This window comes from Corvus moneduloides, chromosome 15, assembly GCF_009650955.1.
Source record: "Corvus moneduloides isolate bCorMon1 chromosome 15, bCorMon1.pri, whole genome shotgun sequence".
Taxonomy (NCBI): Eukaryota; Metazoa; Chordata; class Aves; order Passeriformes; family Corvidae; genus Corvus; species Corvus moneduloides.
In genome coordinates this window covers 3,071,418-3,142,960 of record NC_045490.1, presented here as the reverse complement: position 1 = coordinate 3,142,960, position 71,543 = coordinate 3,071,418, and the positions used below count along the sequence as shown (strand labels likewise).

The window sequence follows — 71,543 nt, the reverse complement described above, 5'->3', positions numbered from 1 at the left end:
CTATCCTCAGGAAAGCCGGGCTCCATCGTATGTGACGGTGGCTTGGGAAGACAAAGGCCCTCGCTCCTCTTCCTCCTCCTTCCCCAGCTTTATCCATGGAGCATGATGTCAATCTGGGATACCCCTGGGGTCACCTGAGGAGAGCTGTCCCAGCTGTGTCCCCTCCCAAGCCCTTGTGCTCCCCCAGCCTCGCTGGTGGGATGGGTGAGGAGCAGAAAAGGTCCCGGCTCTGTGCGAGCCCTGCTCAGCAAGAACCCAACAGTCCCTGTGCTTCCCACACTCTTTCCAGCGCAAATCCAAACCATGGCCCTGTACAAGCCTCTGTGAGGAAAATGAACTCTTCCAGCCAAAACCAGAGCACAAACTCAGCTGGGATTGTCCACATGACTCTGCATGGGAAGCACCCGGATCCCTTCCCATCCCAGCTCTCCCTTGCAGCTCCCAGCAGACTTTGACACGCTGAGCTCCTGGCATTACACAAGGCACAGTGAGCAAATGCAAGAGACCTGATGATCTTTAATGAGGCATAATCTGTTCAGCAGTGAAAATGAACCAACCAGATCTAAAATTTCAGCTTTAATCCTCTGTGGAACCAGGTTAGCCCAGCAAATTAATTCTGGTCCACTCTTGTTTGTTCCCACGGAGAATAAATCACTTGGTAAAGATCTGTATAAATGAAAAGCTAAAAAAGGGCATTTCACACAGTGGTATAAGAAGGACTTCACTTAATTTTGTTGTGCAGCAGTATCTGACAAGAAAGAAAGGAAAATTTTACTGAAATTTAAAAAATGCCTGAAGTACTGACTAAATATCTGGGAAATTAAAGCAGATTCTATTCTGAGTGTGAAACTAATCACTCTGTAGTCAACTGCACACAGATTACAGAGGTCCCAACAGGTGATTCAAACTTGTGGTGGTGGCACAAGGTTTAATAATGGGCTGAAGAACACTGCTTAAGAACAGAATTGATTTTTAAGATGTGAATTAAGCTCATATATTTTTATGACCCCATTCATATGCAAGTTGCAGTTGTGTGGATGAAGGCATGGAAAGGTAAGGATAAAAGAGAGGTTGGATTTGCAGGGAGAAACATCTTTGATTAGATCCAACAGGTAACCTTTCCAGCACAGCAGCTCCTCTTTAAATACAGAACTCTTGCTGGTTCTTCTTAAATGTTTCAGTGTGGCGTGTTAACACCACCAGCTGTTTCTCTGTGCATAACCTCAAAGTTTCCTGTTGCACCTCTCCCCTCCCCTGTGCCAGCCATGTCTGTGACACACAAATTCACCTGTAGTTAAAGTGGAGAGAGTTTCCTCCTAAACAAACTGGCCCATCCATGAAAATTCACCCATGTGCCACTGCCTTTATGGGAAACACCGTGTGAAAAACACCTTTGCTCTTCTTTAGACACTTTGCATGTTGAGATGCATTTTTAGGTGCTGGTGCTGAAGTATTTAAATTAAAAATGTAAAGAGACAAATATTGAGTGACCTTTGGTCAATAATCACAGAAAAAAGGACAGTTCTGGTCAAGCAAATGAGAAAAACCGCCTGTCTCTGAGCTCTCTCAGATCTCAGGTTCTTTTAGGATTATGTTTCTAACAAGTGAAAGCAATTTATGCAATTGGGGTATCTTGTAATGCAACCAGCTGGGAAATCTGTGAGGCTACTGCTGATTTCATACACAGCCACCAAACCCAAGAGAGGATAAAAGGCAAGGAGTGTTCGGAACAGCCTGGATTTAGCCACCCTCATTACAGACAGGATTTAGCCACCCTCAGTACAGGCAGGATTGAGCCCTGTAGGCTCTGGGCTTGTTGCTGACACCCTGATAAAAAAACCTGCTTCGCTATTTTAAACAACACCATGTTTTGCCCAGTGTTTAACCCATTAGACCCTGATTTTCTCCTTATGGAGCTTTAAGTACTTAGAGTTTTGTTAAAGATAAGGCCAGTAAAGACAATGTTTCAAGTCAGTATTTGAATACATGAAAAATCATTGGTATTCCTTACTGGGCATTCCTACTGGGTGGGGCATTTGTATATCACTGAAAAAAATCAAATTGAACTATTTTAATCAAAGATGGTGAACAGATGATGTAAGACAAGCACAGGGAGCCAAATCTTGTCTTGGGTGAAGGTATTGGGGTTTAACTCTGCTCTTAAACCAAGTCAATGCGGATGCATTTGACAGGGTTTTCAAACAACACTTTGAGCTCCAATTTATTACCAATAAAATCACTGGGATCAAAAGTGATGAAGGAGAGGTTGAATATTTAGAACAGACCTTGCTGCTTTGAGAACAACTGCCCATTCATTTAAAATCAGTATAAAAACAGTGGGGCCAGTGGTAATTTCATTTGCTTTGGAGTAATTCTGTAATAACTCCACAGAAGTCAACGGAGTGATACTGATATTAAAAAAGGGACAAGAGATGGGGGTCACACTGAGCTGTGGTCTGCTTGGAATACTCTCCTACCCTTCCATCTGTAACCAGGATAATCTGTGGGTTTTGTGAAGGAATTTTCAAAGCTTTAAACATTTTGTGTGCAATTAAGTGTGAACATAATAATCAATATTAAACAATACTGATCTTGCAGACTGGGGTAGTTTTCAGCCATTTCTGAGGGAAACAGGAGTTTCTCTGTAGAAGAATTCTGAGAATTTAGGCAAATTATTTCTAGTGTAAAAGTCTGTGATAAAAAGAAATGTAAAATAATATTCCTTTGCCTTCAGATGACATTCCCATACTTTCATCCAACGAAAGCAATCTTTGATCAAATGCACAAACGAGCAACAACTCCTGACTTGTGCAGCTCGTCTCGCTGTTCATGGTTCCATCCAGAGGCTGCCAAAAGGCTGACAGACAAGAGCAGCTTCATTTTTATCAGAGTTTGATGATCATTTATCCAGAACTGATGACAGGAAGGGGGTGATTTGTTAGAGTGAGAGAACCCCCCATGGAGCATTCACCAAACAGATGAAATTTGTGTTTGCTTGAAATCTTCAGGACGAGGGGAGTTTATCTGAGGAGCAAAAACTGATTTGCCAATTTGCCTCAAGATTTAACAGCAACACAATCAGGACAGTGGTAGAGAAGAGTGAACTCGAGCCCTGGTGTGAAACAATGTTAATCATTAGCAGGAGTTATCTGTGGTGTGAATAATTCATGGCTTTGCAGGATTTGGGCATTAAAAATAAGAACTCTTCTCTCCTCTCCATGATTGTTCCTCTCCAAGATCGTTCTGTATTCCTCCTTTATCCCCTCAAAGGCTGCAGAGCTCACTCAGGTGACCCCACATGACATCCCAGGAAAGCTGGCAGCAGGATTGGGGAAGACAAAACCTCTGTGCTTGGAAGTGCTGCTCTACAGAGGATAAAGGCAAAGTCAGCATCCAAAAGATCAGGAAGAAATCGCTCTGGTGTTAAGTAGTGTGAAGCTGTTGAGGTCTTTTATGATTATTGGAGTCCTCCAGAGCTAGAACATGTAAGGAAAAAGAAGTATAATCTCTGGTAAGTTCGTATTTCAGAGCAAATTTTATGTCTTTATAAAAAGTTGGAATACCACTTTGACATAAATATTTGGTTGGTTCTAGAGTCAGCCCATGATTCATATACAGAGTCCCTTAACAAAAGCAGAGAATTTACTCTCTGTGTAGTTCAGTGGCAACCAAAACAACCTTTGAAACATTTTCAGATGCAGAAAAAGACATTTTAAATGCAGCTACAAAATGACTGTAATGAGCAGCAGGACTGGAGGCTTCAAAATTGTACTGCTCGGCCTCCTTTCTTTTTCTCAGCACACACAGAGAATTTATAATTCCTGCAATAACCATTACAGAATTAAATCTCTTTTTAGAAGCTGGTTTTTATCACTGGCAATTTCGTGGATAAACTAACTGATATTAAGGAAGAAAGTTGCACTTGTGAAGGTTGGATTCTACTGTCAAAATCCATCCAGATTCATGAGAACTCTCCCGAGAAAGAAATTCTGTGGTGGTCCCACATTTGGTAGTGATTTCTTCTGGAATTCTGGAGAAAAGTCATTCCCATCACACAGTTCCAGATTTCTCTTTTCCAGGCATTTAAAGCAAATATTTGAAATCATGACTTCTGTAAGCAAATCAATTCCAGCTCTATCCAGACTGTTAAAACCCCCTCAAGTGTAACCTCTCATTTAACAATAAGAGGAAACAACAATTTGTTTGGAAGCCACTGAACCATTAAATTTATGTTCCAAGCAAACATTTTGCTGCAAGGGAAATGTGTGTGTCAGAGGTCAGCTTCTCCAGAAACAATTTACCTCTTTCCTTCTTTCTGTCCTTGAGTGGAATTGCATTTATTCCATTAACCAGGGCAATCTGCAAATGGAGCAGGAGGAATTATTTGGATTGCAAATCATAGGGCTGGTAAAGCCACTCTTTCTGTCCAGGCTCAGTCCTGTGATTATTGAGGATCCCACTGGCTCAGGGGCATGTTCAACACCCTTTTTTATTTTTCCACTCTGTAGGATGGTGTAAAAGTTTCCAGCTGGGAGAGGAAGGCACATCTCTGTGTGGAGAAGTAGAATTTTGTCTTGGTCACGTCATTGTGAAGGGCAGAAAGATGCTAAAAATAAGTTGGGTTCGCAGCTGCTTCCCTGCCTTGGTCTGATTGCACTGACCCCAACAGACACATCCGTGTTTACTCCATCTGAGGCTTCAGCTTGTGATTTATAAACACAAAAAAAACTCTCCCAACAGCCTTTTATTTCCAACTGTGGATTGTGCAGGCCAGCTCTGCAAACATGCTAACGAACAGCACAATCCCTGGGGAATTCATTTGGGGATTCACTGTCTTTGCTGGAAAGGGACTCATTTCCCATCCACTGGAAACGGCCCAGATGTTGTGGTCCAGCTGCACAACCCCCAGTTTGGAATCAGGCTGCCATCGGCCTTCTGATCATTCCCCTGAGACAACCATCTGCTCTCTGCTCTCCCCTTCTCCTGCTCTTTGTCTCCACAGGCTTCCCCGAAGGCGTCCCTCAGCCTGGTGTTATTTTGAGCCTTGATTCGAAGGAGGATGGATGGTAATTTCATCTCCTCTCAAAAACTGGTCGGGCAGGATCAGTTTTCCCTGATGTAACATCACAAAAGCCACAGGGATGTCTTCCCAAAGAGCCACTCACACATCTGGGCTTTCTATCCTGCTTTTCCTACTTCCGTGCCTCGGATTTGTGCACACACCTAAACCCACAGAGACACAAAATGAGGCCCTGCACAATTTAGTCCCCATAGACTTCAACAACTCCAAAAAAGACACTCCAACATTGCCCATTAGTTAACAAAATTCCAATCAGGTGAGTTACTGAAGCTGAAATCACCCTGATTTTGTCTCTCCACAGGCTGATGACTGTCAAAACACACTCCTCTTGTCAGAATTTATTTCATCCTCATCTGAAACAGCCTCAATGAGCTTGCAAGCCAAATTTCAGGGAATAAACCATAAAGCCCAGCCAGCTCCCGAAGGGTAACTAAATGGATCAGAGTTGAGAAATTGTTTAGCAAGGGGGATTTTGGCAATACCTGAAATATAGTTGCTTGTTTGTGTTGCATGGCAGCTTCTGTATTTCAATAAGTAATCTGCCTGCCTCTGAGGGCTGCAGGCAACATTCACATAAACATATTTATGTATAAAACTGGGAAATAAAACCCACATAAAAAACTCACATAAAAGATGCCCAAAGTGTTCACACTTTCTGCTATTTTGAAAGATCTTTATTGTGTTCATCATTTTTACTGTGAAACAGAGGATAAACAGTATTGTTGATTTTAGAAAGCAGGAGAAAAATGAGGCAGCTGCTCAAATTCCTGAGCAGGATTCTGGGATGGTGAGCAGGGCAGTGATCTTCACACCAACCTGAATTCTGCAAGGAGCCTTCTACAAGTTTGTAGTGGGACCTGTGCAGCAAGAAAATCTGATGCCAGAAACAGCAATGGGATTTTACCTCCAGCTTCAGAGGAAACAACAGTCACAGGAGGGTCTGCATTCAGGAAAACTCCTTTTCATGTGACCCACTGGCAAAGCTTAATGCCTTGACTTCGGAAGTGTCTTTTTAAATCAGACCCTTAAAAATCAGCATGTACAGAAACAAATTTTATTAAGGGGTCATCGAATAAAATATTAAAAGTAAAGAAGAAAAGCCATAAAATACTCATATGAAAGTTTAAAAATCTCATTAACAAAACTGGCAGCTTCTGCCTCCTGCATAATTCTCGGTTTCTTTTCCACCTCCCGCCCATCTGCCTCACCCTTGCAAACTGTCAGCAGCCCTTTGGCCACAGCTCAGGCTTTTAATGCCATTGTTGACAATGCCTCACCCATATTGATTGTTGCTTTTAATTAGCATGGAGTGCACGGGGAGGACTGAAATTAGTTTGTTGGGTTTCATTACACTCCCGGCATTGTGTGAGCCAAGTGTCAATAAATTACCATTCTTTTTATTAAACAACAACAACTACTACTCTCTTTATTATCCAAATTACAACAGGCTGCATCACTTGGTTGCAAAAGAGAACTTGCACATTAATAAAGGGATGGAACAGCGATCTCTCAGCAAGGCTGAATAGGAAAATGTTAATCATCCCATAAAGCTTTACTCTTGGCATGTTTTATTTCAGTCTTAGAATGAGCTACTCACATTTGACCTTCTCTGCAACAGAAGTTTAAAGAACTGATAATGCCCTGTGACAGAGCAATCAGTTGGTAAACAGTTTATTAAAATCATGGAGGTGTATACTAATTAAAAGTAACACAGAATCACTGTCTGTGACTGCCTTGGACAGATCAATTTTGGAACAAAACCACTCGTCAGCCTCTGTGTTTTATGGAGATTTTTGCCTGCTGAAATGGTGCCCAGATTCTGGCAAACACAAAGGTCCCGTCACCAGCTCTGGCGTTCCAGTGTGAACTGAAAGACAGCTGGGAAATACCAGCCAGGAATTCCTTCTCCAAGGGCTCCCTCCTTGCTCCCACCAAAACCCAGGTGGGTTCTGGGGGAGCCAGAGTGTCTTGGAAGAGTGGGATTAATCACACAGAGAGCTGGGGCTGCCCCACTGGGACAGGGCACAGGGGAGGCAGAAGAGGATCAAGGACCATGAAAAGACAACGAGTCAGAACCACGAGAAAATCTCAGAGAAAGAACTCAGGAACTTCCAGCAAGTCCCTCTTTGCCCATGGACTGCTGTGCATTAACTTAATCCATCCTTTTTGCCCTGAATGAACAATACTGGGTTTTTTCAGGCTGTTGCGAAGCCAGTTATGCTCAATTCAAACCAGGACACGACTACAGAGTCCTGCCAGTGAAACAATCCTGCAAACTTCTGGTTTTCTGACTGAAAAAAACACCCAGACCCCATAAAATCTGCAGCCAAAGTGATGCCATAAATATCTTCTGGGGGTCAGTGTCCATGACATCCCCATTTCCCGAGATTGAGAGTCCAGTGGTGCCGTTTCTTAGATAAACAAACCTCATTGCTAGCTAAATAAATAGTATCCCATAAAATTCTCTTCATTATTAGCTCCATTTTTATTTAGAAGATGGTTCAAGGGTCAATATTCTTTTGAAAATTAAATGTGCATGTTACTTGCTGCTAACAAACCAAAGGTCAAATAACATTCACATATTTATATTACTCTGGGAAACATCTCTATTTTGAGTATCGGTATTGAAATATTACACTTCTAAATGAGTTTACATATTCCCTTTCTTTAAAGAACTGTGTTGAATTAATTGTGCTTCATGTAAACAACTTCTTAAAAATTAATTATAAACAAGGTGGATGAGAAATGGAATTAACCAGCTCATTGAGAGAGGAATTGTCCCTGGAACAGGGCTTTAAGAAACCAAGAATGACACAATGGACTAATAATGCCTGTTATAAATGAGCTTCCATTTTCTCAGTAACATATGATTAATCAACATAATTGCAAGTCATCCTGTGAGTAATGTAGAGATTTAATTTGTACAGGCTTGGTGATGAAGTCAGTGAAATGAGCCTTTCACCTCTATTCAAAGCCTTTGCTTCAGACATGGGGTTAAATGGGATTGTCTCATCCTGTTCTCTCCTGGGGCACATCGAAAAAGCTTCAGACAAATCTGGAAAAGTTACTGGTACCTGCTCAGGAGAAGAACTTGGGGATGGCAACAAATATGCAGGGGGAGCTGTGCTTGGGAAGATGTAAAATACCAGAAGAGACTGAAACAGGCATTTGTTTTCTGGTCTAAAATGTGCAGGACCAAAATAAAAACTAGTTTAAAGTAAAGCAATAATTAGAAAATGAATATTGAAACAAATTATTTTATTTTATTTTATTTTATTTTATTTTATTCTATTTTATTCTATTTTATTCTATTTTTCAAGCCCATCACCAAGTAGAACATTCAGAAATCAATCTGTCTGGGATTGATTTCTACCCCTGATTTAGGATGTGCAATTCTACCCCTTGGAGTGGGATAGAATTGCACATCCTAAACATCACCAGTGAGAAGAAGAATTATTAAAAAAACACACTTCAGGTATCATAAATGTTGTTACAGACATGCAGGAGTTGTGAGGCGCTTCCTGAAGTTTCACCAAAATTTTAAATCTATGTGGAAGACAGGATCACACCCCTAACTCCATTTGGAAGTTTAGTATTCAAAAAGATGTTCTGGAAAGAGTCTGTTCTGTTTCAGATACTGCAGAAATTGTGGGTTACATAGAAATGTTATAAGCAGGAGACAAATGTTCATTCTATAAATATCAATAGCCAAACATTAATGCAGAAATTAATCCCTCATGTGGAGCTGTAGGTGTCAGAAATGAACATTTATTAGTGAAAAGTGAATTCATCTCCGAAAGCTGCCTCGTAAACCTGGATGAACTTTTCTCCCAGCCTGCTCTGATATGTTTAAAACCTGACTGAATTCAGTCTGGATGACTTTCTTCAGGAAAAAAATGCCACTCTGGCAGGAGCAAGGACTGAGGGATCTCAGGATCTCCCGAGCTCTAAGGGACCCACAAGAACCATTGAAGTCCAGCTCAACCCTGCACAGGACGAAAAAATTGCTGAAGTTTCTTTACAATTTTCCTTTCCTGAGGAAAATCTGTTTGGGGTAACACTGAGGGAAAGGCAGCAGAAAAAAAAATACAAAGCAGAAATATTTCAAGGCAAAATATTTTCTTGAACAACATAATACAAATCCCTACATGATATTTTTCAAGCACTCCAACCACCTCTGGTGGGAGTGAGTTTTCCAAGCTCATCCAGCTGGGCAGGTGCAAGGCAGGAGCTGCGTTTTCAGAAAGGCAGGAGGTGCAGCTCCTACCCAGCATGGACAGGGAACAGAACTCAGAAACTCATGATCCAAACAACAGAACAAGTCCCACAGTGTCATCCTTAGAAAATAAGAGATATCTCTTCTCATCACAAAACTTTATTAAATTCAGTTTACAACACGCGTCAGGTGTAGGTTTATAAAAAGACAACTGGCTCCCTGCAGATTGAGATAAATTCAACTAAGAGAAAAAAATTCATTTTTTTCAGGTCCAGGCATAAAATATGATAAAAGTTCTGGCTTTACAGATTTGGAAGTAGTTAAGAAAACCCCCATAGAGCAGCCATGCTGTTCATATCCAGAGAAAGAAAGTTAACTACTGAAATACACTCAGCAACATTAAAGCACTACCAGATCTGTTGTAATTAATCTTTCCTGTCATTTAATAAGGAAAACAAAGCTATATTAAAATAAGTTTCATCAAAGTTCATGAATTGAAATGCTGTGCATTCTAAGCAGCCTGTGGTTTGAGATCTTTCTGTAATAAATAACAAGGAATGTGCTTGCACTTCTGGTGTTTGGGCCAGCATAATTGCTGCAAAAATAATTACCAGTAATTTTCCTCTTGCATTAGATCAGTTGATGAAGAGGAATAACAAAAAGCTTTTCTTCCCTTTGTAGTTCAACACACGCAAAACAATAGCATTGAAATTCAAATCAAAGAGGCAGATACAGCCTCCATGGGAGGACCAGCTGATAGTACAGGGCTTTTCTTTGTTATAGCTCCAGTGATTGTTTATGATAGACTGAAGTCCAGTGTGACTGGGAAGGTACATAAATGTTTATTTCCAGCTCCTGTCTGCATTTTAATTTTATAGAGATTTCAGAACGGGTTGAGCAGACAGAAACATTTCTCCTGGTTGGTTCCTTCTGAGGAGTCCTGGTGGAAAACAGACCCCACACTGCTGCTGGTTGACACCCAGATATTCCCAAGAGGAAAAAAAGCCTTTCACATTAAACTCCAGACCCACTGGCTGTCTGGTTCTTGTGCCATCTGCATGGAAAATAAGCAAGGAAAATAATAAACCCGTAGTCCAAATACTCCTCTTGCAGGGAGTTGGATGTTGGTGGCTGTAGGGGGAAGGAGTGTACACTGGGAGTGAGGGGAATTACCTGGATTCCAAAATCTACAAACTTTCCAAGCTGGGATATTATGAGAAACCAAACAACCCTCTGGAATGAGCCCTCCATGGTCCCCATGACCCTTCTGGCTCCTGCTCTGAGTCAGGAGTGCTCAGTGCTCAGGGAGCTGCTTCCCAGAGCATCCAACTTCCCAGGGAGCTGCTCGGCAGAGGAAATTCCCTATTTGAGGATTATTATAAAAATCTGTGATGTCTGGAAAAGGAAACACTTCTTCAGAAAGCATTTTGTACATAAAGCCTTCAAATTGGCATCTCAGAATCCCTGAATTGTCTTTGAATAGCTCAGAGCACCAGTGGAGACCAGTAAGGCTCTTCTGATGGGAAGTGGATCCTGAGCTGAAATTTGGGAGGAGCTTGGATGGAGGAAAGGTTTTGCAGTGATTTCAGCAAATACCAGACTTAGAGGGTTCAGGTTCCAGCTCCTCACAGCTGGGAAGGAGTGAGCTGAATACATTTCCAAGCAGTTTTCCAAGGAGCACAACCACCTGGCAGCTGGAAAAGGGAGATTATTTTTACTACATTTTGTAGTAAAAATGTTTCCCTGTTTTGTAACAGGGAAAACATTGAGAATTCTCTCCTGGAAGTTGTGCCAGTGCAGCCCTGGGTCTCCCCTGGCCTGCCTTTAGTCATGTTAATAATTCTGAGATTACTGGGGACACACAATTTTCAGATTTGATTGGGATCCCCAAAACTTAGAGAGCCACTCTGTTGGCACCAGCTGATGTGGGCAAGCACCAAGGGCATAGAAAAGAGAGTTGGATGCTGGAATTTCCAATCGACATCACAGCTTTCGCAGCAATTGCTTTAATTTGTCTCTTCAAATAACAACAACTTTTAGGAAAGCTGTCATACCTGGGATATTGCCTGGGCATCTGAGTCCTTGTGTAAAGTGTTTCCCTGCTGCAGAGGGAAATATCGGCTTTAGGAAAGTTGCTGATGGTTCAAAACCTCTCCTCGTCAGATCTGCAGCCAACAGTGTATCCAAGCCATTTTGCTCCAGGCAAAGAACAGATTTTTATAGAACTGCTCTTCCTCATCCAAAATACAGAGAGGGAAAAAGCCCCAACCAATCCTGAAGCGGATGGAAAAGTACAAATATTGGATAATTAGGAGTCACAGGGCAAAAGGAAGCCAAAAGAATTTCTCTTATTTCTATCAAGGGGATAACATCCACAGGGAACAAAGGAAGCAAAACAAAAGAAATGAAAAGTCATTTCAAGTAATAGAAAGAAAAAATGTATACATTGTGTTACATGTGAGTCAAAGAAGCAGGATGGTATACACAGAAAACATAGAAAATCTTGGTTCTCACACTAAATACCGAAGAAGCTTTCAGAAATGTAACTTAAATTTATTTGATTGGCCTCCAACCTGAAGTTGGGTTTACCAAGGATATGGTTCATGTTTATTTAGAAATGAAGGATTGAAAGATAAAAGTAGAGGTTTTGCTGTGGGTTTTTCCCCCCCCAAGTTATTTAGGAGACTCAATGAGGACCCAGACTTTAAGTGAGCATGAAGGTTCACTTTTACACTTGGGGATTAAGCCTCCTTTGTTTTCTTTTTTTTCTTTTTTGTGTTTTCAAAGAAGTGAAAACGATCCAGGGACCAGATTTGCAAACACTGCCTGTTCTTTCCAACCCCACTGTTACCTGCAGATGAAGAGTTGGTCACTTGGGCTTGACTTACAGCTGCAACGACGGCACTTACCAAGCTGGATTGCATGTTTTAAATGCTGCCAGCACAGAAAAGCAAGCCCAGTTAGGATCCAACTCCAAATCTGGCCCTTCTCCTTAGATTCTTGCTCTGGTTTTACACATAATTTCAGATTTCCTCATTAGCCACTTGGCCCATGAAGGGTTGGAGGTAGGAAAGGCTGGGTTAGTTTGCACCGGAGGATTGCAGAGTCCCAGCCGGCACAGAAAAAAGGGAAATTATGCTGTGCACATCTAAGATTAACTATAAACTAAATCTCCCTTAAATACCTTCAGCCTTTGAGGAGAAGCAGGTCAAAATCTCCTCCCAGCAAGCAGCTCTGTCATTACTGGAAACCTCACACTGTCCTAATTCTAATCCCTCAGAATCTGGGAATTATTGGACTGTTACGCTTTCCAACTGTTCCATAACAAAGTCCCACTGTGCATGTAGAAACTTCCACGTGCTTGTGTGTGTGTTTTTCTTGAAACCTTTGCAGCCCTTGGCTAAAATTAAACCAATTTTGACAAGAATTTGGAAAGCAGAAAGGTATTTGGGGGTTTTTTTCTGATTTCATGCTAAACAGGCTGCCCAGCAGAGCCTTCAACAAAACGATGGCACAGAGACAGAGGATAAAGCACAGGGAAAAGATGACAGAAATGCTTCTACCGTGGGAAACGTCAGTCAAAGTTTTGTGTTCAACAACTTCTTCACATGCACCCAGGAGATGCAGCTCCACCACCTTTGGAGCTTCTCTGGAAGCAGCACATTTTTCCTGGGAAAGCTCAGCACCCCACTCTCCCCTCAACGCCCTTCCAGTTCTCCTAAAGCTCTTGAAAGCAAAAAGAGACACCTGAGCACATGGCAGAGGCTGAGAATTTTTGGGTGTCACCAGCAGCCCCCCTTGGCTCACTGGTCCCTGTGGCCAGGTCTGCAGCCCTCAAACGTCACTTAGTTTTGTTATTAATCCCTTTTTTGGGTTAAAAGCTTCAGTAAAGGAGCACAACCAGCACTGATCCAGAGCACTGGTGAGAAAATCAAAGACAGAGACAGTGCTGATGGTCACAATTAACGCACTGAACCCATTCCAAACACGCTCATATTTCTCAATATATGGGAAAAGAACATTTCCAATCCCTTCAAGGAACCTAAGAATTTTCACTGCTTCCCCAAGCTCTGCACAGCCAGAATTGCTGTGGACAGCAAAGACAAGGGACATTAATAACAATTACTGCTCAATTAACTGCTGTCAAATCTGGCCACCAGGGTGTTTGCGGCTGGAGACAAATACAGGCATTTCTTCTATTCTGCTGTGTATTTGAACTACTAACTTGACGTTTAAATTCATTTGTACCTTAATTTATTCATGTCTCTCCTTTTTTTCGGTGGGTAGGACAGGCAGTCATGTGGGAATTACTTTTATTCAATGTGAAATTTTCCCTGTTTCTGCAGGGCCGGGAGGCTCACAGATAGATTGGTGGATAATTCAACAAGAAACTCCGAAGAAAGACTTTGTCATTAAAGGTTTAGCTGCAGAAGGGTGTTTTCAAAGGAGCCTATTCATTAATATCTTCTCTTTTGTGTGAGTAACACTGCAAAGCCCTTAATGTTTAATTTCTTTACATCTAAGGGGTGTTACTCATGGTGACAAAAGCTTCATTTTCACTGAGGCCCTGAGCTAGGCAAGATGTGGTCAGACTTAAGCAGAGCAAATCACTACCCTGCAAAATGAAGAACGCTGATAGGAAATGAGGAGAAAGTAATAGGCAGGCTTTTAGAAATGAATATGGGCGTAGTTTTTAATGGCGTGATGGTCAAGGGTTTATCTGAGGCCGTAATGTAACTTCATGTAACTGTTCTGTGCCTCTCCTCCCCCTTAAGCGTTGAGCGTTGGCTTTGACTTTTTAAAAGATACTTGTTTGCTTTGAGTTAATATTTGGAAAACTAAATCAGAGCTGTCTCCTGCCCTCAGAGAAAAAATTACAAATATCTGTCATGACTGAGGTCTCAATGCATTATGGCTTGTGGAAATCTCTCTCTCACACAAAAAAAGGGTTTTTATGAGAAAGAAGTGTTTGCCCAGTCTTGGATTTTTTGAGCAAGGCAATATTTTGAAGAGAAAGCTCAAGTTCTAGGTATTTTCTGGAAGCCAAATGCAGATATTCTCAATAACCTCATGGGTTCAGTGTTAGGTGGAGCCACTACAAAAGTTTCCCCTGAAAAAAACATCCCTGCCTGGGCCAAGTGCAAATTGTGGAAGAGCTGAGGAACAGCAGCAAAGCCTTCAGCTGAGAGGATGAGACAGCTTCATCAGGATGTTTGGAAACTGAAGATACCTTGATGTAGGAACCCAGAGTGCCGAGAATATTTCTCTGCCTGTTTTTAAGGGGTCTTACCCCCCTGAACAACACTGTTGTAGCCTCCAACCTTGGAAAAAATTACCAACAGTCAGACAAGAACTAGAAAATACAGTGGTGTGAATTAGGTGATAGACTACTATGTAGGATTGTCACAGGGTGAAAAATTTAGAGGTTTTGGGCTTCTCTTTGTAATAAATAGATAAGAGTAAAAAATATCAAAATGGAGGATTGTTGTTGTTCTCTAAACCTTCTTCTCCTTCTTCTACTGCTCCATGTTCTGCAGTAAAAGTAGTTTGGAATGATTGGATAGAGAATTCCGCAGTTCCTGCCCGTGTTACTGAATAATTGGCAGGAAAGTGAAAATAATGTACGTTTTTAGTAACTATTGGTTAAAATATCTTTAAAAGGCTGTGTAAATCTTGATAGAGAGCCTTCACTCCTGCTTTCTGTGCTCTGTGCTGTACCTGGGTCATGCTAGTGGCTCTGCTCCTCTGATAAGACTCAATAAACAACTATCTGGAAGCATTGAAACTCAAGGAAAAGTCTGGGTTTATCTTTGAAACTCCTTGCAAGGACTTTCAGCAAATTTTTTTTGATTTACGGCACAGTTCAGTGTCATCTTGGTGTCTTTTAAAGTGGTTAAAACAGAAGACAACAGGAACCAAAGTCTATTTCCAGCATTCTTTTCTCCCACTGCGAGTGTAACCTGCTGCAACACAGCCCTGGTAACTCTCTCCCGGTTTGTGTCCAGAGGAGGATTTGGAAGTAAAATAGTCCTTCCAGTGGTACTAAAATAAACAAAGGCAAGGACAAGCAGCCAGAGGAATGAAATCTCAATTATCTGCTACCCCTAAATACTTCCTGCTAGAACAATTTGTAAGTTGACAAACTTAATTAGCTTCTTTACCAATATTTTCCAGATGTTCGGATTTTTGTTGGACTACTTCAACCAGATGTTTTCCATATTTTATCATATGTGGCAAATATTCACTCACACACAGACCAGTAGGCTCCGAAAATTAAGCTGATCCAAGGAGGTAATGTACAGCCCAGTGCAATAATCTCCAGAAAATGTAACTGGGAGCTGTGGCAAAGCCAGACACGTGTAACTATGGAAATAAATAACTTGGTAGTTGATCACTAAAAGAAGTAAAGACTTAAATGGTGTCAGTGGCAAAAGCTCCCAGATGTTAATGTTGGCAGATTTATGAAACAAGTCACAGGCTTGACAATCTTTGGAGAGCAATAAAATATTTCTTTTTGAGACATTCAACACTTGAGGCAATAAATAAATAAAATAAATAAAATAAATAAAATAAATAAAATAAATAAAATCTCCCTGTGGTGGTTGATGATGGGAGGAAGATTTGACAGTGAGAGAGAGGGGGAGAATGTGTCATTTTCTTCTTCTGATGAACACAATAGATCCAAAAGGGCAGTTTCTCGTATTATTTTTTATCTTTAAGACAACAAAAGTAGAAGAGGTGTCAGACGACTCATGACTATTTCCAACTAACACCAAAAAGGTGTGAGCAACTGCAGAACTAATTGCTGGCATGAGTTCCAACTTCATTCCAGTAAAAGTCTCACTAATTAACACTTTAATCAATGTGAGGCAAAGATTAATGCACCGTTAGTTGTGTTGCTGAAAAAAACCAGAGAGTAAGAAACCACCAAAGGTTGTGCTGTGTCTATTCTGAAGTCACACACAAGCCTTAGGTCAGCATGGGGAGAAATCCCAAAGTAAAAGGAGCAAAACCAGAAGTGTCCATGCATCAACAGGAATTTAAAGGGTTTATTTCTCGTCCCCTGAACTTTGTTGAATTTTGAATTGATTTTTGAATTTGAGCATCTTTGAATTCCCCTACCTGTCCTTCCCAGCTCATTGTTTCAAGCACAGACCCCTTGTGCTGGTCCAGGTGCATCAGGTATTGAGACACTTCAAGTGTGTTTAGAGAAACCCAAATTGGCTCCACAAAATCTAGCCCCTGGACCAAAATTCGTAAAGACACTTGGATAACATCACAGACCCATCACAGCCAGAGCCATGTGGATAAAGTGATGAACTAAGGTCAGACTGCACCTGCTGGGGTCATCCCCATCACACCCTGAGCCTGTGCATCCATTCTTCCTCTCTGCCTTGTTCTGTGCTGCAAAAGTTCCCTCAACCCCACACAATAAATAGAGAAATGCAAACAGGACATCAGAGTTTCAAACATGGACAAAGATTTTTAAAAGCCTTTTGAATTTTCAGTCTTTTTCTTGAATTCTTGCGAAGTTCCAGCCTTACAAAGGTGATCATGAAAACATTATTGCAGGGTGTGGTGCCACATTTTATCCTGGGAGCTGGAGGGAGGGAAGAGAAGAAAGACACAAAAGGAAAATATTTATTTTATTTGAAAAAGCCACATACAAAGAAATACAAGGAAATTAAATGTTGAGTGAGCTACTGGAAAGGTCTCAATTTTCTTTTGAAAGGGCATCATCATCTCCATCAAAATTAGTAGCAGTTCACAGAAAATGTTAAAAAAAATTGTATCATCTATCACAAATAAAATGTGCCACCTGCTGAAAGCGTTGTCATTTTCCAAACAAAGACTGAACTCTTCCACCTCCTCTAGGTGAAAACAATTAACAACCCGGAAGGCTAATGATATGCAAATTGCCTCCAAGGAAGAGTGGCTGATTTGCAATTCTTGCTGAAAACACCTTTGTTAAAGAGCTCTAGAAAACAAGGTCTTCCCCTTCTGTACAATCTTTGGAGAAACAGACCCTTTTCTTGCCACATTAATATTCCTCCTACTATCTCTGGAGCACAGCCACTGCAAAGCTGTTCACTGAACGATTTAATGACTATTTCTATTAAAAATATAGTGTCCACCCTGTTGAGTATGGAGTTTATCAAGGGACCTTCAGACATGATGGTCAGACCACTCTGCAAATGAAATCACACCCCACACCAGAGCAAGTTTGGAGGCATCAGGTTAAAGAGCTGCACAGAAAAACTTTCAGCAACAAGTTACAGGGGCATGTAAGTGGCAGATAGGCTCTGAAGAAAATGAAAATGTTTAAATAGAGGCCATTTGGTGGCAGCTACAGCTAAAAAAGCATCTTTTAATACCATCTGCACCGCCCTCTAAAATCTGCATTGTGTTACGTGCTCGAAATGGAAACAACGAATAATTCTGGGGAGCAGATCAGAAATGCAGTTTGCTGTGGTTGAAACCTGCACTCAGCAACTCTTCCCAAAGGGGTGGCTAAAACTGGGGGCTGATTTTTTAACTGCAGCACCCTCACTCTGTGTCTCCTTCTATCACCATTTCTGAGTGCCCTGAGATCATATTTAGGTAGGAAAGGACAGGAACGAGAGCTGGTTAATTTGTCCTTGTCTCCTTCACTTCAAATACTGCAGGATATGGATCCAAGTGATCACTTTTTTCCTGTGTGTGTCCAAAATGAAAGAAAGAAGCACAGACTCCAGAACAGCATGAAGCGTCTTGGTTTGGCTTATCTGAGCTTCTTCAGTATTTTATACAATTATTTATCCATCTGAAATCACAGTTCTGTAGTACAAAAACCTTAACAAATAGACTCCTGTGAGCTCCACCTGTATCAAATAATCCCCATGGCCACAGGTGTGACATAGGAAATATCTGAGGCAGAAATTCAGCTTGGATTCATTTGCTAGGAAAGACAGCAGCAGGAATCCTCCCAGTACAGCATCGCTGAAGCCTGCAGTGTACAGTTTGTAGGGAATTCCCAGCAGTTTCCTCTGCTTGCCTATGTGCATGTAAACTGGAAGCGTGTGTGTGTTATCCGTGTCCTGCTTCCCTTGGTCTGTCCCCAGTCCTGGGAAGGACACCCTGGGCCACTCCGGGTGATTCACCTCTGCCAGGATCCGGTGCCTTGGCTTTTTGTTGACCTGTCTGTGTCTTGGGAAACAATTGGGGAATTTTGAGGCATTACAGGAGTTTAAAGCCCGTTTTTCCATCCTGCTGGTGCCATCTACTGCTGGATTTCGGCTCTAACAGAGGATGGTTTCAGAGGAGGAGCTGGGGGGTCCTGCCTGCTCCTGAGCACGGGGTAAAGGCCCTTCTGTGTCATTTTGCACACTCACACAGAGCTGCAGCACAAACTGCACTTGTGCACCCACAGAAAGCCGAGCACCTCCTGGGACAGACCCTGAAATGCTGCTTAGGGCAGGGGAATGCAGTAAAAGTCTTCCAGATGGGAAAATACCCATCCTGAAAAGCAACCCTGATGGGATATTTGTGTGTAGAGCAGGCCTGTGAGGCACTGAACTCCCTCTGACACTCCCTGCACCTCGCTTTGTGCTCCTAATCTGTTAAGAATCTATGTTTTGAGTCACCCATTTTCCCTGGGCCAGGCCACCTGGACATTGCAGCTCCCACCTGCACCTCAAGGGACAGGAATATCCAAATCAGCCAAATTAGTGAGGTTTGGCTGCTGGGCTCTGGCCAGGACAGTGAGGGGTCAGTGCTGGGGCCCAGGACAGGAGCCAGGCCATTCCAGGACTTGTGTTACCACATCTGAGGCTGAAAAAAAGACACAAAATCCATGAACCAAGGCTTAGGCAGTCCCAGGTACACCTCCCCCTGCTCCCCAGCACTTGCAGCATCAGCCAGGACTTACCTGCAGTTCTGTCCTCCCACCTACCTGTGCTCCTCATCTCGCAGGTCTCAGGGAGGGCAGCTGTCAGAACATCAGAGCAGTTCTGTCCTGGCTGCCCCATGGCTTTTAGAGCACCCAGGGAAGGGCACAATCCTTCCCACAATGTGTTGGAGGGGAAAAGAGCTGCATTTACCACATAAACACCACCTATTATTGTTTGAGGAGCCAAACAGGGCCTTTGGTGAATCTGTGCTGTGAGCCAGGAGCACAAGTAGACTGGTGGCATCAAACCAGAATTATTCTACCCTTCTGCCTCTTAACTTTGGGTATTTTGGATGGAGCACAGTGCAGAGAACCAGGTAGGGCTTAGAATGTTTTATGAACAGGATTATTTAATGTGGCTGCTTAAAATAGGAACTAATTAGACCTATTGGGCTGGGAGAATTTACATGTCAGATATTACTCGAAATGGCTTTATAAGCTTTCTTCCTGAGTGTAAACTTTCCCATTTGCTTTCAGTACTGTAAGCTGTAATAATCTTTCCTTGGATAAACAGAAACATGCCACCCTCCAAGAAATACAATTCCTGAAAGCAAAAGATGAAGATCTGTCTGGCAGGGAGGTGCAGACAGGAAAGGATGCTTTGCTCCAGGACTTTTCTAGGCTGAGACAAGCAGGAGAACAGGCAGCTGAAATTCCCAATCTGCTTCATTTTGGATTGAGTTCAGCAAATCTCCACCTTCTGCCCTCAACTCTTGGCTGTTCATCCCACCAGCAAAGGAGCAAAGGGAGCTGAGACACCGAGGCTCTGCTGCCACAAGAGCAAATCCTTGTATCCAATACATTTAAATAATCTTGCTTTGCCTGGGGCTCTGCAACAGATAGCAAGCAAGTGGAATTGGGAGAGCCAAAATAAATTATCTGCTGTTGACAAAGCCACCCACCACGGGCAGGTTCAGGTGAGCTGAACGATGCTGAGAACTAAACATCAGATGGTTGAGGCTGCTCAAATTAATTTCAGCGCCTCAAAACAGAGCAGCTTCAGAGCAAAATCCCGGTTTCCGGTAACAGGTTTGCAGCTGATGCACCCTCTAGTGGCACACAGACATCGCTTTTCCTGGAGCAGCAAACCAGATGGGAGCTTTTCCCCTTCCCTACAAATCCCCCTGTCCCCCTGGGGATCAGGGTGACACCGTTCCACAAAGAACATTCCCCATGTGCTGTAATTCACATATTAATTTTGTTACACTGCTCTACGTTGGTTTTGCTGGAAAATGGCAACAAAAACATAAGCAGCAGAAGGCCCAAATCCAGAAAAACAAACGCAAAAGGATTGCTTTGCTGCCCTGTAGCTATTCCAGACCAATATTAAGGAGCCCAGTAGGAGCCTTTTAACTGAGTTGTGCAATGTATTAAACTTGATCTCATTTTCAGATCTCCTGAACTATGCAAGAGCTGCATTTATTGCTCTGTAGCAGCACAGTCAGGTGCTGAAGCAAAGGCAAACATCTCAGCGAGCTCATTCAGTGAGAGCAAACCCCAAACTTGCAGCCAGAGCTCCTCTTCCTCCCCATCTGACCTAAATCTGTGGCACTCTCTGAGCATGTCATGCTTGTTTGAAGAACAACATCGTTGGGTTTAGAAGTCAATGAGAGTCTGACGTATTCAGCACCAGCAGCATTCCTCTCCAAATGAATATCCCAAACCTCCAGGCTAACAACACTAATGGTGGTAAGATCCTACCCCTTTGTGAATTTAAGCCTTCATCTGCCACTTGGGATATTTTTTCCTCCCTTCCTATTCTGTCCATACCATCTCCCATACAAGAATATTCATAAATTATTCTCTAGTTGAAGACTAGGATTTTTTGTTTTGCTTGTTCATCAATCCCAGAAAGACAGGCTTTGCAGGGCTGGGGGAAAAGCCATTTTTGAAGGGAAGGCAGTAGATTTGGGGTGACCTAATTGGCCCCTTCCAGTACCTGAAGGGAGCTGACAAGAAAGACAGAGAGAGACTCTTTACAAGAGCCTGGAGTGACAGGACAAGGGGGCATGGCTTCACACTGACAGAGAGTAGGATTAGATGGGATATTGGGAAGAAATCCTTCCATGTGAGTGTGGGCAGGCCCTGGCACAGGTTCCCCAGAGAAGCTGTGGCTGCCCCATCCCTGGAAATGTCCAAGGCCAGGTTGGACGGGGCTTGGAGCAACCTGGGATAGTGGAAGGTGTCCCTGCCCATGGCAGGGGGTGGAATGAGATGATCCTTAAGGTCCCTTCCAACCCAAACCATTCCGTGATTCCCCCAGCCTGTGTTGTGACCCCTCCAAAAAATCTAAGTCCCTAAAAGTCTGATGGTGCAGTTATTTCTGGGCAGCGTCTCCAGAAACATTTCTGTGGTGGCATCTTTATATATCAGGGAGGAAATTTGTAACCTCAACCTCCAGCATGACAAAGGGACAGGGCACAGACCCTCCGCTTTGCATAAAGCTACCAGGGCTCCCCAGGAAGGAAGGACAGGTACAGGGACAGATCTGAACTGCTACAGGATTTAGAAAAGGAAGAACAAAATATTTTTCATCTGTCAGCATTTCTTAAGTTTCGCTGTCGTATCCCAGCGCTGGTAGCTCTTTCCTAGGCAGATCTTATCTTCCAAACCACATTGCTCTCACTCAGGAGAAAGTCATAAAACGCCTGGCGTAGGAGACGTGCATTGAGGCTGGAAAACCAAATCACTCAGGTTATCCAGGCTGCAGGATGCTGACAGATTCCAGAGGGGAGAATTGTCCTGCACTCAGTCATCAGAACCCCAGAGCTGGAAACTTCAGCCCCATTTGCTCAGAGCATCTCGGTATTGACGTACAAGGAGGCAGTCGGTCTGCGCTGAGTGCAGAACCAAAACTTAATGAGTTTTAAAGCTCCAACCACAAACTCTGAATTATCCTCCACCTGCATTTCATAAACAGGATTATGCTGGACTTGCCTATTTTGAAATATGACCACTTCTCATATGGCTGGGCTGCCCCAGCTCTGCCCCAGGCCTTGGGTGTCTGCCCTCATGGGCTCTTGCTGGTTTGTTCCACCTTCATCATCCACTCGTGCACAAGAGGGATCATTAGGTTTCTTGTGAGCCTTCCCTCTGCTGTGCAATGACTTTCACAGAGCTTTCCGAGCTTCCCCTCTGCTGTGCAATGACTTTCACAGAGGTTTCTGAGCTTCCCCTCTGCTGTGCAATGATTTTCACAGAGATTTCTAACAGGGGCTTTTCCCAGGATCAGTTTCTCGTTTGGGTAAAAATAATTGAGAAGGCAACATCCTTCTCCGTTGAGGGTGATTTTATTCATTTGAAGGAAACCTTTCCCATCTAGAACAAGGATGTGTTTGCAACCCTTCTGAGCTGGGCACCATTTTGCCAAGTCACATTATGGGACTGAAATGGGCCGTGAAATGCTTGCTAATTGCTGCAAGATTTAAAAAGGAAAAGAACAGACCTGTTCAACAGGGTTCCCCTGGAGCACTTCTGCTCAGAAGGGCGAAGTGGAGGAACAACAATGCAAAACGCACCCTGCTCACTGAACACCAAATTACTGGGATCACTTTCTAACAGCGAATGAAAAATATGTAAAGGTAATTATGATTTTTTTTCATTGTTTTCAATAAATCTAAGCCTCTAATTACCCACAGCTTTTATGGGAGGGTTTGGATGAAGTGTGTTAGCTCTCTCTTTCCTCAGGGTTTGACAGTTGCAGGGCTTGTTTCAGTAATCCCAGATTATTCTCTCATTTTACCTGCCCCCTTGCTCCATGAGCCTGTTTGCATTCAGAAATTTGTTTGAAGACGTTTGCAGCAGTTACATGACATAATGCCACTGATACTGAAATTACTGGAGCCTGTTTCAGTCTGTCAGCTTGTCAACAGAGCAGAATATTGTTTTTTCAGAAGGAACTATTTAGGATACTACAATTTTGGGGGTTTTAACGCACTCCACTCGAATTTCCAGTAATTTCAAGTGGCCATTTGGCATCCAGTTGATTTCTGTATCAGTTTAGTAACCATCCAACTCAATTCAAAGTGGATTTAAGCTAGATCCTGAGAGTGGACACCCTTAACCCCCTTAATGGACACAGCTCCATTGGAAACTGTTTTGTAGACAGATTTTTCTGCCTAAACAGAACAGAGTCCAGAGCCAGGGTTGAAAGATGATGGTTCACAGAATCACTGAGGTTGGAAAAACCTCCCAGACCATTGAGTCCAACTTTGGCACCCAGTCCAGAGCACTGAATGCCACGTCCAGGCCTTCCTTGGACACCTCCAGGGATGGAACCATCTGAGTTTCTCTTTAGTGAAAAACGGTGTCAGGACACAGATGGACTAAGGGACAACAGCCCGGTGTCCAGAACTTGTGTGGACACCAGGAAGTCCAGACCACCTATTCTGGAGACCACAGACTGAAAATACGTGAAATCCATGAGTTCTAACCCAGGCTAATAAAAGGCTTAGAGTGGCTACTGGGCTGTTCCTCCAGACAAAATACAAACTGTGTGTCATGGATTAAGTTCTAACCAGAATAAACCAGTGATCAGATTTGCAGAGATAGGGATCTATTTTATATGGTACTAAGCATTCTGGCCTTGATTAAGCAGATTATTTCTGAACAACTTTAAATCAGCTGGAACACTTCCTGGATAAGATAAAACCTCATTTATGTGCAACTGGGAGATTATTCCAATTGCATCAGCTGGCTTGATAAAAAAACCATTGGCTTTACCTGCCAGCCCTGCCTTGCTGTGTCCTCAGAGCATCATGGCTCTGTTGCTGCCACTGTAACACACTGGGGCATTTTATCTGCAGTCATACGGAGCCAATTAAGTGACTCATTGACAATGAACACCCATCATTTGGGTGAATGCACCTGAATAATCCTGGATTGGAGCTGTTGGAGGGGCAGGGGTGAGGGAGGAGAATAAAGAGTTTGTTCTCACTGGAAACACCCTGGTTCTCCTTCACTTCTGGACTCCTGGTCCCTGCTCCCAAAAAAATATAAAAAACCAACAAACGTCTCATCTCCTTCTAATCCTGGTCCATGCAAAGGATGCTGGAATCCTACAGCTCTCAGGGATGCTGCTGGCTCAGGTGGCAGATCCCAATGGATGCCCCTCCCACCCACACCATGAGGACTCTGATTTTCCTGCATTTTTCGTTTACCCAGGAAATTTGCCAAAAAAGAAAAATCACCTCTGCTTCCCACACTCAGAGGTTACTGAGGCTGCAAAGTCGAACACTCAAAGTAAGGAAAAAAGAGTTTTAGAGCTTCTGTGAGCATTCTGAGCTGCTCTGTAGGTACAGACCACAGCACAGCTGCCTTATTGATACCCAGCACAAAACAGCAGGGCTGAATATCAAAGCAAGGAGTGGCCTCTAAGATCTCTGCATCATTTGCTGCAGTTGGGGAAACTCTCTAATAGATGAGGCAAAACCTTAAAGAAGGAACAGCTTTGTGGGTAAAAGCACTTGGATATTGTCCTGGAAAACTGATTCTACCCAGCGATTCCCTTTGAGTGAAGCAATTTGCTTAAACCAAACTTTTTTCAAGTGATCACCAATTATATTGCTCCTTTTCAGGGACACAACACACAATCTGCGTGCTTATTCGAGGAAGTGCCAGGCACTGATAGAGATAAAATCAGCAGCAATTGCATAAACAAAATGGTTACTTGTAGCCCAGAGATATGGAGGAACTACTGCTTTAAGGAGATAATTTCATATGCCCTCAAAGCTCTGGATAAGAGAAGAGAGGATGACAGAATCAAATGTCTGACAAGATCAATGTTTTAGAGTTTAGGTTTTCTTTCTTCAATGAAGAAAAATGATGGTGCTTTTAATGAATGGGAATCATTGTTATATTGGGCTTCACAGGAAAAAAAATAGTGCGAAACTCAAATACGGGGACAGCGCACCAGTTTCTGCTAAGTTTGGCAAATGCTTCTTCAAAAAAGTACTTTTAAATAGTTAGGAAATAATTGTTGAATAACTTCAAAGGCAAGAAACAAAAATCAGCAACTTTACTATTTTTCACAAACTCAAGCCCATATGGTTTTGTTCACCAAATGATGAAAATCTGTGTATTCCTGGTTGGATGTGTCTGTCCTTAGAAGGGAAATCCTTTATATCAAAAACCTCAGGACTCAGGGAATTCCAAGTGCCATCCCCCAAAGTGTTCATTCCATTCTGGAGCAGGCTGGGCTGGTTGAAGAGCTGGCAGCTGATTGCGCTTGGAACAAAGTCAGGAAAGGACCTTCTCCCTGCATTAAATGAATTCGTTCTTGTGGATTCCTTGCTTTGCTTGTTCTGATCCAGTTCAAGTCACTGCAGTCACATTAAAAAGGGCTTACAGAGTTTGGCAAGCGTGATTGTTAGAAGTTTTCAAATCACATTTTACTTAATTCAACTTACTTTCTGTTTGCATTTACGTTTTGTTCAGAGTTTGAAGTCCTGGAAATTTTTCAAAGAACACTTCGAAGTTATCACCATTTTTATTCCTGCTAGTATTGATCAGCCTCAGGGGAAATAACAAGCCCTTCTCTTGTGCAGAACTGTAAATGCAAAATAGCTTTCTGTTGAAATACATAAACCTTTTGTGTCTCACCACGATCTGAGAATTACTAGAGGGGGTGTATCCTTTAATAACTTTGAAAAATGAACAGACTTACAACAGCTGGGAAAGGTTTTAACATACAGCTGTTAAGGGAAATTTGCAGGAATTCATGATTCACATCTGAATTTAAGGCTGGATGAGATTAAATATTTTCTACCAATACATCTTCATATTGAGACATTTGGGATTCTGGCTTTTGAGCAAACGCTAGGCTGTCATATATAATCTAATGTTTTTATTGGCAAATAAAAGGAAATTGTGAAATTGCTTTTCATAACCTTTGTTTTAATTAGGTTTCCACTTTCTCATTATAATAATAGACAGTCCCCTAAGACTTCAAAATGGGTATTTGTTTTCTTCACTCTGACTCTATGCAATCCCATCCCATTTATTACTTCAAGTCATGTGGTAGAAGCCAGAGTGCAGCCAAACACAGGCTGGCAGAACCAGACTCCATCTCCAGGTGAGGGTAAACCTGGTGGAAGCTGGAATCTCTTTGTGCAGACCTGGAAGTACCTTCCAATTTACAGCCAAATTCTGCACTAACTGTAAAAGCCACACCACTTATAAAAAATGTAATACCTGGAGGGTGGATACCTGAAGTCATCAAAGAAGCCCCTTTCTATTTCCAGAGCTGTATGGAAGTGGGTTTGATGTGCTCCCAGATCCATAATTCCAGCAGAACCAGAGGTGAGGGACAGAGCTGCAAGGCTGGGAAGGGCATTGGCACAAGGGCTGAAGTGCCACTCTCACTTTGTTCCCCTTCAGCCCTTCCTGATCCTCATCATTCTCAGAGTCTTGGGGCTCAGGGATTTTCTGGTGGAACCAGAGCCAAATTGAAGAGCCATGACAGTGACGGGATGAGAAATGCGCAGAAAAGAAGAAAACACCTCAAAAGGAATTGTAAATCAAGAGCGAAGAAATAAGGGTGAAATGGGCAGATTTAGGGACAAACTTAACGAGGTACTGCAGATTAGAAAACTGCTCTGAGAAGCTTTTCGCTGACATTAGCTGGTGATTCTCCTCCTTCCCTCCTTATTCCTACAGGGAGAGTCGAGAATCACTGCAACTTGCGCATTCCCTGGATTTATGGCCCCAGGAGCAACCAAACCCACAGTGCCTTCTCTGCTGGCTCAGAGCAATGATACAGAGCTCCCCGTGGGCCAGAGACACACACAGGCTCTAACCTTGGCTGAACTTTTCCCCCATCAGTCTTGATAATTGATGGAGCCCAAAGAGAAAAGACGGCAGTTTAATAATGCTCGATGGTTACTGGGTGACTGCTGGTGTGTGACTAAAGCAACATTTAGGTTAGGCATTACCCAACGCTTCTCAACAGGGGCCAGGGGGGGAAAGAAAAGCAGGAAATGGGAAGAAAGGCTTCAAAAATTGGAAAATAATTCTTATTTTGAGATTCTTCCATAGGAACATGGCATTTTCTGATCTGCTGATGTGGCAGATGCTGGGCTTTGGAGGTGTTCCTCAGGTGTGAAATCATTGATTAAAACTTGCATAAATAAGCAAGGCAGTTTTGCATCTGTTTCCCAGGTATAGCAGGACCTCAAACTTCTTGTCCCATTTTCTGCTGACATGAGAGCAAAAGTAGATCCAACAATAATGATGGAAAATCTTAAGGAAGCAGATTTATTAAGATCCATTATGCTGGGGACCTGTTTGTAATATCTTGCAGGACTGAAGCTCAGTCATGTGAAATACTCTCCCCCCCCAAGCCTCAAAAATACCTCAACAAGATGGATTATGTGACTTTTTACCTTTGCACTGCCATCATTCACATCTGCCACATGTAGGTGTCCATAATGCACTGACAAATTGCTAAGAGATCACAGAATCACTGAAGTTGGAAAAGAGCTCTGAGATCATCAAGTCCATCCTGTGCCCCATCCCCACCTTGTCCCCAGCCCAGAGCACCAAGTGCCACCTCCAGCCCTTCCTTGGACACCTCCAGGGATGGGCACTCCAAACCTCCCTGGGCAGCCCCTGCCAAGGCCTGAGCACCCTTTCCATGGGGAAATTCCTGCTGCTGTCCACCCTGAGCCTCCCCTGGCCCAGCTTGAGGCCATTTTCTCTTGTCCTGGGCACCCACCTGGCTGCCCCCTCCTGTCAGGGAGTTGTGCAGAGCCACAAGGTCCCTCCTGAGCCTCCTTTTCTCCAGGCTGAGCCCCCTTCCCAACTCCCTCAGCTGTTCCAGACCCTTCCCCAGCTCCATTCCCTTCCCTGGACATACTCCAGCCCCTCGATGTCTCTCCTGAAGTGAAGGGCCCAGAACTGGACACAGCACTTGAGGTGTGACCTCAATGAGATGCTCCCTATAGAGGCAAATTCCCATCTTACCAGAAATTTTCTGCTTCCAAAAGAGAATATTAAAGAAACCACAGCCTAGAAAAAAATAGAGCTGAATATTTCACACCAAATACGCAAAGTTTTTGTCTTTCCAGCTTAAGAAGAATTGTCAGTGATTAAGAACTCTTAAAGACCATTGACATGCAGATGATGAGTTCTGCTAACCAGCAGCACAAACCTTCATGGTTTAAAGCAACTCATTGCAAGAGTTCAATCTTCTTCTGTTCTTTATAGCTCTAGAATATACATTTGGTCCAGAAAGTTGGTAGGACAACTGATGCTGTGAGCTATAAAATACTCAGCTCACAACACCAGAAATACCTTTGGTTACAGAGATCTGAAGCACTTATCTCATAAGAACAGAGAAGATACAACAAGCTCCCTGATTTCCTGCAACACTGAAAAATGTTTTTCCCTTCTCAGCCTGAAGAAATATGTCTTCATGGAAAGCAAAATCTGGGATCATAAGGAATGTCTGAAGATCTCACAGCCAATATATCACCATGAGCTATGGTGAAGGGAGTGATGGAATAGAATGATCCTCATGGCCAAATGTTCAGGAGCTCAGCATCCAAAACGTTGAATTGCTTTAAAAATCAGCCTGCTCCTTCTGGAGTCTAGCTGGGAGCTGATTTCCTTTGAAAATCTGGCTGTAATCACGCACAAACAATGTTCTCCTAATAAAAGAGCCACCGTTGGCTGCATGTTTAATTTATGTGAATTTAATCCTCCATGATAATGCCGTGAGTCTTGCTGAGAACTGCTGCCCATATGTAGAGAACAAATTCACATTAACCACAGCAACACAAGTGCCTAACTTGGCCAAACCATGGAGCCAAAATCTGGGACTTGCTAACGTATCAATATGGAAGACATATGTTCTTTGGGATATAAATTATGATGCTTTTCATCATATTACTTGTGCAGTCCAGTTTATGGAGTCAAGCAGCTTAGCAGAGCTTGTTTGGATGGATGGAAAAAGCATGAATCACAAGAGGAATTCCCAGAGCTATGGTTTGATAGGCACCTGTTTACTCTGGGCAATGTGGGTTCGTAGAGCTCAGTTAATAGTCAGGATGAGCAAAGTTTTCCTCCTGTGTCCCATCTGGAAACACAGGTGCCACAACTTGTCTGTCACAGACTCGCTGTCTTTATTACACTCAATTTAACCAGAGAAATCAGAGCTTCTGGAAAATAGCTGTTATAAAAACACGTATACATTTCACTAAGCAATTATGAGCCTGCCTTACATTGTTTCAATGGCTGTGGCAAACATTTCTCAGGCAAAGCAATTAAATAAATTAATGGTTCAAAAGACACAGGTGCCATGCCTTGATGTTTAAAATTCCTTCTTTAAGATTCTGAATATGCTGGGACAACAGATTCACTGGGTAGTACTGCAAATGTTGCTCATCTCTGGGGATTTTCTAACACCACTTCCTTTAACCAGCATTGCTTTTCCAACCTGAAATCCTAAAAGCCATTCCTCACAAAAAGCTGTTAATTCTGAAGCACTGCAGAGACCATCTGTAATTCCCATTACCTCCATTGAGCAAGGTCATCACAGGGATAAACACATTCCATGTCACATTTATGATTTCAGAAAAACAAGCAGTGCACAGCTTCGATTTGCTTTTCACTTGAACTGAGAAACAAAATTAACACTGTGGGTGCTGCCCACTCCTCTTTGCTAAGAATGTGGGAATTACAGTTCTTCCAGCCCAACACTATGGATCCTGTGCTCATTAGGCAGGATTGGCAACGTAAAATTGAAAGACCAGTTGGGCAGCCCAGAATTCCGGCCTGTGCTCAACTTTGAAAGGCACAAGGAGATAAAAAAAGTGATTTTCCAGTGTTTTGCTGTAGCTGTGCAGTGATATTTGGGTTAATCCTGGATGGGAAACGAGGCAGTGCTGTCTGTGCTGTCCTCACTGCAGGCACCACAGCAGGAAGGTTTGCAGGTAAACCACATTTCATCCTCCAGAGCTGAAAACATGGGGCAGCTCGGAGCAGAGACCCCGATTTCGGCCTGGATGCAGTGTATTTTTGTTAACATGGCATTCACAGGGACTTTTAATCCAGAAATCTCCTCTGTCTCAGCCAGTGGCTCTCTCTGTGCACCAATGGGGCCTGCTGAGAGCGGAGCTGTGGCTGAGCACGTGAACGCCGTGGTGTGGATTCATCACCTCGTATCTCTGCTGCTTTGGGCAGCTCTGCGCAATTCCCAGCTTCCCTCTGGAACACTGACACATCTCCTCACCCTGTCCAGCAGTTCTTGCTGGAGATTCAATGCAGGGAGCTTTTAAGTTTCCCTGGATCAGCAGAGAGGAGTACCCTCACATCCATGAAAACACCCTGGTGTCCCATCCACCTTCGGCACCTCGGCTGAGGTAGGAAACATCCTGAACACAACAGGGTTAAAACCAATCTGACAAAGGAGGCAGAGCATGGAAAATATGAAGAGAGCTCTGTGGTAGCACATCTGAACCCAGCACAGCGCTCCCATCTGCAATCACTTAGAGGTGCCCCAGTAAAGCGCAGCCCGGAATGCCTGGCTAATAAAGTGTCAGCAGCAGGGGGATTATGAGGGAGATTTACAAGAGTGCATGAGTTGAGTTGCTGCTGGAGACATCCGATACACTCCGTGTTTGATTCCAGGCTTTGGGAAGGCAATGAAATAAGCCCTGGGACTTGTGTTGAGAAGCATTTTGAAGTGCTCACTTCTGCCCCGTGTACCTGCAGGAGTCCTGGCAGCGCTGCCTGCGGCACCTCGCCTGCCACATGGGTCTGGTGCTGCTCACATTCCCTTTTTTAAACAGCAGCACAGAGAGAAAAACCTCTCCCCTGGCTGCCAGGATGACAGTCCTAAAGGAAGAGCCGGGATTAATGCCCTGATGTGACGTGCAGCTTTCTCCTTGTCCCACTCCTGCCTTCAAAACTTGTGTGCACTGAAGTAAAAACCACCACGTTTGGACCAAAACTTGCCAGAGCTACGGGGAGGTAAAATCTGAAGATTTTTCACAGGTTCTTCTCTTATTTTTAAAGAATGGTCTTAAATAGACATGCGATAACTATTTCTATCTAAATTGGATGAAGCATGAATAAACACACTGCGGTGAACACATCGACCTGGAAAGCTTGATTAGAGGAACAAACGCTGCTTTTTCAATCTCTGAGTGATGAACTTACCAGCTACACTTTCAAATGTGTTTTCCTTTTATGAAGTGGACTTTCCAGGAGGCAATTAGAGTGATTTGGGCAAAACAAAGAGCGAAATATTTTCCCTTCATTGTCTAAAGCAACAGAAATAAGTACCAAGCTTATTACTCACTCCCTGAGTAAATGAAAAGAGAAAACATTTTGTGCTTTGTTCCTGCACAGGACACAGGGATGTAAAATGGGCAATAACCTCAGCCACAGCTCTGTCATTTATGACAAAGCTGGGCTGTGGCTCCAGAGGGATGATAAAGCTCTGGAAGTGCTGAAGTGTTTGCAGGAAGAGGCTGCTCAGCACCATCTATCAGCCCGACCCTTGGCAGCCCATCAGACTGAGCAGCCCAAGTGCCCCCTTGAAGATGTGAGGGACTGTGAAAGCAGGAAAGGAATGGGAACAAGGAATGCACTTGCCCAACCTAAGAGAGTAATTGGAGATATTGTTCCCTCTGGATATCCATCAAGCCTGGAGGCTGAATTCTGGCCCCATGGGAGCTGGTGGCAAACCTCTATTGATTTCAGCAAGGTCAGGATTTCAGCGGTGATTTATGGAATGGACTAACATGACATTTTAACAATCAGTTTTAGTAGTTGGAAGTGTTATTCACTGCAGAGGTAAAGCATTGTTTGATTTTATGTGACAGTGTACCTTTAACAACAGGCAACCTGCAAAGCGACAATATAAAAGGCAGCACTTAAATTACATTATGATGAGGAATGACACCAGGGAATGAAACCAAGGGAACGCTCCCTTTCATTCCTCTCATACTTTCCAAAGTCAACAGTTATGAAGACGCTGTTATTGGTAAATTTAAATCCCCTTTCCTCAACTTTACAGCTGTTTGCTTGCAGTTTCCTTCATTTCTGGCAAAACACAAGGATTAGTTTTTCACTATGAACTATGGGTTTTTCTGAGCAAGCACGACAATCCACCAACACACGTGAGTTGTTCATGGGGTGTTGCAGGACAAAGAAGAAAAACCAGATCTCCTCTCCAAACATTTGGCTGAATATATACATTAATAATAGCTGTAATAATCTCTTTGTAAGGTCTTTTGTTAACTCTGCCATTCATAATCATTTCCAGGGAAATTAGAGTAGGTCTTGGGACAACAATTTCAGGCTTTTATAAATAATAGGAATAAGAGTTGTAAAAATCACATCTCTGTGGTTTGAGATTTTCTGCCACAAGGAACAGAAAATGCTTTAAGCAGGGCATATTTACAAATAGACAATGACTGGTTTTATTATAATAGCATGTTTTAGTTCTGATTTGATTTTCCTTTCTTTTGGTTAGGATTTTTTGGGGGGCAACATATCTTTGTCACCTACATATGTGACCGCAGGAAGGGGACTGGAAGGCAGCTCCACTTGACTTCCCCAGCTACACATCAGGACCAGAACACATTTAACCCATAACAGGAGATAAATTTGCCCATTTCTCCATGCCTGGATTAGGTTTTGGGTATTTTCAGCAGAGTTCAGCAGCAGTGCTGGGTTCTGCCATCTCTGTGCCTGCCAGTCCCAGCCTGGCTCCCTAAAGCAGCAGCCACGTGGTCACAGCAGCACAGACCCAACCTGCTCACAAACACCTTTGGCATTTGAGAAGTTCAAAGCCCATTTTTCCTTTCCTCCTGAAAACCTCCACTTTAAATCAGAGAACTTGGTCTGGAGCCCTCAGAGGGTTACAGCCCTGGTGACTCAGCTGTCCACTGGTGCCTGGGTGTGATGCTTCCTTGGTGAGCTTTGAGGATTTCCACTCCCAGCTCAGGGAAGAAAATCCCTGGCACAGTAGTGGGGGATGCTCACGTTTTCCACATTTCTTAACTGGCTGTTTTGGTAAATTAACTTTTAAAAAAACTTAATCAAGAAAGCCCTTCATTCTGCCTTGATTTTCCAAAGGAGTTAGCAGCATTCCCAGTTTTCCTTTGGCGTGCCTGTTAGCTCTGTTTTTGTAACCCCACTATCAAGCTCCTGCACATTAAGCCATTCCCAAACATCTTCACTGCATTTTGCATCCACACAAGAAAAATAATCCAGCTCTGGCAGAGACTCAGCGCTTCCTCACCTTTAATAATCCCAGTTTGGTGTTAGTTGCCATTAAAAGCAGCCGATGATTTAGAGGATGAAGCCCTGCAAAAATGTTGTTTTGTAGAATTGTTCCTTTCTACCAAAGCAGTCACAGGTATGCCTGAATTCACTCAGCTGACCTGTTCTTCCAGTCCTTTAGAATTGTCATTTTCTAATTGTCCAGGAAAATTTATTGCTTCTTTCAAAACAATGAGGAGGGGAGAAAAAAAGCCTCGTTCAAATTCAAATGAGTTTTAATGACCAGCTTTGCAGTAAGGCAAAGTGCATCCTGGTCCTGCCTGGGTTTGCATTAAAAAACCAACTCTGTTCATTTCTAGGTGACCCTCTATACTTTAGGTTGAATTTTCCCACTTTATTGGGCTTTTATTTCTATTTAAAATGACAAACTATCCTCAGACGATTTGGGTCTTCTTTGTCAAAAACTAACATACACAATTCTTTTTAGCATTGCTGTTATCAGGAGAGAAAATAATCTTCGTATTTATTGACATTTTATTACCTTGCTCACTCTCTAACTTTCCAAAATTGGCCAAGTTTGGAATATGCATTAAATATTAAACAGAAAAAAGGAAATTCTCTAAACGCCATTCACCACCATATGTGGAATAACAAAAAAGTACAAAGGAAGATGAAGCAGTAAGTCCATGGCATTCCAGTTCTCAGAAAACTCTTAAAAATATATATATTGAAAACATAATTTTTTTCCCTGAACTCTCCAGAAAATGAGGAGTTTTAGGATTTCAAATCTTCCCATGAAATTTTGTGTTTGAGAGCTGCTGGGATCATAACATTAATGTGATTTTATGTGGTCAATTATAAGCTCAGAAGGAGAGAGTCCTGTGTTTGAGTGTATCATAAAGGTGGAATTTTTCCTGTGTTGAACAGGAAGGGACAAAAACATCATCGCTGAGGCTGCTTGGTCTGGGATCAGAGCCCCTGAGGGGCTTTTAAAGCAGACACTGAAGCCCATGGGGTGACTGCCAGCAGGTCCTGGGAGAGAGATAGGGACACTGGTGGGTGGTTTTGATGCCAGATGAGAGCCAAGAAATGCAACCCCTGCTTCCCCCCATCCATCCTCAAAGCCTGAATGTCCCCAAAATCCTGGGGACATTTTCCTGCCCCTTTGGTCAGGCTCAGGGGTTTCCTCAGATCTCCTAGCCCATCCCGAAGATTCGAGGTCCTGTTTGTTGTCTTACTGAAAAGAAACATTCACATCTTCCTCATGGCTCAGTCGCTTTGGAAGATTTTTTTTCACCCCTTCATTTTTCAGGAGTGAAAGCAAATCCAGCAGCACCTCAACCCTGCCCAGAAAAGATGTTCCTCTGGTGAGACATTCCCTGCCATGGGCTGCCAGCCTTCACTGCGCTGTGGGGTGCCCACCTGAGGCCAGGCAGCTCCATCCTTTCACCTCCACACTCCTGATCAGGTGGGAAATCCCAGCTTCCCGGCCCCTGGAGGCTTTCTGCCCACCCTGAGGCATTTAGGGAGCATCGGTAAACGAATCCAGATTTCTTCCTGTAGTTTTGCTCACGGTTCCCCTCTGGCCAAGGACAAGGAAAGGCCAAACGTGAGCCCAGCTTGGTGCCAGAACAAAGTGGCTCAGACGAGGCCGATTCCCAGCGGCAGAAGCCCCACCAGGAGATGACGCAGCAGCTCCCTGCCACTTTCTCTATCTGATCACACAATTCCTTAATCAGCACAGACAGTGCTGGCTGTCAGAAAAATGTCCCATGAATCAGCTTTCATCTGCAGGGAACAGGTTCTGCTTTTGCAAAACTAAAGGGTGCCCAGTTGTTTTCCATGTCCCTGCCCTTCCCAGGCTCTCCCGGCCCTCATGGCTCCGCACATAAATGCAAAGGAGAGGTTTCAGCCTGGGAAATCAAAGGTAGCCAGGGCAAAATGACTCTTGGAAGTGGAAGCTGGATATTCCAGCACAATGGGAAGGTTGTGTTTGCAAGCACCTGAATCAGCCTTTTTAATATTTCGTCGATAGCAGCGAAAAGTTCGACCTCTTATTTAAAAGAAGGGATTTTTTTCTGGTAACACATTTGGTGTGCACAGAGTAAGAGCTGCCAATAATTTCCATAATAAACATCCTCCATTTAAAATTAGGAATAGAAACTGTCAGCTTAATTAACAGAAAATTAAGACGGGATTTCTCAACTCCTGACGAGCTTGGTGTTTTGCTGAAGTAGTTTCTGAAGCGAGTTTGCCTCTAACGAAGGACTTGTGTTTGCATAGCAGGACCACAAGAGAGAGCTTTAGTGTTGGATGTCGTGCTCTGCTGTGGGAAGGATTAAAGAGCTCGGGAGCTCGGTGTTTTTAACTGGCACTTTTTAAGCAAGGTGAGGATACCAAAATAAAACATCTAATACAGACAGCAAAACAATCCCCCAGTTTCCACAATCCAGGCAACCTCCTGAAGCACGAGTGTTTTGAGAGGCAGGTTTTCAAAACGGTGCCGTGCTTTGCCCAGTTGCTCTGAAAACCTGATCCTAAAAATTTACAAGCAACCTCAAGAAGATCAGGTTTGATGGGCTGTTTCCAAAAATGAAGGTGTGACATCTATTTTAGCACTGTCTTTAGCACCTGGGCTGGGTATTATCATCATCTTCTATATAATCTTATATATAAAATCTATATATAGCCATATATAAATGTATATATATATGTATATATATTAGTAAGAATATCCAATCTTTTCCCCACACCACCCATCTCTGCTTAAGCAGCCTCCCAGTTCTGGCCTGCTGAGCAGCTGGTCTCATTCCATTCAAATCCTTACCTAAGACTAATTTCTCCCATGATGTCCATAAGGACTTTAATAACAATGATTATGCTGCAGCCCAACCATCTCGAGCTCTCCACCCATCTCCTCCCTATTGTGCATTACCTTCCACTCATTTTCGCTCTGATAAAACAACCTCTTGAGGGCAGAGACCTGCTGGCTCTCCTTGTCTTCTGCCGGGTGTTGTAAAAGTAATAAGGCAATATCACACATAAAGCAGAGTATTCAAATGGCTCTGAGTCAGATGTAAATGAGGGAAAGCAGGTCATTCCCAGTTACCTCATCACGGAGTGCCTCGCTGCATTCCATTCCAGCAGCTTCCCGGATACGGCATGTAATGAAAATGGTGAATAATCGTGTGTGTGTGTTACACCTTTCATCCCAAAGAGTTCTCAATTACTTTGCTAATTGGCTGTGCAAAGTGTCTACACGAGGAGCTCTTTGCTCATCAGCGAAACGCAGCCGGTGCTCCGGCACACGACCAGAGCGATTCCCAGAAAGTCTGGAGACAAAATCCCGGACTCCAGAGAGGGCAGAGCAGAGGAGGGAAATGAAAGACTCAGAGATGACCTTTAACTTGATGTTTCTGTGCCCAGTGTCAGCAGAACAACTCTCGGATTGTGTGCGAGCCGCGCATTTGCACGCAGTCCCTATCGCTGGAGCTGCTCCTGGGAGTCCCCCCTTCCCTTTGCACTGAAATAAAGGCATCCTGGAACATTCTCAGCACTTACAATTCCCTTGGATTCAGCAGGAGCAGCCCCAACTGTAGCTCTTGAAACACCTCGCTACAGCAAGTATTGGCAAAAGTTGCTGCTTGCTATGGCTGTGCATTCGTTTGTTTTTAAAACATAGCCCCTGGATGTTTCTGAGTTACATCTTTTTTTACATCATTAACTATTTTTAACTAACACCTCAGTAAGCTTCCTTAAACTTCCAGTGACCTCTTACGCATCCAGAAATATGAGAACAGCAAAACCTTTGCCTAGATAGAACAGTTTTTCAATACCAAAGCACTCGGTGATGCAACTGATTTTGCTGTCTTACAAACAGGGAAACTGAGGCACAGACAATGAAATCATGTGTGCAAAGGCCATCATTTGCTAAATCAGACTGAGCACCCGGCGTCAACTTTGTGCTTCTCCCACACACGTGGAGAACCAGCAGCTGCTTCAGGAAGTGCCTCTGTCCCTTGCTCAGGTCCTATGTCCAGCAGCAGGGTTTTGAATGGTTAAAGGAATCTGTGCTCGCAGATCTGAGGGTAAAGCAGGGAGCCAGATCTCTCTCTCTCCTCGTTTTATAACATGCAGATGCATCTTCTAACAGGCACTGTCTATCTCTCCATCTGTACCACACTCATCAGATTACATTATCTGAAACTTCTTTTTTTCCCCCCCAAGAGATCATAAAAGTTTCAGCGTTTGCTCAAATGTTTTGTCGTGTTTTCAGTTTGACAGAGTGAGCAGTGGCTCCAAAGATAACACAGCAGCTGCCAGGGCTGCTCATGTGCTGAGCTGAGCTGTAGATGCCTGTCTCCAATGGCACATTCCCTCAGCAGTTTTAGATCCTCTGCAACAGAATTTTCCAGTCTTCTCAAATATGTGAGATATGGGATGGCCAGCAGCTATTCAGGTTACACAACAGACATTTTTGAAGGCCAAGAAGAGGCAAAACAACAGCCCTGGCGGTGCCCAGCCTCCAGTAGAGCCCCCCTCCAAATAGCCTTGCTTTTCCTCCCTCTGTACCCTGCTAAAATCCCAAATTAGCTGCTTGTAGCCCCTATTTGCTGCTTTGCCTTCTTTCTGGCCCTCAAAGACCACGGCTTTGCTCAGCCCTGTGGCTTTGGGTGCTGAGGAAGAGATCTGTGGCCTGGAGCCAAGGCTCTCCATCTCAGCCTCTTTCCACAAGTGCCTGGGAGTGGGATGTTCAGAGGATGAGGTGTCAAGAGCCAGAACTGCTTGGGACGTTTCCTGCTGCTTTCCATCCCTATATAACTGCCCAGGAATTCCTCCAGCTCCTGGAAGTCCTCCTGCCATGGCAGGGAAAGGGGCTGTTTCCATTTATCCCTCTCAGTTCAGCGCGGAGGCAGAGGGCAGGGTGCAACAGTAATTTACACACTATAAACTTTTGTAGGTTTTATTCACCTCATTGGTCTGGTATTAAACAGCATCGCGTGGAGATGGCGGGAGCTGGGAATGGTGGTGCTGGCGGCTGCCCTGGGGTGTGCATTGCCACACACTTCACACCTCCCTTCCCTTCAGCAGGGACAGGCTTGGGATGGGAAAGAGGTGGGAACAGCTCATCCACCCCACAATCAGCCTTAAATATTGATCCCTGTGATGCTTGAAACTCTGCTAGGAGCTGTGCATCCTAACACATCTGCACACTCACACCCAGACCTTTCCAAAAAACAAAACTCCGCAGGATCTGCCAGGAGATGATGAACGCAAAGACCTTCATCGTGCAAAGGCAAACGATCCTTCCTTCCATCAGGAAGCGTAAGATGGTACTGGTATGGAAAATATCGCACTGAGGTCTTTGCTGCTCACTGCAAAACCACTTGGGAACAGCAGAATTCTGTCCTCAGGGGGCTGCAGAGTTGGAAATGGGAGTCTCCAGAGGTGAAGAAAGTGTGATTCAGGCTTTTTATCCCAACCCCACAGACTCTCCGGGGATTCACTTCCAGGGAATCCATGTATTGATTCTTCTGTCCCACGTGTGACACCCGGAGTGTGACAGGAAACTGAAGGCAGAAGCACAACAGGATTTATTAAGAGGAGTCATCAGAGGAGCAAAGCTGCTGAGGGGATGCAGAGCTTTGTCCCCTGCAATCACCAATGCAAAACTCTCTGCTGGAAAGGCTCCTGCTCCAGCAACTGCAGGTCCTGCTGGGGTCATTCCCCTTCAGTTCCCCCCCAATTCCCATGGAGAAGCTTCCCAAGAAACTCTCTCCTGACTGAGCTCATTAGGATTGTCTCTGTGAGTTGTAGATGATCCTTTCAGAATCTGATTTTGGCCAGTGGCACAGATAATGAGTTCATCCTTTGGCTTTATGCTTTTTTTGCCTGTCACATCCCAACCAGCACCAGAGAGCTCTTTCCTGAACACTGAAGATATTCTTGTCCAGAAGAAATTGCACTGGGTAAGTGTATTTTTTTATTCTAGGCAACGAAAGGGAAAATCTTCAAGCATTAATAACAGCCCAAACTTTTCTGGACCAGAAAACAACTCTAACATAGACCAGCTGCATCTAAACCCAAAGTGTTTTTAATGCTCCTGCATTGCCTCACCTGAATAATAACATTCAGGGCTTTGTTTCAAGTCTTAATTTGTTATAGGAAGTGAAAAAAAGACACATACGCAAACAACCCTATGGAAACTTTTGCCCACAATGGGTGTCAAGCAGAAGGAATGTTATTGATTGCCATAGATTTACACCCAGAATGAATTTGGCCGGCTGGTCAAAAGTCTGGTGGGTGTGTAAACGGGGAGGTGAGGTGGGGAATGACGTCTGTAGTGGTTTATCTGGAGAGTGGAGCCGCAAAATGTTGTAGTTACACTTAAGTTTTATTAAAAATGCCATTCTAACGAGCCCTAGTGGCCCCAGCACATGGAAAGTGGCTTGCTGTGTTTTGAATGGCACCGAGTAACACCCCAGGGCCTTAAATCAGTTCAAGATGTGTTGGTGGCGTCTGATGTTAAGCATGGAAGGGAAATTCAAAGCAATATAGATTTAACCTAGAGACCCTTCTTTTGCCTGATGCTTATCAATAACCAAGCCTGAGTAAGAGCCAGGAGGAATTCGGTGCCGAGGCAGAGTATTATGTGAAAGTGTGATTTTATTTGTAATATTTGCACTGAGGTTTGGATAACCAATCCGAGCAGCAAGACAGTGAAATGTGGACAGCAAAAGGGGAAAGTCAGATATTCCATCCTGTGTGTTTCTGCAGGCACCACTCGATGTTGTGTGCCCAGAGAAAATTGAACTGGGGGAATAAAAAGAAACAACTTTTTTTTTTTTTACAAGGCAAATGGAGGAAGAAGAAACAGCCATGGAGTGAGTGGCGAGAAGGGAAACCCTGGTACACGTTTCAAGTCAGAGCCAGGGTGGAGGGATTTGTTACTCTGCAACAGATGATCCCAGAGGACACTAAAGACAAGGAGAAAAAGTAAAATGTGGAATTCATGTGCTTCTTTGGATTTATCTGCAATGTCTTGCTAAGGAATTCAAATGGAGTGCTGGTGTCACAAAGAGGGGATCAAACGAGCCCTGTGCCTTCAGTCCAGGGCTGTGCTTCCAAACCTTGGCAGAGCTGGGGTATTCCTACAAGAACATTTCAAAGTCTCACCTACTGTGATAGGACAGTGAGAATTATGGTTTCAGAGGCATCTCTAACACCAAGAAGGATTTGCTGGGTGTTTGGATTTCAAACAAGCTGCACATATTTACCTGAACCGAAGCTGTGCATGGCAGGCTCTGGGATGACACCCAGAAGACTGAGCTGCACCCCTAATGCTGTGTGGGTGGCACGATGGGCTTGCAGGGTTTAATTTGGCCATAATGGCAGCAGGAACTTGAAATCTGAAACCCTGAATGTCCTTCACTCTCTATCTCTGTGGTCTGGAGACACAACCACTGAGTCATGAGCTGCAATCACCTACTTAGGAGATGCAATTAGGAGAGAACCCCAACAACCACTTAATGAAGTGCCAAGGACTTGGCACAAATACTTCTGGTGATACAACGAAGAAGGAGCCCTTAAACTCTTACCTTAAGCACTTCTTGCTTCCTTCCCACACTGACAGCTTTAGGAACAATGTGACTTAGAGTGTCTAATTATAGGATAATTATTGTTGTTGCACTTGGTAAAGGTCAGTCAGTAGAAGGTAGGACCCTAAGGGAATGGAGACAAGAAAGGTGAGCGAGAAAATGGGAGTAGAAAGGTTCGGAGTCTTTTTGACCAGGTAGAAACAGAAAGAGAAAGAGGTGGTCCCTTTGTGTAACTGGACCAGAGTTTGGAGCCATGTAACTTTAATGGCTTGTGCTCCTGGCTAAAGACAAATCCTCTCCTGGTATAAATGTGAGAGAAGATCCAGGCCATGCCTCTTGGCTCTCTCTGTCCCTACAGTGCCAAGGAATGGAGCTGCCGTGGTGATATGGCCAATTACAGCCCAGATAAATCACTGCCTCTGTCCACTCTCCTTTCCTACTTCCATGCTGCCTCAAGAAAAAAGAGGCATTTTCTGAGCTGAAGCTTGAGTTTTGCTTCTAAGATTCAGGAGGAAGATTTAATGAAGGAAGAAGAGACATCTCCAAAAAACAGCTGCCACAAAGGACAGGGAAGGTGAATCAGAAACTGCACAGCAGAGTTTTGCTCACATACTCAGTGACTGCCGCCTCAGAAAGTTGTGAACAGAGTTCACATTGAGAAATCCAATCTCCTTTCAAATCCACCAGAAAGAAACAAACCATGTCACAGCCTCATTGCTCTTGTTCTTCTTCCCCTCTGAGCTTCCTGCCCGTTTCTTGGCACAGAGCTGAGGGGACCCAAGCACAGGATCACCTTTGCTTTTCAGCACATTTGCATTTGAGTCTGTGGAGAGAAGGCTAAAATTTAGGTCCAAACTGTATCCTATAAGCTATAAAATATTCTTAAACACCATTTCTTTGGAGAGAAACCTTCTGGGATCCTAACCAGTAAATAAGTAAATGAATAAATAAATAAATCTGTGTGAAGCTGCTGATCTACATTCACCTCAAGAGTCTTGGATTTCCCGAGGAGTAACCTGAAGCAAGAGTAGCAGAAGGGACTAGTTGGATTCAGACAATCATGAGAAGTAGGAAGATACTGATTATTTGGACTCCTATCCCTTGTATGAATAATTGCTTCATCCTGAAACAAAAATGAATTTATTTGGTGTACATAAAAAAAATCATCAATTGGCAGCAAAAATGTTGTGAAGAATCTTGAACTTGACCTATGCAAATGGGACTGGCTCACTTCAATCATTTTCTGTAAGACTTCAAAGAAAATAGGTCAAAATTCCTCACTGCAATTAGTTCAACTTAATACACTCATCTTTGATCTGTTAAAATATAATTATGCTTTTCTAAATTATCCTCATTTCATTGGAATTGGCAAGATATGAAAGTATGGATGGATCTGAACCCTGGGAATTGCCTTGGTTTAGGTGTGTAAGGTGATGGCAAGGGTAAATCCTTTTTGAAGTGCAATTTCTTTCCTCCTGCAGTGTTCATTTAGTCCCTTCCACATCAGAATGATGAGAAAACCTTTGAAAAAGGAAGTGTAGAGATTTTAGATTTGTCAAAACCAGCTTGAACACCAGTTCAGCTTGAGTCCACCTGTATGACTTCAGCACCCTGTGGGATCTGAGTCCCAAACACAGGGCAAATTCAGAGAGAATTTTTCTGAGCAGCTGATTCCAGAGCACTGTAGGAATTCTCATTAGTAAGAATAGTCAGATCAATCAGACATAAGCCCACTGTTGTTCTCCTCAGGCATCCTAAACTTTATTCCTAATTCCAACTGTGTTTTTATGGTAATTCCTGACTTTCAGCGATGGACTGTATTACACAACCAAGGAGCAGAAGTCATCATCATGGAGTAAAGAGAAAGGAAACTTCCAAGGTGAAATTTAAAGGGCTAAAATGACTCAGTGGGAAGAGGAACAGAAGAGTTCTGGACAGATTTACAAAGTCAAGCAGAGAAAAACTTGTTTTCAGCTTTCATGATTCATGGGAAAGTCCAGGAATGAGTCTTAGAATGGAGGTTTAAACTGAATATACATGCTCAAAGAGGGTGAACCAAGGGGATTGGAGCTCTAGGTGAGACACAAGTATCCTCATTTTCAAATATCAGAACTTATTTCTCAAAAGATGGTACATTTGGGAAAAGTTTTACAAGTAAAAGATAGATACAGTTGTGATCTTACAGATAGAACTGTAGGGAATGGAGATTGTAGCCTGTATTTCGAATTTCTGAGTTGATTTCACTGTTGTTCCTCGGTCCCCCACGTGTGTGTCTGAGGAGGGAAAGGGAGAGAATAAATGTTCCAGGTAAACAAGCACATTGTGCAACCCTGAGCCTGGAAAACTGTGTCAGCCTTTAACTCGTTTAACTGGCCCTCCTATGGCAGTAACACATCATTACTGCTTTCCGGTGTTTATTAATGTCATTTTAATGGTTTATTCATAGCAAGGTTCAAATTCCACGTAAATAGATGTTTAAAAAAAGAACCAGGGGGTTCACAGCCTTCATTTTTCTGTACTGTAACAAGGAGATTGCACTGGATATGGATGGAGCAGAGGGAGAGGCTAAAGGAGCCATGTTTGGGATGGATCTGTGGTCTTACACAGGATTCCCAGCTCATCAAATTCCCTGGAATCCCACGGCTGTGGAAATGGAGGTTCCAGTCCAACCTGCCATGGCAGACTGGAGCTGCTGAGCCCTGCTGCTCTCAGGGTTTCTCCCTGTGCCGAGAGGGCCAACACGCTCTGGAGAAAAGAGGAGCAGATTCATTCCCAAGCGTGGTCAAACGTCCAGGGCTTCTCAGAACTAGGAGTCATCATTCCTTTAATAACAGCCTCTCATTCCCAAGCCACTCCTGGATTGCTGGCACAGACTCCAGGGGCAGTAATGGGATTCCTCTGTTCCCTGTGAGGGAAAGGATGCAGCAGAGCCAAGCATCCCCAATGACTAACACCCACCAAAAAGGAAAACTCCATGGTTACTCATGAAACTGAGGCAGAAATTGTCCACTGCATGTAAGACTGAGTTCCTGAGCTCAGACTTGAAATCCAAACCCTGTGCAGGGCAAATTGGAAGCCCTTTGGCCTTTTGTTCCTTTTTTTTTCCCCTCTCTCATGGAGTCTGAAATATGAATATATGTATGTCATCTTCTGCACGTAAATGCGTGTAAAAATCTCACTCTAAGGATTATTTGCTCCACAGGATGCAAAAAGAAGTGTTTAAAATGTGCTGTATTTGATTTAATTCGAACCAATATTTTGGGTGAGTTCTCCAATAAGAGATGATACTGAGACTTTTTATTTTTCCCCAGACGGGTCCCAACATCATTTCAATGACAAGTCCTTAGTGCATAGCTCGACCATGGTCTTGTTCCACAAATAAAATCCAAGCCTCAAAGTGGGAATAGGTTCTGAGGGGATTAAACAAGTGACACTTGTTAGTGGTAAGAACACCCATCATTGCCTCCCAAAGGAATGGTCTTGCTGCAAAACTTGGTTCTCCTTTTATTCTCTTCACTGCAGTGGAAGGAGGAACAAAACATTTATGGAGTTTTCTTTACAGCTCCAACAGTCTGCAGGCTCTTGGCAGAAAGACTCAGTTGGGATAGGCAGGGGGAACCAACTGGGAAAATCCTGCTGAGGAGGACAGCAGTGAGGTTAGAAATGGATTTTTCAGGGAGTCACCTTCCTTTTACTTCCATAGTTCTGTTTGGAGACTGAAACCACACAGGTTCTGGGCTCTCAATAAAGTCTCAATAAAGTCAAATAAAAGGAGCACAGATTGAAAATTCAACAGAGAGGACTGTACATCCTAACAAAGCGTGAATTTTGGTTTAGTTGGGAATTTTGGTTTAGCAATTCTAGCTGTGTATTTCAGGAGTCCTTTTAGAAGTTTGCTTCAGGTTTAAAAGCTCATTTCAGTCTCAGGACCTCAACACAGGAAAGGAGCTAATTCTAGGCTAGACCCCAATCCTGAGAGAGATCTCTCAGCATGACTGAGACACACCCTTACACTGACAGCTGTCAACTTTGGCCAAAATTATTCTATTTTGTTATGACAGTTTCTGTGGAAATATTCAGTTTCCCTTTTTGGTTGCCTGAGATATCTTTGAACCTGCAGATCTTCATGTGCCACTTTCCCTCTGTCTTCAGTGCAAGGAGAAGATGCTCCTTGACCTCATGGTAGCTGAATATTTGACTTAGGGCCAGGTTTCTGCTGTAGTTTCTCATTAAGAAACCCCATTTCTGTTTCACCAATATTCTCTGTGCCTCTTCCCAGTTGCCTGTCAGGTCACCCAACAGAATACTGAGGTTTGCAGCTACAAGGCTCTGAATGCAGGCAGTGGAAACAGGCTGAGGGTTTTCAGGGGTGGGTTCTGTCTCCCCTGGTGTGGCTGAAGGCTGTGGAATTCCAAAGGCAGAGGTTTGCAAACCAGACAAGCAGCCAGGGGGTTCACAGGGGCTGTGCTGGCTGGGCTGAGGCAGGGAAAAGAGACACGAGTGCTGTAGCGTGAAGGCAAGGTGGCCCTTGGATGTCTCTTAGGATGAAATCCTGCTGGACCTTCTCCCAGATCATGCTCTACCCCATCAGCAGCCCTGCTGACTGCCCTGGGACTATTCAATCTGCTTAGACTTAGCCTGGCCCTAATTTCTCCGTCTGAATTTAGGGATGGCAAAGAGAGTTAGTCAAAATATCTACAAGCCCTAGACATTTACTACCAATTGCAACAGCAAAACTTTGCAGAAGTAGATCCAATCTGGCCCTGTCAGCCCTTGCCAGGCAATGTTTTGGCTCTGGGTATTTTTTAAGTTCCTTTCTTGTCACTCTAAATCAGATGATTCACGCTGGTAACATGTTGTATCGCTTATCCAGTAATGCAACCTAATAAAACCCTGCTTAAAACCATTTTCCTTAAAGAACCAGAAGAATTTGTTCTTTGCAGAATCAAACCTGTGTTCTTAATAAAGGCAGATTGAATAAAACAAGCTCTGTGAAGTAAAGGGACTAATTTAACAGCTCGCTGATGAAAATCTGTGGCTATGGTCCCCCTCCCTCACCCCTTGCATGAGAACAGATGGTTTAACACAAGTTTTGAATGCAAAGTTAATTAAAAAAAAAAAAAAATCCATTCCTCTTACAATCCTTGGGCTAAGACTTTAAAAGTTCCCTGCTAAATCGGAATGCCAATGCTCTTATTTTGAGCTCTGTAATAAGGAAACAGACTCATTAATGTTCTGCAATTATTGAAGTGGAGTGATGGTCATGGATTAGCCCTTGAATTGAGCTCGGCAGGCTCCCTTGGCAGCGAGACACCAGAATGGAATTTGGAAACCTCTGTGTTCCATTTTCCCCGCTGCTCTCAAGCTGGTGCTGGGAGCAGGTACAGTCACCTTGATGGCAACGTCCCCAGAGGGAAGAGAAGGCATTCAAAGGGCAGGATCATTTCCCATAACAAGAACAACAACAGCATTACATGTTAGGATTTGATTTCAATGAACTCTGCAAAAAAAGCCAAATTATTTTATATTGGGCTGGAATGCATCTATTTCTGGGGTGGAAGGTAATAGTTGGTTAATGGCAGCCACCTTGTATAAAAACCAGCACAAGACGTGAGAAAACTCATATTAAATTAGTTCCCACTATTGCTGCAATCTCCTGCCTCAGAGACCTTCCAGTCTGAAAATTCACTTTAAGTAACTTGGGAGGAGCTTGGCCTAAGTGAAAAGTAATTGCCTGAATTAGAGTCGTCTTGTCTTGCTGCATGTAATGCTTTACATGAGAAACATCAGAAGAGCTTTAAACAACCAAGGGCACCTGGGGAAGGGTTTTGTTTTACCTCTCATTTACAACCAAAGTAGGTGCCAGTCCAGTTCCTGGAGTTTAATTCCAGATGGAAAGCCACCTCTGAAGACTCAAAAATGGTTTCTTCTGACATTTTATTCACCCAGCTTTTGACCCCAAAACAAATTCAGCCCAAACATCCTTAATACCAGCTCCTAAGAAACAAGGAAATGCCAGGCCTGAGGGATGTCTTCTGACTAGAACAAGAGTCCAAATTTATGAGAATTTTAATAGGATAAGGCAATTCTTGTCAGAATCCTAACCATAATGGGACCAAAGCTAGCAGTGAGTGAAGTCACTCCCAGTCCTTGTTGGAGTGTAACTTGGAGGGAAATCTAATTATCCTGCTGGTTACCTTATCCGTTTTCCATCGGATCCTGTACAAGCTCCAGTAGCAGCGCTCAGGAGCTGAAACAGGTGCTGAGCATTTGTTCCCCAAATTGCACCCATGGAACAGGAATCTCCATGGCCTCCACCAGCACGTGGACTATGAGTAGAGCACAGCATCCAGGAGCTGGGGCTTCTTGTTGTTGTTGTTGGGTTTTTTTTAAGCCAGTCTTTGATTTTTGCACCACGACTTGATCCAGGATTGCAAAACTCTGGCAGCAATTAATTGCAGAGACAAACTCTTACCCTGCTGCTGCCTAATTCCTTAATAGCATCCTTGAATCAAAGAGATGTCTAACCTTTATCACAGGCACCTATGATTAACAGCTCCCACAATCAATTACAGATGCAAACAGGCAGGAGCAGGCTTGGCCCAGAATGTGAAGGGATGGAAGGGATCATTCCTGGGACCAAGTGTTCAGTCTATCACCTGCTGCTGGCATTTAATGGAGCCAAAGTTCTCGGAGTTTATCCTGAACGGAGCAGACGATGGAGCAGCTTTAAAGGGAATAAACATGATCTACAGGTGATGGCAAAAATCTTGTTAATAACATTATATCCCTCCAGCTGAGGTGTGGCTGATACTCTGCCTGATGTTTTAATTGGCATGAGGGCTCATGGTAATCATGGTTTACTGGAACCAAAGGAAGCCTTTTGATTTCCAGTCTATTTATTCCTTCTTCATTGCTCCTCATGTGATTTTTTTCCATCCAGTAGTAACTGCTGGGACTTTTGGTGGACTGTGGTGAAGAACAAAGTGACAAAAGGCCAGTGAGCCTACAAAAGATGCAGTACTTAGGGCTAAGCTGGTACTTGGAAAGCAAAATTGGGCAAAGCAGTTTGATTCTCCTCAATGAGCAAGGGGTAACTGGGAGTTGTCTTTTCTTTCTCTTCTTCCTTCCTCACCTGTGCTGTCCTCGTGGTGAACCTTCAGTGTTGTTGAGACCAAAACTCATTAAAATCACAGAACCATCTCAGTCAGACTCTGTAGATCACAGTGAACCTGTCAACCGAGGCTTACTTAAAATTCACAACAAAACCCCAGCTCCAGTGGAGTTTCACGTCATTAAATGCTCAGGCAAAGAAATTTCTCACAGCCTCAGACAGTGCAATCTGTCCTCTCTCTCCTCAGTGTCCTGCCCAAATTGTTGGCCAAACTGTAGCAGGAAAGTCTCACTGAGGAACAAGACTTTGCTGTTCTCTCTCCCTCGCCCCAGACACCCTGACCTCTCCAGATTTGCTCTTGCATCACCCAATTGTTCTCCTAAACTTCATCATTTTCAGAGCTGCAGATGAACCAGAGGGGTTTTCCCTGCCATGAACATTGTGGGTTCGTACATGCCTCCCTAATTCTGGGATTGCATTGCTAATCCTATTTTCTGCAGGGCAAATGATTCCCACAAATGTCAGCTGTGGGCTCTGCCCTGGTCTCCACTGCCGCTGTCTGAGGCAGAGCTGTACTTGTGGGGGATTGTGGCCAGATTAAATGCAACTTGAATGCAATGTAGAATCTTTTCTCCAGCTCTGCACCTCCTTAAACATTCAAAACTCAGCCAGAAAAAGCGAGATGAATACAGACAATGTCTACACACAGAATTATTCATTCCTGGCAGGAAAGTCACACAGAACTGGTGGCTGTGGAGGTTCTCTAGGTTGTTCTCCAGACAGCAGCATTAATAACCCAACAGCAGAAATGAAGGGCTTTCTTCTCAGCAAGTTTCCTTTTCACTGATTCATTGTTATTAAGAAAATAGGTGAATCAGGGAGGGTGAAGCATGGACTCAGCATGGACCTTCATCTTGTATGAGACACCTGTGACAGAGCCTAGCTGGGATCTTCCCCTGACCTTGCAGCCACCCCCAGCAGCCTGGGGTTGTTCAGAGACCGGGTTCTTGTTTTGGAAGCTGCACAGAACACAGGGCAGCTGTGAGCCCACGCCAAAGTCTGGCTGATGAAAACCTCATTCAGAGCAGTCTGTAACGTTTTGGGCTGGAGCCATCTCTACCCAGAATTGGCACCCAACACCTCTTAAAGGTTCCATAGGAATTTGGTTGATTTTTTTTTCTTGTTTTGGTTTTCTCTCACTGACTTCCCATATTTGTTCTGTCTCTGCATATTTTCTTTTCAACGGGGAATAGGAAATGCTGAAGTATCCTCAGAAAGACTTTGTTTTGCTTTGATTCTTAGGGTATTTCAAGGTCAAGAAACAAAAATGTTGAAAACTTTAGAAGGAAGCTTACAAGGCAAGACAAACCCCACTTCTTTCTCAGAGATATCCTTCAAATGAATATGGTATGGTTTGAAATGAGTCTGGTTTAACTCCTAACACCATGAAAAATTGGGGGTTTCCAAACCGTTAAATTATCTGTAAAATGCCCAGGTTTGATTGAAGCTCTGAACAAAAGCTCAAGCTTATGGGTTCTGGCATGGAATAAACCCAGAGTTACCAGGCAAATCAATATTTGCACCTCCCAGAACGTGACACCCCCCTGTGCCTTGGGAAAGAGAGGTGAAAGGACTGGACCTTCCATAGAAGCACAAATAACTGCTGTTAATGTTGTTGGGAGGGGAAAGAAATAGCAAAGAAATTGTGGAGTTTCTGTTTGGGGGCTGAGATCCTTCCTGGCCTCTGCTGAGAGCCCACACAGTCATTTTTGTCCTCCTGCACAGGCACAGTCCCAGTCCTGTGCTGGGGTATCCACAGCATTGCTGCACCTCCCACTGAGGGGGTTTTGCCATAAAACCAGGTTTGTGCCATGGGGCTGTGATCCCCACATCCTAAAGGGCCTGAGCAGCGCTCAGCTTGTTCCCAAGGTAGAGCTCAGTGCCTGGCTCTTCCTGTGGGACAAATTGGTCTTTGCTGTCGTGAAGGACAAGATTTCAAGTTTGAATAACTTGAAAAATGTTTCCTTTCCCTCACATCATCTCCCCAGATGTGTTACATCACCTCTGAGGACACTGACGCGTGCTGGATTTTGTAAGGCAAGAGGGAGCATCTCTTTCTTGGCATAGAGAACCTGGCTGATTTGCCCCAAAAGTCCTATCAGGAAGCTGAGCATCCCGTTCAGGGCACGATGGGGAGAGTTTCCATGAGTATGAAAATGGGACTAAACCCAAAAATGACTGCAGAATTCAGCATGTGTGAATTCCCTGTGGCACTTGCAGAGTTTGAAGAAGCAGGGGGGAGTTCTGGCTTTCTGGGGATCCATGTGTGCTCAAAGCTCCACTTGGGTGTTTGGCCCTGACTTTAACCCTTCCTAGAAAGTTTTTAATTTTGCTACAGCACACAGGCTGCACAATAACATCACTGCAGGAGCTTTGTTTCCTCTGAAAGAGAGCTTGTGTTGTAAACAATGATCAAAAGGAGCAACAAGCAAGGGGAGCTGTGTGGAAAACACTCGCTGTGATCTTGGGGTGTTCACTTCCCCAAGCACCTCCTGCTCTGCTGCCGTGGTTGGCCTGTAATTTTCAGCCACTTCTGTAAATGATGATGAATCACAAGGTTTTCTACATTTCAGAGGGGAAAAAAAACCCCAAACACTGAGAACCTACAGTAGCATTTCCTGGTTAAGTATACGTTCCAGCACCACATGAAGTGCTGGCTTTAATGAACAGCTGCACTTTACTTATCTTCTGAATGGATCGATTTAAATGCATGTTGGAAAGTACCTTTCACCAAACTGCCCATTAGAAGTGAACTACAAAGTAAAGGGATTGTGTATGTGAAGCATTTCTTATCTCTGGGAGAGCAGCTCATCGCCTGCAGAGACTTTTTTCCTTTCTTTTTTTTTCCTTTAAGTAGAGGACATTTAATGACACCTTTTAAAATCCTGATAAAATTAACAGGTTTTCTTTTGACTAACGATTCAAACAAACAAGGGTACTCTGATGGCTACAGGCACAGATGTACAAATTAGATGCTTTAAATAATAGGTGAGATTCTCAGTTAGGTATCTCATCCTGCTCCACTGTTTTACTGTAAGATAATTAATGCTCTGTAATATGGGACAACTGGAAAAGAGTGTGTTTGCTTATCCTTGGCATGGCTGATCAGTCCCTGGTACTTTCAAGGGAATACAATGAGTATTTCAAGATTTGGTGGGTCTGGATCATATTTATGCAGGTTTTCTCTCGCTGAGCTCAGCCCAGGCAGTCAGTATTTGGTTAGGAGAGGATTATCACAGTCCATTTTTTATCGGTATTTCGCCATCAGGAAATATTCCCAAGTGCTGTTTCCCCTTTGGCTCGCTGTGGCCGTGGCTCTGATGTCACCAGTGGGAGTTGCTGAGGGGGCTGAGCTGCCTTTGGGGGCTGCAAAATTCATCTCTACATCCACTGCACAGCTCCCACCCTGCTGGAAGCTGGTTTGATGTAAGGCCTGGCTCAGGAGGGGATTTCTGCCCAGAAGCCTGAAGCACAGAGGATTCCTGACCAAAGAGGCTGCAAAAATAACCCCTGGGATTTTACTGGTCAATAATGAGCACCCAGCTCAGAACTGGATGCTCCCAAAGTCCTTTCTGAATAGGGCAAGGGTGTTATCAAGGCTGCTGCACCACTGTCATCACACCCCCAAACGAAACGAAACAGGTTTGTTCGTGTGCTCCATGCCTTTCATTTGAGCCATTAATTTCAGGCTTCCCAACTGCCACAAATGGACATGTCTGCATTTGCCTCCACCACAAATAAACCAGATTTCTAACGAGCAAATTTTCTGATTTCCCCAATTGCTTCTACAGGGCTGCTGCCATTGAAGGATCTCAGTGCAGCATTAGCCTGGCTTTGTCTCTGCAATGGCACCAAAAGCAGACAGAGGGGCAGACAAGAACATCCTTTCCTCCTCGCACATTCTTTTCAGGCAATAATTGTGATCCCAGTGACTCATGGACAGCTAAACCCCCATCACCAGCTCAAGAACACAGCAACAATATCTGTTGTTAGACTTGGCAGGATCCATTAAGCTCAAAGTGATGTGTCCTATTTAGTGATGACAGCCAAGCTCAATTAAGTTCCATTTGACATCTCTTTGGATGCTTTTCCAAACTTTATATGACCCTCTTGGCACTGTAAATCTCACGGAGCTGTTTTCTTCATGAGATTTTTGTTTTAATTTTAGTTCTGGATGGGACTGGCTGTGAGAGTGAGCACAGCCTTCCGCTCCATGCACTGGCACTGCTGCCTCTAGGAGCTTTAAAGCAAGCAAGAGGAGGAAAACCACGGGACAGCTTTGAGAAGGGGCAGGAAAACACACATTTTTCTTCATGTTTTGGGCAAAAGATCATTTGGGGGGCAAAGGGAATGGCTGTCTTATTTTATCTGAGCTGACTTCTCATCTGCTACTTGAGCCTCTCTCGCTTTCCTCCTCACTAGGAAACAGCTTGGCTATGGCCATTGCCTGCCTGGTGAAGTCAGGGTCAATTTTTTCCATCTGGACTGCATTAGGACTCTTCCATTTGCTCATCTCCCTCCCCCCAAAGCACTCCTGCTCCTCCCCAGCCTCCCCCCTGCCGCTGATGTGCTGCCAGGCGTGTTCCGTTTCACCCACAGCCAACAGGCAGCTCCAGTAGGATCTCATTAATTCACACTAATGATGGGGAATTTGGCAAATTAGTGAACTGACTTGATCCTGCCATTATTAATAGCTTTGCTGTTGACTTCAGGCAGAACCAGATTGAGGCCCTGAATTGATAGCTCTCCTCAGACACCAGAGAGAGATTGTATTTTATGCCACAGTCTGATTTTTGTTTGGATTATTAGGGTTTGGTGTTGTGCTGGTGCATATTACAGCAAAAGCAGTGAGCTCTAATTAATGTGAGGGCTCACAGCAGATTTTCAGCTGGTAAATCTCTGGAGAAAGTAAATGGAAGCAAAGAGATGAGGTTTTCTTCAGATGCAGTAGGATGCAGGAACTTGCACACTCACAGTCCTTGCATGTCTGCTTGGCCATCAAAAGGTTCAGCCCAGCAAGGACTGAGCTGATGGGACTCTGCCAGAGATTTCCATGGGACTGGGCTGAACCCTTTATTCTTTTTGTGCTTGGGCTGCCTTCTGGAAAAAGAAGATATTCTTTCCTTTCTGCTGCATCTATCTCTGTCACTTGGCTGATAATACCTTAAAATCTAGTCCAAAAGAGCTCAGTCTGGGGTAGGAGGATGCTCTCTGAGAAATGACAAAGAGAAATCAGTGGTCCACTGGTCATTTCTATCACCTCTTTTGTCTTTTGCCGTAAAGCACAGTCACATCAGTCCAGAGAATTCCACATCAGGAATGTTTGATATCCTGTGCCAGTGCCATTTTAGCAGCCCCCAGCGATTCCACGCTCTTGTGACAGCAGGAAGAAAAGCTCAGTAACACCAGCTGAAGGCCTGGATGAGTAAAAATCCCTTTGCATTTCTCCAGGTTAATGTATTTAAATTCACAAAGAGCAAAGCAAATGTACACACACAGAGATCCTTTCTCTTAAAAACACCAAAGGAGACAACTCAACTCGAGTCTCCCTTTGGTGCTTTCCCTCCTGGAGGCGATGCTTCATCGACTTCTGGTGTTCCCCCCAGCTCGCAGTGATGAGCCAGCCCGTGAGCTGCAGCAGCTGAGGCTCAGACACTCGTTGCCTCCTGCCAAATTTTGGGAGCGGGGCGGGGCAGACGGCTGGAGGCTGTAACGTCTCCCAGCAGCTCCATCGCTGAGCCTGGAAGCTCCCAGGGCAGAAGGGAGGGCAGGGCGAGACCAAGACCCCACTGAAAATCAGCCCGGTGTTTCCACCTCTCCCTGGTAATGGATTTGATTTCCTAGGCTTGAGCAGCTCATGGGAACTGGGGCTGGAATCCACCTTGCTGTTATTCCCAAGATGGGAAAGAGCCACCTGGTCCCTCAGACAGGCTGCTGATAAGTGAGATCCCCAGAGCTTAGAGGAATACAAGAGCCTCATTCCTCCTGACTTTATTCCAGGGATCTGTCCTCCTACAGAGCAGAAAACATGCTTCCAGCTCCCAAAAGTAAATTACATCCCTTAAAGAGAGTGGATTGGGATTTCTAAGCAGACATTTTTTCCTCTATGATGACATCAGCACGTGGTGCTTCCCAGTAGCTGTTCTTTATGTTCTTGCTGTTCTGGACAGACCAAATTTTGCTGGGAAACAGCTTTATGGAGAGTTTCTTCTCTCCTAAAACATGCAAAATCTCTCAGTCAGAGACATGGAACATAAACCCAGCACTCTGCAGGTGGTGTGCTCTCACAGTTCCCAGTTTAGGATCAAAACTAGAGGGAGGATTGGGCCTTACCTCATCACACACGAACATGCGTGAAGTCCACGTTAGAATGTACCAACACTGGCTGTAATATATCCAGGATTTCTTGCTGGTATGGCCTGGAGGAGAGAAATCAGGTATAAATCGGCTAGTTCAGGAACTGAGGGGAAATTTTATGTTTAAATTTGTGGGTGACTCCCCTTCACACTGTGCAATTTGATCTTTGGCCATTGTTATTCCTTCACAAACTTGTTCCCACTCCAATTTCTGTATGTTCTGGTGGGGCCAGCCCTTGGCTAACTCCACGTGGCATTTCCATCTGTCTCATCCCATACATTGCTCTGCATTTGCAATGCTCTTAGATTATTCCAGTCTTGCCTACAACAGATTTTCATGGCATTCCCTGTTTTCACCCCTTCTCCTTCCCTTTCCCCACCCACCTCAAAGGGCAAAAATCTTAAAATAAGGGTAATGATCTGATCTGAGAAGAAAAAAGGATCTGCCAGAAGGGATTGCTGGGGTACGTGTAGGCAGCTGGAAGGAATCCAGTCGTGTTTGTTTTCCCTTGTTCTATTTTTCCTAAGTTTTCCTTTTGTTTATGCCCAATTTGGCTGTGTCTGATGCTAAAGGGAGGTGCCATTCCATGAGATTCTTCAGCTCCTGAACACCTGTGGCTGGTGAAATCCTTCCTTAGGCTTCACAGTTAACAGAGCAATGACATGGAATAAAAAACCTCTCTCTCCCCAGGGCACTGTAAGACCTAAGTTTTGTCCAGGCTCACAAAATCTGTTGTGTTGGGAGCCTTTTCAATGACAACAAACCCATTTATTTTAATAAATGACAGCTCAGATTCTGACACAGCCCTGAGCTGGCAACGTGGCTGATTCCAAACTGGCCCAGTTGGACTTGGCACCGGCAGGGAGGAAATGTCTCATTCCACACTGGGCTTGCCAGGGAAGGCCTCATTTCTCTTGGAGCAGTGCAGGATGATTCTCTCTGAATTAGGAAGTCACATGTCTCCCAGGGATGGGTCTCTTTGCCCAGTGCCACCCCCCTTCCCACTGGCATCCTCTGCCTAAACGTGGAATTGTGGCAGCGCATCCCAACCTCAGAATCAAGGATGCCATGCAGCGTCCAGCCGGATATTTGTTGTGTCAAATGGGAATTAATAGATCGGCTTTTCAGGCTAGACTGAGAGTCACAGGCAAAGCTTGAGGTTCAGGATTTAAATAAAACTGTTTCATTTGTTCCTTGATCTATTTGACCACTTTGAAAAATATCTAGAGCCTGCTTTGAGACTCATCAAAGAACCTGGGAGGATTTTCATTCTTCTCCTCCTCTCTACTTGAGAGAGTTTGGGTCAATCTGTTAAAAACACAACGTGGCTTTCCACTCAGAGAGAGAACACAGACAGCAGTGAGAGCAAAGCTCTGTTCTGCATACTCATGGACCACTCATCCCCCAAACTCCTGGGCCAGGACCAAGCCTCAGGCTTCCTCCAAAGACCCTGGAGGTGTTTGTGCTGTTGCTGCTGTGGATGATGCTAGCCCACAACATGGGAACTGTTCCAAAAACTCTGCCAGTGCCTTAATCCACCCTTCAATGTTCTGCTGCTCTCCAAGTCAGAGGGCAGATTGGTCCAGAAAGTGGCAAAGATGAATAAATGCAACCAATAAGAATTCTCTCAAGCACAAACCACGTTACCTTTGGTCCTTGTGTCTCACAGCTGCTGGTCTCTGGGAGCCAAGGTAAGAGCTGCTGGGATATTTGGGATGTTGTGCTCACTCCCATTTAGCTTCTCTGGTGTTTAAGAGCTGAGCTCTGGTTACAGCCTTAGCAGGGATTTAACAGGACCTGTCTCCCTGCTATCCAGCAGTCTATTTTCAGGAAAATCACAGCAACCTGATTATTTCTGAGACCTCTGCCCCCTTGTCAATTTTGATTGGAGTTGGCCCACGAGTTCAAAAGGCTGTAACAGTTTGATCATATAATCCTGGCTTCCTTAGGAAACCAAGCTAAGGAACAAACAAACAGAAGTCCTTACAGAAATACTCCCTTGACAGCTGAGGAGTTTTTTTAATCAACACCTTGACTTCTATGAAGATTTTTACCTTCACTTCCCACAAAGATTATCTTACAGAGCAGCCACCAAACACGGCTCTGGAGTGGCACCGTTGCTGGCAGGTTTGCATTGGGGACAGGCTGGATCCCAGTGGGAGCCACGGGAAACCAGCACGGCCCCAGTGTCCTGCCAGCATCCCCCAGGGCAGGGGATGAGCCCTGCTGAGCCACCAGCAGCCAGGTTTAACTGCAGCAAAGCTCAGAGCTGAGCTTCCAGTGGATGGGACGTGCAGAGGGAGAGCAATTCCCCAGGTGGACAATTCCCCCTGACCTGTTCACCCAGCTCAGATCCTGCCCAGAGCTGCTGGGTTGGGTGGTGTGGTGGTTCCAGCTCCACCTTTGGGATCCTGGGATTCGGGGAATGAAACAACACCTCACCCTGGTCGCTGCTGGGATCCTGCCCAGCTTGGTGGTGTTGGTTTCCCCCAGGAGTGCAGGGAGCTCTGAGACACGAAGGCCCCCCAGTTCAGCTGAGCAAAACCCTGCAAACCAAAATTTTTAGCACATTCCCCTGGGTGCAGCGGGACTGCAGAGTAGGAGTGCCCAGATCCCTCTGGGTTGGCCACCAGCTTCTCCTCCCTCCGCTCCCTTTTCCCTTGGTGCTCCTTCCATGAGCTCTGGCGGCAGATCTGCTGAAGGGGTGATTTTACAACCTAATCCCAATAAAAGACAGCAGCTGCCAGTCAGGAAATCGTGGACAAGAGCATGCTTGGATGATCCAAAGTAACGTGTTTTTGGTATTAATTGCGATTTTTTTTTCATCTGCCACTTTCAGAGAAGTTCTTAAAAAAAAAAAATTTAAAAAAGGAATTGTAAATATGCCAAAACCCATTATTTATGCTCGTTCAGCTTTATTTGATCTTGGCCAATTACTACCGTGTTCCAAACAAGAAGCTACAAAAGCAAATCTTCTCCCTCCCTTTTTATTATTTTTTTTTTAGGAAATCAGGACTAACATTTTCCCGGCGTCAGATACGATGATGCCTCACTCCGTTAGCCTGGGGATTTAAACAGAAAACACGGATTTGAGAGGAAAGCTGAGGCAGTGGCCGCAGGCTGCTGGGAAAGGACGGGAAAAGAGGAGACCCGTCCGTCCGGGAGGGGACACGGGGCGGGCCCTGCAGATCCCGGACTTTCCTGGGCCAAAAATAAGCGAATAAGTGATCGGGAATGGCCTCGTGGAAGGCAGAGCCCGCATCACCCCTTTGCAAAGGGAACAAGATCTCTTTTTAATCTTTTCTTCCTTTCTTCTTCCTTTTTTTTTTGTTTCCTTAAACACAGCTTTTCCCTACGTGAGAGGTGTACGTTTAATTATAAAAGGGCCTTTTTCTGTTGTAATCTCTTTCCAGCTCAATTCCTTTGCTGGATAAATCCCTTAAACGTGTTGTCATTCCTTATTTATTGATTGCAGGTATTTGGGGTTTAATTGAGCAAGTCGGTCGTGGCCCAGGGCAGGAGTGGCGCTACATGAGCAATTAAATCTGATTAGCCCGAGCCCTTTAAGCCCCAGCTGGGTGATTGATAACCGAGACCAACATTCTTCAATTGACTCGCTACATCAAAAAGGAGAAAGGCTTAGAGGAGAAACGCATGGGTCCAACATGAAAAATAGCAAAGGAGCCGAGCAGATTAGATTTGCAAAGGAGCTGAGCTAACGGCGAAGGGAGCAGGGAGAACAGTCCTGGTCAGCCCATAAAATAAATCCGTAAGTGTCTCCTCCTCTAAAACTCAGCCAAGGCTGGATTTTTGTTTTGATTCGTTTTTGGCTTTTTTTTTTTTTTTTTTTTTTTTTACAAGAGGCTGAAGTGACCCGAGCTGGAGCAGGAACGGCTGAAGGCGGCGGAGCCCGGATTTTAACACCCCTCAGCCCTCGGAGCGCGGCTCCATCCATAAAGCTGTCGTCTGTTTGTTAGGGTGTTTGTCTGCTCCGTCATTACACTTTTGCCCGGTAGTTTAAGAAAATAAACTGGCGGGGAGAACAGGAGTGAGCAACCCCCATCGATCAAGCTGATGGATGTCCCGTGTCTCCCCTGGGAAGGGGATGGGCCGGGCAGTGACCAGCGCGGGGACAGCGCTGCCCGCAGCATCCTCGGGCACCAGGGGCAGCCGAGTGCCCACCGAGGACACGGAGACTGGGGGCACAGGGATGCTCCGAGGTGCCGGTCAGCGCCTCGGGAGAGACCGCAGCGCTGCGCTGATGCTCCGGGAAGAGCTCACGGATCGGCCGTGCGGAGTTTTCGGGAGCAGCACCCCCCGAGTCGCACATCCCGCTGTGCCCGGAGCGGTTTCCTGCCCGACTCCAGAGCACACGGGCAGTGCCAGAGGTGCGGGGTCCGTCCAGCCCGGCCGTGCCAGCCCCGGGGGTCCCGCAGCGCTCCCGGAGCCGCCGCGCCGGCAGCGCCCGCCTCAGCCTGAATTGCAGCGAAGGGGGAAAGAAATCAAAGCCAGGGCAGGGGGAGGCTCGGGGGAGGCTCGGGGGAAGCGCCCCGGGCTGGGCTCGGGGCAGGGGGTGCCACCCCCGCCGGGCACCGCGGGGCCGGGGCGGCTCCAAGGGCGCTCCCCTCCCGCTGCCGACTTTTGCCTCGGATCAAAACAGCCTTGAAAGCCCCAGAAATCACCGGGGAGGGGAGGAGGAACGTCAGCAGGAGCTGGACTTCTAAAAACCGTTCCGCCCCATAGGCTTTAATATTAAAAACCCCCTAGGAGCCTCAGACACTGTATTAATTAGTGCAACCACCCATGAAAAGTTGGGCTTGGAACAGCATTCTTTGCCCTGTGTGAAACAGCAACCCTAATAAACAATTGTTAACTTGGCCTATTGCCTCTGGTAAATTACACAGCATTAAAAAATAATGCTTTTCATATTAGGCAGTAATTAAAGGTTGGGACAGCTTTAAAACAAGAGGGGGAGGGGAGGAATCAAAGAAAATATAAAAATGTTCTTTCAAGAGTTATGGGAGGCTAATAAAGTATGTCTGTTATAGTGCACCACTTTGCCCCCAGCTACAGCCAAACTGGAGCCACTGCAATTGCCTCTCAATAAGATAATGATATTCCTTTCTCTGCTATTAAAAGGCTCCCAGTGCAAACTTAAAATGATTTATTTAATTTAAGAAATTATGAGGTGTAACTTCAAAGCGTAAGCCGTTAGTAATGGAAAACACCAGGTTGTTTAAAATTATAATAATAATTGTTTGGAATACAGTGACATCAAAGTGCTTTCATCACCAAATAAAATATAGCACAGACCCCCAAATCCAGTGGAGTTTATTGAGTAGACATTTTTTGGTGTGTTTTTATTATTTCCTTATCAAGAGACATTATTTTAGCAGCTCCTTTTCTCAGCTTTGATGTTTTGACAGTCTTAAATTAATTTTATTGCATTTTTTTGGCTCGGAGATGGGAGATTATTCTGACTGCTTATTTTTCATTATGACTTTTTTGTTTTCAAGAACCGGTTTGTTATTTAACACAGCACCTTGATAAGCGCAGTCGAAATGAATTGGCCATTACAGGTCATTAAAAAGCAAAGAATTCTGTTTTCAAGCAATCCATTACACGTCTGGGAAAATATTCCTACTTAAAACAAACTTTTGAGTTGAACGCTGGCATAATCAGTTTAATAAAACGGGTAGAGCATAATTTTAAGGAACGTGGGTTTTTTTCTCTTTACGAGATTCTTGCTTATTCAAAACACAGCAATCTGAGAAATACATATACAAAGCATTTTGCCAAAAAAAGAGACCTGCCTTTGCAGCAAGAACATCACAGAATGTTTTTAATTTCCTTGAACAGTGTTATAAAACCTTAATCGCGCATACATTGCTCGAGACTTTTTCTTCCCAAGCAAAGCAGAATTATTCCAATCCCCTTTAAAAATGGTAGCGTTTTAAAATATACTGCAGTTGCAGCTTTATAGACCGGTATTTCCACTAAAACAGCAGGGACAGAATTGCTTGGGTGTTAAAAGACTGAAATATAATGGATGGAAAGATTTTTATTCCTTGCGTGCAACCAGTTGGGAGCTGCTGGTAGCACCCGCCAAAAGCCTCATGGATTACGGTGGGAAACACACAGCGAGGGGCTCGGGGAGTCAAACACAAACCAAAATAAAAAAGCTCAACAACAACAACAACAAAAGACCCCAAATTTCCCCCCTCTGCCTTTCCCCGCGGCAGCGAAAAGGAGCGTGAACCGTGGAGCGGCGGCTCCTGGGTTTCGCAGCGCTGGGATGAGCTGTGCAGTTTCCCTGAGATCCCCCGTGCTTTTCATTGGAAAAATGTGCCCCCTCTGCTCTGGAATGGAAAAAGGGGAAAGAAAAAAAAAAAAAAAAAAGATTGGAATAACCTCTTTGTTTTTATTTTGTGAGAGAGGCTTCCTACGCCAAGAATGCGGGCGCTGCCGAAAGTAGGTTAACTTCCAAAAGTGACCCCCGGAAAAGGCATTTTGGCGTCTCCGTGGCTGATAGTGAGTGTAGGAACGGGAGGAACACAGTCACACTGGCCACATGCTGGGGTTTATTCGTTCGAGGAGACTTTTTTTTTGGTGCTTTTAATAATTTTAATTTTTTTTTTTTTTTTTTTAATAAAGAGATCCAGGTTAGTCTTCGGGGATGCTAAACAGGGGACAAACAGAGAGGGGAAAATAATATACTTTAGGGAGAGCAAAATGCTCACTTCTCTCTCGGGGGGTGGGAGTGGAGCCGCCGCGGCTGTTCCGCGGAACCTCTGGCTATTTGTGTGCAGCCAGGGCACGAGTGCGTGGCTTGGGGCCGCTTCCGAAGGCGCAGGGCCCCAGAGTTTGGTGCTTTCTGGTGGTTCTTTCTCATCCATCCCCTCCGTGGGCTCCCCTCCTCCTGCAGTGCGTGTCCAGCACTCCCCCCAAAATCCTGCAGAGCCCCAGGTGTGCGCGGAAGGGACATTGGAGTGTCCGTGGCACTCGCGTGCGAGTGGAATACCCAGCTCTCCGCTCCGGAGAGGTGGGAGGTGCGTGTGAAGCGCCGGGGCGGTGGAACCAAGGGTCAGGACAAGGCTGGGAGCCGGGATGCGGCTGAGGGGCTCTGCCCGGTCTGGAGGGCACCTGAGCCCCCCGCAGCCCCGGCTGGGCTTCGCGGGGCAGGTGTCGGGAGCCCGGCCCCATCCCCATCCCCATCTCCATTCCCGTTCTCATTCCCGACGTCCGGCCCGTGGCTCGGGGCTCGCTCGGTGCCCGCAGCCCCCGGCCCTCAGCACAGGGATCCCCCCGCTCTCCCGGACACGCCGCTCGCAGCCAGGCAGTTTTCCTCGTTCGCCATAAAACGCAGGAATTCCGGGCTCTGACAAGGCAACGTGACAACATGAAATGCAGGCTCGGAGCGCCCGTGGCCTTAGGTAATGAACGCTTGGCCGGAGCGAGGCAGAAAAGCCCAGTCCCAAATATTTATGTCAACAAATCCATCCCCGGTGACTGAAAGTCCCGGGAGAGCCGCGCTGTGCCCGGCTGGCCTGAGCCGCCGCTCAGCAAGTCCTGGTTTTAAGGATCGGGGTAATTTATCGCGTTGTTTTTAATGTTTATTATTTATTGCTCTAATTATTTTTCACTTTCTATCGGGAATTTAAAATATATAGATGTACCTGGAACAGATGCCAACTCCTTTCAGTCTCACTCAACTTCTAATCATCGCATCTGCTTTGTGTCAGAAAATACTTTGGGAACAATTTAACTTTGCATTAAAATAATTAATTAAAGCCACACCTCCCCAGCCTCTTGCGAAAGTGGGGGAGGAATTTCAGTAAGTGCATCGCTTTTAATGATAGCATTCTGATTTCCCTGCCTCGCTGTAATTTATTCAGTTACAGATCTGCCTGCGGGGCAGCTCCCCATTAGGACGATGATGAAGTCTCATGAGTAAAGCTTGACACCTCCCTCCTAATAAAATATAATACTCAATTAACTCGGCCTTTCTGAAGGCTTTAATTGGAACAAGTTAATAATGGGCGCAGGGTGAATTGTCATGCCATCCGCAGGCTCCGAGAAGGTGTCACAGATCCCTCCTTGCCTTTCCCAGAGCAGAGGTTGTAACCGAGATTTGGAAGCTTTTCCTTCAACACCCTTGTGTGCCGCAATAAATCTGTATCCATTTAGGGATCTATCATAACACACGCAAAGCTCCTGCGCTCAAAGAATTTCCAGCAAAAAGATTTAGCTGTAATCCCTGACACAGCTGATTTATACCGAAGGTTAAAAAATACCGCTGGTTTATTTATAGCCCAGCCCGGCTAAGGAAGCACTCGGGACAACCGGCCAGGCAAGGACAGGGCCGAGGGGGCTTCGCCTCGCCCTGGATTCAGGGGGATGATGCTTCGGGAAAAGGGAATCCGGGAAAGAAGCGCGTTTCTCCCGTTTTTATGCGGCGGTAAATTCTAATTTGAAGAGTTTGCGTGGAGATTGGGCTCCCCCAGCTTTGTTCCCTACATCTGCGAAGCGGGGAGATCACCGGGGGTTTTCCCGGGAAAGGGAGAGGGGTGAGCAGGGCGAGCTCCGCGAGTCCCTGCGCTCCCCAAGCCCGCAGCCCCTTCGCACAGCCCGGCTCTCCGAGTGTCTGATTCCCCGACCCTTTTCTTCCCGATCCGGCGGGATGCTGAGCCAGCCGGGATGTGGCTGGGAGCCTGGGGGACGGGAGAATTCCCGGTGCTTCCAGCGGCGGTGCCGGGAGCGCGGTGCCTGCGGGATCCGCACGCCCGGAGCGGGGAGAGGGCACCCGGGAGAAGTCCCGGGGGGGGCAAACACAGCTGGGCAGGGGGCAAACACACCTCGGACCCGCACCCCCTCCGAACCCCGACAGCCCTCCTGAGACAACATTTCCATGGGGTGGCACTTGGGTGTGCCAGGGTCCCCCCGGGTGCCCTTATCCGACCCCCCCCCTCACCAGGGGAGGGTGGTCCAGCACCTGCTCTCTGAGCCTGGCCCCAAAACTGCGAGAGCGCAGCACCCTGGGGCCCTGAAATGCAGCTAAAGCACTGCAGGGCCCCCACCAGGTTTAACCTGTCCCAAATTCCCCCTCAAATCCTTCGGGAGTCGAGACCCGTCTCCCTCTAAAGCACACAGAGCTGAGGTGGAGTCGAGGGGAGAGCTCCCAAGGAAAGGGAAAGGCACATGAGCTAAAAGTGATGGAAACATCAGCGGAGCACGATGTTGTAAAGAACAGAGGCGCCTAAAAGCGGTTGTTAAAAACAAGGAAACCTCATAAAAGCTTTGGCTTTTGACTCTGAAATGTTGACTTGCAATTCACCTTCCCGCGCTGCAAATTTGGCTTTAAATCAGATCGAGGAAGGGGAAATAATCACAAAGGCAACCCAAACATTCCTTTGAACTTGACCCAATGGTGCAAAACACACACAGAGAGAAGGCACCTTTCAAAGGACTCCAAACACCAACAGACCCACACACGATTAAACACGTTTTTTCTTTTTTAATTTAATTCGAAATAAGAGATAAGAAATAATAAATCTTCAATAAAATATATAAAATTGTACAAGGCATCCCTTTCAAAGGGATTCTCCTATGATGGGAGATCGGGGGTGAGGGGAAGGGAGAGAGGAAGTTCATCTATAGTGGGTCCCAGGCGGCATCAATGCCTGGGTCAAAACAAACCAAAACCAGCAAAACCTCGTGGCTTTTTTTTTTTTTTCCTCTCCTTTTTTTCTGATTTTTTTTTTTTTTTGTTTCATTTCTTTCCTCCACAACAGCATGCTAAGAAAATAAATCCAGGAGAAACTCTGACTTCAGTGCTCCACAGCCTTGGGAGTAACTTCCTCATAAACTTTAGCAAGAGTAATACACATAATACAAGAGTTACAAGGAGAAGCCTGGGGAAGCTGCTGCCAGAGCTCCCACGGGGACAGAGAGGTCACACAGTCTCTATCACCCATCTGTCCTGCTCGTGGGGCTGATTGTGACACCCGGATCTCTCTTTAGAAGGGCTTGAAGCACGAGTCACTCCTATTGGCATCCTTAGAACGGAAGAAAACTCGGGGGGTTCTGTGTAACACAGGCCGTGGCAAATACTAACAGAAACCCCACAACATCCCCCAGAAGGGTTCAACAATCCTTTCTGGGAACAACCCACGTCTTCCTCCCTTCTCTCCTGGCTTTCCAAGAGCATTGCAGAGCCAAGATTACCTGGCTGCAGCTAAAAATTTCTAAGCACGCCAATAGGAAGAGATAAAAACCAGCCTAAGAACCCTCCCTTGCTCTTCACCTCCCCTCCCAGTGCTTTACAAAGGCTGAAGCTATTTATACACATAAAGGCGTTACAGGAGCCGTGGTGGGGAAAGCTGGGCTCTACATTTAGGGGCCCTGCTGCTCATCTCACCGAGGTTCGGGATGCAAAACTTTGCCCTCTCCCCAGAAATGCAGGGATTTGCTGGCTCTGAACTTCGCTGAGACTCCACCGGCTCTAGTTTCTATTTACACGTCTCTAGCTACAGGCTCTGCTGTCCTTAAAAAAACAACCAAACAACAAAACCTGGATTAGACCTTTCTATTGCCCTCCCCCCTGCCCCCATGTGAAGTGATGGCAACTTAGAGCGTGGCTCAAGGGCACGCACCCCTCTTATTTTAAACCCGTGGTGGGCCAGGAAGGTGTCAGGGAATTTCTGCCTCCGTATGACAAAATTCCTTTTTCACCCGTTCTTTTTTTAACCTAGTTTTACGTGCACTGGATGAAACCCCTACATTTAATAAAAATTTTTTTTTTTTATGTTGGTTTTTATGCTTTTTTTTTTTTTTTTTGCTTTCAGGAGCAGACTCTGCGTGCTCAGAGCACTCTCAGGAGACGCCCAACCCGTAGCAAACTCCCAGACACTCAGGATGCCAGATAGAAGCGTGCAGAAGGAATGGCCAGTACTGGTTGGGGTTCTGCCTTCTCAGGGCTGGACAGGATCCACCAGGAAGTCTGTGTCGGATCTTCTTAGGATAAGTGGTACATGCTGTATCCAACGGGAGTGGCGTAGAGTCCAACGGGCGGGATGGGAAGCACAGGTCTGTGAAAAGGGTAGGATGTCCCATACAGGGAGGCAGCCTGGATGGGGGAGTTGATGGGGAAAGGGAGGCTGAACCCCGACGGCAACATGGGCTTCGCTGCCATTTTGAGCTTCTCCAGCTCGGCCTCCTGCAGTCTCTTGGCCTTGGCCCTCCGATTCTGGAACCAGATTTTGACCTGGGTCTCTGTGAGGTTGAGGGAGCTGGAGAACTCGGCTCTCTCGGCGATGGACAGGTACTGCTTCTGGCGGAACTTGCGCTCCAGAGCCAGCAGCTGGGAAGTGGTGAACGGGGTTCGGGGCTTCCTGTTCGTCTTGTGCTTCCTCAGGGTGCAGGCAGTGGGGCTCAGGTGTCCTGCAAGGAAGGGAAAGGCCGGTTATCACAACAGCAGGGACAGCCTGGAGCTCTGCAGGGATGCTGTGCCTGGTGGGTGTCCCTGCGATCCCCTCCAAACACGGGATCCTTTGGCAAAGGGGCTCGGGAAATGTCTTCCTGGCCAAACTTAAATTCACAGCACTTCAGCTGATGTGCTGGGAAGGGAAGTTTTGCCTCAGCGATTTCAAAAGGGACAGAGGATTCACAGGTCACTTTGGGAGTCACTTCACAGGGGTCTAGAGCACACAAACCAGGACAACTCCAATAAAGCACAGGACAAACACCACAAAAGCAGGAGATTCCCAAAAGGACAGAGGGCAAGAGGAGAGCTCAGCCCTGCTCCAGGATTTCCCCACAAAGCACAACAAGTGACAGCTGAAGAAGTGGATCTGACAATTTTAGTGGTTTTGCTAATGGGACATTTTTCCTTGCTGTTTCTTCTTCCAAATCAAGCTTTTCCTCTGCTTATTAACTTCAATTTTCAGTGAATATTTTCTGATTATCAACCAGTATAAAAAATGTCATACATGAAATCCCTAATTATGTTTGGTCTTTGCATGTATGACAAAAAACCCCTAACAAAAACTCAAACAAGAAAGCAGCGCTCTTTTAATTCAACATTTTGCTTTTATGACATTTGCCAATTAAAAAATAAAACAAAACCCAGACAAAACTTCAGCATTTTGTAGCCAATAAAAGCCAGAAAATCCATCACCTTTTGTTCCTGCCTTAAATCCCAGCCAGGTTAGGCAATATTCCTGGGATGGCAGAGCGCTGACTTGCCTTTAGATTAATTTAGCACTTCACTAATAATTTTGCAATCTAAAGAATAACTAAAAAGCAGGCGGCTGACTTCAAGAACTCGGTAATTTGGCTGTGTTTTGCTCACTCCAGGGGCACAGGACAAGTCACCCTGGCCAGACACAGCAAGTGACACCCAGGCTGCCCAAAGAGGCTGCTGAGTTTTGTTCCCGCTGTGGTGTCTGCTTCAAACGCTTGTCAGTATTTGCACTTTGGGTTTTCTGGACTCATTTCTCTTTTATTTTTAAAAATAAACCAGACTAAGAAGCTGTTTAAGCATGTATCATGCAATTAAAAAAATCCCACAAGGGAATTGTTGAAAAGTTCAGAAAGGGGAGGGAGAAAACAGTTACAGCGGGGAAAAAAATCAAACTTCTCTTATTGCTCTTCCTCTGGATACCGAAAGCCAAAAATAAAGCTTTTTTAGGAAACAGCTTGTCAAATATCGGCCTGCGATCCCACCAGGGCAGTTTAATAATTCAGGTGCTCACCGTGACAGCTGATTCACTCCTAAAACTGCATTAAACTAAAGCTACAGCAAGCCGACCCTGAATTCCCTGCCGCTCCGCCCGTTGTTCCACGCTATTTTTAAACCCAGCGCCTTTCTTTTCCCAAAGTGAAGCCCTCCCCAGACTCAGCTGCTCGCAGCAGGGACAGGGTTTGGAGGGATGGCCCTGGCACCGTGTCCCAGCACCTTCCCCCGCTCTCGGGTGAGCCCGACCCGTCCCAGCTCCTGCTGCGCACGGGGAAACCGCAGGAACATGTTTTCCCATGAAATCCCGGGAAATATTCGCCCCGGGATACAGCCCAGCCTTCCCAGGCTTCTTCTCTCGCAGCCCCCCGAAGGATTGCCAGGCTCTAATAAGCAGCAGGGACCGCAGCCCCCGGAATTGCGTTTATCCCGTGCCAGTCCCCAAGCCCTCGCTGATTTGTTTCACTGTTTTTCTCTTTATCCTCCTTTTCCTGGCCAACATCGGACAAAAAATCATCATTTGGAGAGGGTTCCCTCTCCGTGTTCCTCAAAATTCTAACTTTTACAGCTTTTCCCTCAGCTCATCCCACGCGTAATATTAATATTAATAACAATAAATCGAGGGGCGGTTTTTAATGTCAAAGCTCTCCATGGACAGGCAGTTTTCCTGCGGGAAAACCGGTCGTTGCCTCCTGCCGAGGTGGGAAATCAGGAAAATGGTCGAGGCCGAAGGATTTTCCCTGCCCTGATCCTCAGTTTTCTCCCCAGATCCCTCGGAAGTCACTGGAATTCCAGCTCCTGAAGTCCTTTACAAAACTATTTTGCCAATCCCGAGAACGAAAAATTTTCAAAGAGAAAGCAGAGAAATTTCGAAGGGGAAAAATGTAGAGGGAGATTATTAGGCCGTGTCTAAGTCTGGGGTTTTGGGCAGATTTAGAGAAAGGGTCCAAGTAGGGGCACACGCTTCTTTTCATGTTTTTTCAGCACACTTGGGGTACCTGAAAATTAAAATCTGGAGCTACACAGGGCTTGCCACGGGCGGGATGCCTTCCTCCTGCCCTCTCCAAGCACGACAGAAAGCAAATTAATTCGGGGTTATCATAAAGGAAAGGAAGTGGATGAAAGCCAAATCGAAATTATTGTTAAAAAAGAAAATAATAAGGAAAGCTGTAATAGCACTAAACTTTCCTCTTGCAATAGTAGATAGAGAAAAAAATTCCGTGAGACAGTTCACGTCTGTAAAGCGTCTAACTTAAATAAAGCAGAGTATGTAATTTCCACCAGGCAAGTTTGGGATGCTCGGACGAGAGGGGATAAATCCTGACACAGGTGTGCAGCTTCCCGGCCATGGGAAGGCAGGAAGCCTGGCACGGCCGAGATGCTCCTTCCCCTTCTCCTGAAGGATGTTTTGGAACTTCTAATTTCTTAAAAGCAAATTTTTTTCCTTTTTTTTTTTTTTTTTCCCCCAAATCGCACGGAAAGCGAAACGCGGCTCAGAGCCGCTCGGACTGCAAAGGGGTTTCAGAAGTGACCTGTCACCTCCGGAGCGAGTGTCCCTAAGGCGGGGGACGAGGTCGGGAGGGATCGCGGGGGCTAAAGGGGTCAGGACCAGTTCGGGGAACTTTGACAGGCTCTAGAACCAGGGATGGAGGGACAAACCCCGCGCCGGGAGCCAGCGCGGAGCCAGCTCAAGGTTGGAAGGGAGAATTCCCGAGTTTAAGAGATTGCTGCGCATCGCGGATGGGAGAAGGGAACAGGGAGAAATTCCAGTTGTTGTTGCAAGGGGATAACATAAATGGACGAGCTGTCTGCCAGGGGGTCGAGAGTCGGGAAAGGGAGCTGGTCCCTGGTGATTTCTGATCTTTCTGTGGCTTTGAAGGCGGTATATATTTATATACCGTATAGAAATACACGTATAGAAATATATAACTCCATAAATATATAACCGTAATAAATATGTGAAGAAGTATGTAAATATACCTAAAAATCACACACATATGAATACCTTTAAAAGTACCATGGAATCTCAGAATGTTTTAGGTTGGAAAGGACCTTAAAATCATCTCCTTCCATGGGCAGCGACACCTTCCACTAAAGCAGCTTGCTCAGGGCCCCATCCAACGTGACCTCGAGCACTTGCAGGGATGGGAATACAGGATATAAAACCGAAGGTAAAATACAGGATCTATGAGCATTTATCTCCGTGCTGCAGCGCATCCCGCCCGCCCCCGCCGCTCCCGGGCGCTCGGCACTCACTTGGCGGCGGGGAATATCTCCCGGCCTCCGAAGGGATCCAGGACGAGCCGTCCTCCGAGTTCTCCGACTTGACCGAGGCGGTGTCGAAGGTTTTTGTAAGCGCCCCGGGCGGGCTGTGCGCGTCCCGGGAGCCGTGGCCCGCCAGCAGCAGGTTCCTGGAGGTGCCCACGGCCGCCCCGTCGGCGCTGCCGCCGGCCGCGGGCAGCGGCGGCTCCTTGGGGGGGGGCTTCTTGTCGGACATGAGCGCTTCCACGCTGAACGGCAGGCTCGACACCTTGACTTTGTGGTGCTCCTCGGCGCCGGCCGCCGGGCCCTCCTCGTCGGAGGAGAAAACCTCCTTGGCCTTGTGAGGGGAAGCCATGGCGGTGCGGCGGAGCTGGCGCTGCCCGGCGAGTGCGGCGGAGCGGGCCCGGCCGCCCCCCTTTTCCCCCTCTGGGGCTCCCCGCCGCTGTCCTCCTTTGGCGAGCGGGGGAGCCGCCCCGCCGACCAATCAGCGCCCGTTCTGCCGCGTGACGTCGTGAGAGGCGTCATCCCATTGGCTGAGAGCGCGCGGGGGGCGGGCCCAGCCGGCCCCGGTGGCGGCGGTGCCGCGCGGGGAGTTCCCGGCCCGGCCCGGCCCCCCGGTCCCAATTAGGGGTTAATGACACTCGGGCCGCCCGCCGAGCGCGCCTGGCCCGGAGCCGCGCAGGGCTGCAGTCAGAGCAAAGCGAGCGGGGAAAAAAATAAAACATCGCCGCGGTAATTAAGGCTGATGATGAGGCGAAGAGGGAACTTCAGAAGAGCGCGGCTCTGCGCCCTCTCGCCGCCTGCTCGGCTCCTCCCCGGGCGCCCCAGGCTCATCGCGGACCCCCGCGCTCATCCCGATCCTACAACGCCCCGTCAGGGACCGCCGCACCCCCGCCCCGCCGACCGTCCCGGAGCGGGGTCCGTCCGCCGCTTCCCTCCATCTCCCCCAAACACGAGTCCCTTTCCCGAAGGAGAGGGGTCTGGGGATGGGGGATCAGGGATACGGCATGAGGGAGACGGGATGCGGGCCCCGCGCAGCCAAACGCTCCCGCGGTGAAACGCGAGCGCCGCTGTTTGCGCCGCTGGTTTTTCATCCATTTTTTTTTTCTTGTTTGCGTTTCCAAGGCAGCAGGACCCAAGTCGGGCAAAACCACTCTGCAGAGGTTAGATCTGTAATTATTTTTTTTTTTCCAGCGTCAATTACACACGTGATGGATAGATGAGCTTTAATAAATTAGGGGCACGCAGCCCTTAATTAAAAGTCATATCAAACCCGTACTTTGAAAGCGATTCTCTCACTTTTTGACTTCCTATCAGTGGTATGAATAAAGAGTATCCTTTAAAAAGCTTTTATAATTACAGCGCGGATAAAAGCGAATACATATTGTTCTTTTCATAATTATTTTAATCTTGCGCCGGGCGTTATTTCATGCTGTGCCCGCAACTTTCTCAGGTGTTTAGATTGTTTTTTTTTTTTCTTTTGTTTTCCAACGTCCAGGGTGGGCAGTGTCTGGGAGCTGTTTTGGTGTTATAATTTATAAATTAGGGGTTTTTTTAGAGCCACTATAAACCACCCTGAGAAGACGAGAGGCACAACTCCTCTCCCCAAGCCCCGACTTCAGGGGCAGCTCGGACAAAGCTGCGGGCTCAGTCCTGCATGGCTGCAGGACTCTGCTCCACGAATGTTTGGATATATCCCTTCCATAGAACATGGAGGGTTTCATTAGCTCATCTTTTGCCCGGTTTGGACTCCTGACTTTCAGGAGCAGCACTTTTGGAAATCTCCAGCCCTGCAAATTGCAACTTCCCAGCTCGCAGAGGATGGGGCTGTATGGAGTGCACTGTACTGGGCCCAGGGGTCCTCCCCACCCCTTAAAGCCCTGGTCATCCCCTCCCCACTGGTCAGCCACCAAATATCTCAGTGGCCCCAGCCCTGACAGCATCTCGTCTGGTGCCAGGGAGA

At 45.4% G+C, this 71,543-nt stretch overlaps 1 protein-coding gene and 1 long non-coding RNA gene across 2 annotated transcripts; one reads left to right on the top strand and one right to left on the bottom strand.

The window, feature by feature from the left end:
• The first annotated feature begins 38,443 nt into the window (after positions 1 to 38,443).
• On the top strand, positions 38,444 to 45,960 carry LOC116451671. Its single transcript, XR_004243281.1, has 2 exons — positions 38,444 to 39,425; positions 40,311 to 45,960. It is a non-coding gene; the product is annotated as an uncharacterized LOC116451671 (long non-coding RNA).
• Positions 45,961 to 64,337: 18,377 nt separating this feature from the next.
• MSX2 (msh homeobox 2) lies at positions 64,338 to 70,012 on the bottom strand. Its single transcript, XM_032125230.1, has 2 exons — positions 69,575 to 70,012; positions 64,338 to 66,024 (listed from the first exon to the last, which is right to left on the bottom strand). Exons 1-2 carry the CDS (start codon positions 69,933 to 69,935, stop codon positions 65,600 to 65,602), a joined length of 786 nt encoding a protein of 261 aa, XP_031981121.1. The 5' UTR covers positions 69,936 to 70,012; the 3' UTR covers positions 64,338 to 65,599.
• Between the last annotated feature and the right edge of the window lie 1,531 nt (positions 70,013 to 71,543).

Excerpts from the sequence above, each read along its gene's own strand:
- MSX2 (XM_032125230.1), bottom strand. The coding sequence starts at position 69,935 with ATGGCTTCCCCTCACAAGGCCAAGGAGGTTTTCTCCTCCGACGAGGAG. Across the intron at positions 66,025-69,574 it reads GAGATATTCCCCGCCGCCAA|GACACCTGAGCCCCACTGCC; the intron begins GTGAGTGCCGAG and ends CCTTCCTTGCAG.